The 72,089-nt window shown below is 37.7% G+C and overlaps 2 protein-coding genes and 1 long non-coding RNA gene across 6 annotated transcripts; 2 read left to right on the plus strand and 1 right to left on the minus strand.

Moving 5' to 3' along the window:
• Positions 1-8,293: 8,293 nt before the first annotated feature.
• LOC116115222 lies at positions 8,294-10,796 on the plus strand. 4 transcript variants are annotated; one of them, XR_004125641.1, is made up of 8 exons: positions 8,294-8,401; positions 8,531-8,624; positions 8,819-8,918; positions 9,019-9,093; positions 9,229-9,543; positions 9,752-9,887; positions 9,962-10,080; positions 10,626-10,796. It is a non-coding gene; the product is annotated as an uncharacterized LOC116115222 (long non-coding RNA). The 4 variants fall into 4 exon arrangements; XR_004125642.1 differs by having other exon boundaries at positions 9,229-9,333; XR_004125639.1 differs by having other exon boundaries at positions 9,229-9,887.
• Positions 10,797-31,980: 21,184 nt separating this feature from the next.
• On the minus strand, positions 31,981-35,501 carry LOC116115240 (cysteine-rich receptor-like protein kinase 19). Its single transcript, XM_031401397.1, has 7 exons — positions 34,289-35,501; positions 33,971-34,132; positions 33,661-33,839; positions 33,292-33,502; positions 32,964-33,201; positions 32,714-32,864; positions 31,981-32,621 (listed from the first exon to the last, which is right to left on the minus strand). Exons 1-7 carry the CDS (start codon positions 35,379-35,381, stop codon positions 32,307-32,309), a joined length of 2,349 nt encoding a protein of 782 aa, XP_031257257.1. The 5' UTR covers positions 35,382-35,501; the 3' UTR covers positions 31,981-32,306.
• A 17,364-nt stretch (positions 35,502-52,865) lies between these two features.
• On the plus strand, positions 52,866-54,420 carry LOC116115231 (class V chitinase-like). Its single transcript, XM_031401391.1, has 4 exons — positions 52,866-53,637; positions 53,724-53,885; positions 53,961-54,142; positions 54,274-54,420. Exons 1-4 carry the CDS (start codon positions 52,866-52,868, stop codon positions 54,418-54,420), a joined length of 1,263 nt encoding a protein of 420 aa, XP_031257251.1.
• Positions 54,421-72,089: the final 17,669 nt, after the last annotated feature.

A 72,089-nucleotide genomic window follows, 5' to 3' on the forward strand; every position in this document is an offset into this window, starting at 1 on the left:
TTTCTGAATGAATCTCTTTTTGCGTGTGTGTGTGTGTGTGTTTTCAAAACCTGATGTTCTATTTATAGCCCTTCAAATAACCCTAAAAATGTGTGTACAACCTCCCAAACAATTTACAACTAAAATTCCTTAATTGTAGGCATTGAGTCCTACTCAAAACAAGATGACTAGTTTTCTGCTGGAACTTGTGAGCTGATTTCGAGTCAGAAAAAAACTGAATTCGAGCTTGGGATCTTCATGAAAGTTTTATCCCTAGTTATAAGCTTTCCAACACATCTTTAATCATTGCAATTGGACTTTTGGAACTCAAAGTTATAGCCGAATTACTGACCGATGCCCAAGCTGTGACGAGATTGGATCTTCTAACTTTGATGTAAACTTTGAATACACAAATCTACTAGGATTAAAATGTGTAAGCCCAATTTAAAAAGCTCAGGACGTCTAATTTAAACCTCAAGAAGACCTCTTTCTCATTCTAGAACTCTAAGATCATCAAAGTCTCCACTGAACCTTCAAAGGTCGAATCTGCCAATGTTTGAAAACTGCATATTATGCTCCATTTTCATTCACATGCCTCCATTCCTTTCCTAATTCAGAAAATATATTAATCAGCTCAATTAATCACAAAATATATCACACAGATTGATATAAAGGAATTGAAAATATCAATTATTGAACACTTATCACCTTAATTAGTTGAGCAGTCCAACAGGTTGCTAGGATTTTCAAATTAAGGAGGAATGTTGAGCAGTTCAGCAAGCTGCTAGGAAGTCCAGTTTGAGGCAAAATGTTGAGCAAAAGTCCAGAGTCCAGTTTTAGCTTATATGTTGTTAGCATTGCCTATTAAATTAGTTCAATGTACGGTGCATTTCATGTTTGTGTTTTGTAAATAAGTGATTCGGTGCATTTTACTCTTTAGCTAAGAACTCAACTATAAAACCAGCAGTCTTGTATTTGAACTGCATTTAATGAGAATTTTTTCCCTCTTTTCAATTTGCTCTACTTTCTTCATTTTTCTTCCATTCTGGAACTTTCCTTAAAAGTCTTTCATGGTATCAAAGCCCTAGACACGCGTCTATGGTGAATTTGAGCTTCGATTCTACAATTTCTACTGCAAAATCTACAAAAATGCAAACTAAATCTACAAATTCGACAAATTCAATTGTTCCTCCTTCCTTACCTTCGATCACTGTCAAATTAGTATAGAAGAATTACACATATTGGTGCTTGCAAATTCTTCATGCTCTAGCAGCTCATGAGCTCGAAGGATGTCAGTGAACAAATGTGTCATCCAATGTTTCTAATTGACAAATCAAAAAAATCTGGACTATCGATCAAGAGAGAAAAACCCTTACTATTTCACTTGGAAGTGAAATGATCAATTTTTGGTTAGTTGGCTATTCTCTACAACTTCTAAATTTATGTTTAGACATGTTGCTAAGTGTACCAATGCTTATGAGATTTGGAATACTTTTGAAATGTATTTTCAGTCTATTTCTAAAGCTCAAACCCTATGTTTGAGGAGTTTGTTACAAAGTACTAAAAATGATTCACTAAGCATCAAAGAAGATGTGTTGAAAATGAAAGAGCTTGGTGATGAATTGATTGCTAGTGGAGCTCATATAGGAGATAAGGAGTTACTATTATACATATTAGATTGCTCAGGACTAGAATATGATGCTATATAGCAAATTTAACCTCAAACAGTAGCCAAACTACACTTCAAGAAGCACAATTCTTACTTCACAAACTTGAAATGAAGTTGGGAAGACAACATGGTGCACCCTCCAGATTCCATAAGCAATTAGCTTTTCTCTGGTGGCTTCTACGCAAGGATTAAGTGAGCCATTTGCTATCTTTAGATGAAGAATCCTTCAATTTCAAAGACTAATGGTTAGACAAAATCTATTGGTTCTCATTCTGGAATGCGTGGTTCTAGACTTTTGGCATTTTTCCTCAGTATAGTTAGCTTCCAACGCAACAGTTGGCTATTGTGTTTCTTAAGTTTTTGGTAATGACATGAATAAAGGAGGTCAAAGGCTTAATTTAGGATCTCAATTCTCTCAGTATTCTGCCACACCTAGTCTAAGTGGTCAATTTTTCTCTCTTGGTATGATTATATTTAATGCTAACATGATAAAAGATAAAGCCACAGGAAGAGGACATTTTAGACCTAGACTTATATGTTATGTTTATGGCAAAATAGGTCACTCCACTTTGTAATGTTATCATAGATTTAACTATGGTTACCAGGGTTTTACCTCTCCAGTACCTACCTCTTTAGTGCCTCCTTAAGCTACATTTCAAACTCAATCAAATGAGTCTGCTCAAGCATTATTAGTAGCAAGGTTTATGCCAGTACAGTCCTCGAATATTCCTTTTCATGGATCTTTTGTTCCTCCACCCAATGTCACTCCACATATGTCTCATTATCCTTATGATTTATCTAGATTTTCATATACTCATTCTGGAGCTCCACAACAATATCATAGTTCTTTTCCTCAACATTCTAATGTGTCTCAAACTATCACTCTTTCTTTGTCAAACACTGCTACTACTACTTCCCCAATTCAAGAAGTTGGTCACTTGTCTGCAGAGGCTTCTTCTACATAAAATTCATATGTTGCCACCTCATAGATCTTAACTGATCAAATTTGGTATGAAGACCCAAGAGCTACTAATCAGATGACTGCAACCACAAGCAATTTACTGATAAAGTACTCCAACGACTAAAGAGGTTGTCACGTACAAGTTGGCAATGGACAGTCAGTCCCCATCACTCATATAGGTGTGTATTTTATGCCTTCTACTACTTCTCATAGATTATTACATCTTAGGATTATGTTATGTGTTCCTCAAATAGCAAAAACACTAGCTTGTTGAACATTTCTCAAATAACAAAAGATAATGATGTAATTGTGGAATTTCATTCAGATCACTATCTTATAAAGGATAAATCTACTAAAGTTGTTCTCCTACAAGGGATTCTAAAAGATGGATTGTATCAATTGCAAGTTTCTCTTCCAAGCATTGCATCTTCTACTACTGAACAAACTGTTTCTGCATCTCAATTACCTTGTGCTCATCTTCATGTAGTAGCTTCCTCTTCCAATCCTAAAATCAATTCAAGTTATGTTTCAGTTAGTTTAAGTTATGTTTCAGTTCTTATTGATCATCAGTGTATGAAGAATAATTAGTCTAATGAGAAGACTAGTCCTACTATGCTATTGCATGCTAGGTTAGGTCACCCACACATGAAAACTTTAAGCAATGTAATGAACAAACTTCATGTATATCGTTCTTTTGGAAATAAAATACATTTTTGTGAAGATTGTCAATTTGGAAAAATGCAACAAACCTCTTTTCCCATTTTTGATTTCAAAACCAAAGCTACACTTGAATTAGTTTATTCTAATTTATGGGGACTTGCCTGTTGTTTCTTCTGAAGGATATAAGTATTATATTGTATTTGTGGATGATTTCAGCAGGTACATGTGGATATATCCTCTGAAATTGAAAGAAGAATCATATGCAATTTTCACTCAGTTTCATTGTTTTGTAGAGAAAGAGCTAAATGCTAAGGTAAAGTGTCTACAAACTGACTGGGGTGGTGAGTTTAGGCCCTTTTCTAGTTATCTGCAGCAGCATGGTATTGCCTTTAGACATCCCTGTCCTTATCTACATCAACAGAATGGTCAAGTAGAAAGGAAACATAAGGCAATCACAGAGTTTAGACTAGCTCTTTTAGCTCATGTTGTTATGCCCTTGTGTTTTTAGTGGCAAGCCTTCAGTATAATAGTTTATTTGCTAAATCGATTGTCTTAATGTCTATAAATTACTCCTCTCATTTCCAGAAGTTATTTGATCAAGATCCAAAGTACAATGAGCTTAGAGTGTTTGGTTGTTGTTGTTATCCATACATTAGGCTTTATTAGAAGCACAAATTGTCTTATCGTAATAAAAAAAAAAATGTTTATTCCTTGGGTATAGTCGTGCACATAAATGATACAAATGTCTTTACTCTTCTGGAAGAATTTATATTGTGAAGCAAGCTAAGTTCAATGAGATTGATTTTCCTTTCAAGACTGGTTTTTAGTGTTTTCTTTTTAAACATACTGATCCTGCAGGCCAGAGGTCAAATGATGAAGTGGTTAATTCTTGGAGAATACCTAATTGTATAGCAGTTTACTATGATGCAATTCTAGCTCTTGTTCATGTTCTTGTTAATCTTATTGAAACACAAGAAGTATCCCTAATTCTAGGTTCAATAGCTTCTACTGTTGCAATTCTAACTTATACTCCAACAACTTCTACTGATGCAATTCCAACTCCTACTCCTAGTTTTGATAATTCTACTAAGAAACAAAAAATTTCCCTAAACTCAGGTTCTTCAAAGAAATTGTCTTTTTCTGATAATACAAGCTCAGAAATACAAGATATGTCACCAAGACCAGTTTCTTCAAAAAGATTTTCCACTAAACCTCAAAATATTCATCTAGAAGTAATGCTTCCTATCACATAGCCTACCTCAATTCAAAATGTTCATCCTATGATTACCAGATCCAAGAGTCGGTTTCAGAATTTGGAAGCTCATGCTTATCTATCCACTCACACCATCTTAGTTCAACCTAAGACTGCTTCAGAAACTTTAGTAATACCATATGGAAAGCAACTATGAATGATGAATATTAGACTCTCATGAGAAATAAAACTTGGGAATTAGTTCCCCATGCACCAAGAATGAATATAGTTGGTAGCAAATGGGTATTTAAGACAAAACTCGATTCTGATGGCTATCTTCAGAATTATAAAGCTAGACTCGTGCAAAAGGATTTTAGCAAACACCAAGCCTAGATTATTTTGATACTTTTTCACCTGTAATTAAAGCCACTACTATAAGAATCATGTTGTCTCTTGCAATTCATCACAAATGGTACATTCAACAGATTAATATTAACAATGCTTTTCTAAATGGAGAGTTGACAGAGAATGTGTTTATGGTACAATCTAATGGTTTTTCTGATCTATCTCAACCTAAGTTTGTGTGCAAGCTACATAAGGCATTGTATGACCTAAAACAAGCTCCTAGAGTCTGGTTTGACAAGCTCAGAAGTGTTTTACTTGAGTGGGGGTTTGTTAACTCAACTTCTGATATTAGCTTATTTTTCTTCAAGAAAAGAGCTCAAGTGGTAATGATCCTCAACTCATTTCTCAGATTGTAACTGATTTGAATAAGAAGTTTGCTCTAAAAACCTTAGGAGCACTTCTCTATTTTCTTGGCTTTGAAGTCCACAGAGATGCATCAAGTTTACTTCTTACTCAAACCAGGTATGCTAAGGAATTACTTAACAAAGCTAGAATGTTAGAATCAAAACCTCGCAATCTCATGGCAACTAGTGTCAAACTGGGAATAGAAGATAATGAAGTATCTGATTAGCCTTCTTTATATAAAAGAATTATTGGAGGGTTGAAATACCTTACTCTTTCTAGACCATATTTAGCTTTTGCAAATAAATAAGTTAAGTTAATTTCTTCAAGCTCCCACTGTTGCTCATTGGATTGCTTGCAAGAGAGTTCTAAGGTATACTAAGGGTACTATTCAGCATGGTCTAGTATTTAGAAGAGATCAGAATTTTATCCTTGAAGGATATGTTGATGCAAACTAAGCTATTGATGTTATAGTAATATAAGATCAACTAGTGGATATAGTATTTTCCTTGGTGGGACCTTGGTAAAATGGAGTTCTAGGAAACAGAAAGTTGTGTCTTTATCCTTAACGGAGACTGAGTATATGTCTCTAAGTCAAGCTGCAACTGAGCTGGTTTGGATCTAGCACTTATTTCAAGAGCTTGGAATTGAAGTTAATAGCACTCTTGTCTTGTGGTGTGATAACATGAGTGTAGGAGCTCTGTCTTCTAATCATCTTTTTCATGCAAGAACTAAGCATATTGAAATAGGTGTGCATTATGTCAAGGAATTAATTGCCAAGAAAATGATGAGTGTCAATATGTAGCTATTGGGTACCAAATAGTTGACATCTTAACAAAAGCTCTTCCTAGAAATAGATTTCAACAGCTTAGAGATAAGTTGAACGTTACATCATCACTAACTAGATTCCAGAAGAATGTTGAACAAACTGATAATGAAAAGCAGGTTATCATCAGGTTGATAGTTTGAGGTGGAATGTTGAGCAGTTGGCACTACTAGAAAAACCTCCTGTCTTAACAGAATGAGTTGACAGATTTTCTCGACTGTTCTCGAAAACTGTCAAGAATTGTAATTCTTGATTGATTCTTGATAGTTTATGAATTGTCAAGAATTTGAAATAATCTTTGACTGTTTTGGATGATTCTTGACAATTATTAATTGCCAAGGAATTTGTTAAAAGTAAATTTTGTGAATCTTGTTCTTGACTGTTGTATTCTTAATCCTTGATAGTTTTTAACTGTGAAGGATTAAGTATATAAAAAACAAAAAATTGCCTTAAACTTTTTTTGCCCTTTTTTTATTAACTATTCCCACTATTTTTTTCCTAAAACTTATGCTTACCCACTATTTCACTCATTTGTGCAAACCCTCATAATCGACCTATTTTCCGCATTGGAAAAAAAATTCTCGTTTCTATCGCTCCCGTTCAGTAGGCGATGACTCGCTCGCTGACTTTGACGCTTACTCCATGCCTATTCCAACAGAGATTGTTAACTTCGGTGAGTTCTCGGCAAGACGTATCCCCAATACCTAAATGTAGGTGTGTTAAGAAAAATGTAAAAACCAAACCGAATCGAACTGGTTTTCCGATTATTCGGTAAATCGGTTTGGTTTTGGTCCATAGAAATACAAAAAACCAAATTTTCAATTTTATTAAAAAAAAAATTAAAAAGTAAACAATTTAAATTAAAAAGTCCCTAAATCTAAAATTAAGGAAACACAAAACCCCGAACCCAGTTTTATTAAAAAAAAATAATAATAAACAATTTTGCCCAAAATTCAAATTGTTTGAACCCTCAAAATTTAAAAAAGTAAATAAACAATCTAATTAACTTCTCCACTCCGTCGTCACTATGACACTATCTATACAAAATCCCCAAACCACGAAAACCCTGCCGCCGACGACGCAATTGCTGTCCATTTCTCCACTCCGTCCCCCTCTTCTTCTCCAATTTTTGCCTGAAATCCTTGACTTCTCCACTCCATTCGCCTTGTCTTCTCCATTTGATGGCTGAATCTCTAGTTGCTGAACTCCCTTTTTTTTTTTTTTTACTTTGTGGAAGTGCTTTCATTTCTCTAGTACTACTTTGTGTTTTTCTTACCTACTTCTGATGAATTTTTGTGAATCTTCTTGGCTATTTTGTACCATATAGTAAAAGTAGCCCTTGTCCAAAGTAAAAATCCTGTTAGAATGCTGAATCTTCTTCGCCTACTTTGTGTTCCTACTTCTGCTGACTTTTTGTGAATCTTATTTTTTATATCATGAAAGTACTTAGGACTACTTTAACGAGACAGTGCCTCTTACACTTGGGCTTCATCTTTTTTTTTCCGTCTCTTTTTTATCTGGGACTTTTTTTTTTAAGTCTTATTGTCTCATTTGGGTTTCGTCTTTTTTTTTTTTTTTTTTGATCAAATTTTAGTTTATTGATTTTTTCTTGTGGGGTTGTGTGCGTGTTCAGTGCTCGCAAGAAGGAGCTGAAGAATAAGCAGAGAGAATAGGAGAGGAAGCGCAAAGAAGAAAAATGGCGAAACAGGTACTTAGCTTTCGTTTTAAGCTGATGATTTGTTGAGTTTTTGATATGGCTTTCGGTATTTTTGTATTCATTTTTGTTTGCTAATTGGCTTTTTCTTTTCTTATTTGATATTTTGATATGGCTATGCGGTATTTGGCATTCGTTTTTGTTTGTTAATTGGTGTTGTTTTGTTATTGTTTAAGGATTAAGGGACAAGAAGGTAGTGTCATGTAGTTATTAATTTGAAGTTAGTAACATATGTGTTTATGAATATTGGTGTTATTTTGTTCTTCTTTAAGGATTGAGAGACTAGAATATGTGTAATGTAGTTATTGATTTGAAGTTATTATGGATTTTGAATGCAGGGGTGGAGCCATAAAGTTTTTGGGGACGAAAAAGCGACACCACGACAAATGGCTGAAAGACACTGAGAATTATGTGGTAAAAGGTTGCTTTGCAATGACGGAGTTGGGACATGGAAGTAATGTATGTATGTCAAGGTTGTTAATTGATTTGTGGAATCTTACTATGTTCTTAATTTTTGAACTTTGTGTTGGGTTTGTTATTTTTACGTTAAAGGAATTGAAACAGTTACCACTTATGATTCAAACACCGGAGAGTTTGTTATAAACACTCCTTGTGAGTCAGCTCAAAAATATTGTATTGGTGGAGCAGCCAATGTAAGGAATTTTTCTTTCTTTAAGATTTGGTTGGCAATTTTTGTTGTTCAATTTGATTCCCATGCCATGGGTAGAAATTGTACTTGCAGCATCTGTGTTTACATAGTTTTTGTTGTTTTGCCTATTTAGCATGCAACACAGACGGTGGTCTTTTCGCAGCTTGAAATTAATGGGAAAAATCAAGGGGTTCATGCATTCATTTGCCAGATCAGGAATGCAGATGGTAAAATTTGTCCTAATATCTGGATAGCTGATTGTGGTCATAAAATTGGGTTGAATGGCGTTGATAATGGTCGAATTTGGAAATAGTTATAAGACCTTTTGTAGTTAAACTGCTCTACTTTACGTTTGAATGACCTTAAAAAACTATGCTCTCTATAGTTAAGAGGTAACTCAAAAGTTTTGGAATTTTTTCAGGTTTGATAATGTCCGAATCCCTAGGGAGAATTTGTTGAATTCAATTGCTGATGTTTCACCTGATGGAGAATATCTTAGTGCAATCAAAGACCTAGATCAGGTAATTACCTTATGATAGATGGCATATTGTTATCTTCTTCTAGCTTAATTTATCTGATAAGATGACTTTCTAAGCTCTTATATATTTGTGTTATTTTTAGTGATTTGCAGCTTTCAAGGCCGCTTTAACATCTGGTTGTGTAATTATAGCATCAGCAGCAATGTACATATCAAAGGTAATAATGGATTTTAAATCTGGTCTCCCTTTAGTTGCAAAACTTTTGCAGTTGTATATGATTCTTAGGCCAGGGATGCAGGTAATCCTGAGAAACTTAATGAACTATTGGAAATTAACATTCTTCTCCTTTTAGATTGGCTTATCAATAGCTATTAAGGTATGCATTATCAAGGCAGGCATTCTCTATTACACCAAATGGACCTGAAATCCTGTTGCTCAATTATCCAAGTCATCAACGGTGACTATTGCCTCTCCTTGCAAAGACTTAAGCATCTCGATAACTTGCATTGTGAAATTAAATTTTATTGTAATTTTGGGATTAAACTTTTCTCTCTTCTCTTCCCTTACATTTATAGTATCTGGTATGAACTGAGTATATATGTTACTGGATTTGCCAGTGTTGACACATCTACAAAATTTTCCCAATTGACTCTTATCTGTTTGCCAAGTAAGTAAGGAGTTTGATTCTATTGGAAGTGTATATTTTTTCACTTAGTAATGCTAATAAATTTTTCCTGATTGCTGCATTTATTTGTGGTATTTGAATAGGAGTAATTATACTGGACCTATCTATTGATGATCTTATCTAATAAACTGGTGTTGTTATTTCTGCTGCTATCCTCCCCTTTTCATCCCCATTATTGATTCTGCAACAGATATGCTATGAGTTCTGCTGCAAACTACATGAAGATGTTATATGTGAATAGGGCTCCTCAGTCAAACAAAACCATTCATGTTATTTCAAGTGCATTCAAGGCTACTTTTACCTGGCACAATCAACAAACACTACAGGTCAGGAACTTCAACTACACATCGATTATTTACTTTTATGTTAAGTGGTCTGATTCAGACTACTGTTCTTTTAGGAATGCCGTGAAGACGTGGAGCACAAGGCCTGAAGACTGAAAATCATGTCGGTTATTTGAAAAGTGAATTTGATGTGCAATCTGCTTTTGAAGGGGACAACAATGTCCTGATGCAGCAGGTTAATGTCTATGGTCTTCTCTCATATAAATTATGACAAAGAATTGCAGCATATCGCTATTAATTGTTTACAAGTGACCTGCATATCTATATACTACATTTTTGTTGGAGACAGGAATAGGTATTAGAGAAAATGTTAGATTCTAACTTACCTTCTTCCGAAATGACATGAATTGTTTAATAGCCTTCCTAAAAGCGTTGGGGCATAAGAAGACTTTTGAACTTGATCTTTTATTGAATTAGTTTATATTTCCTCCATGTTTGACCTTTAGTAGATTATAGATTTTAGACTTTTTAGTACTATATTATAGACTGCTATGGATGTAGATTGCATGTTAATAATACTCTTGTTTCTTTTAATTGAAATTCTGCATATTGCAATAATCAGTTTTGGTTTCCATATTAATTCTGTAAGCTTTGCGTACCAATTTTTAGTTTGTTTTGATCAATGGCTAAATATTAATATGGAACTATATTTATACTCAATTTTACTTTCTCCATAAATCTCACTTCGAAATGGTTGTGCATGTTTTTCCATTCCTCCAGGAAATGAAATTTTGCTACTTACTAACATAGAGAGCTTTAAGGTAACTATTTCTTGGCCATATTTCTTTCCTCAGAGATATATGGTTGGTCAATGAAAGGGGTTTTTTCTAGTAGCTAGTGATTTATAAGGATACACTGATTTATGTTTATACAATTGTCCTTTCGTGTTCACTTATTGGTGTGGTTGCTGCTCTGTATGTTTAAGCAGATCATATACCCTAGTTTTGCATTCTAAATATTGTCATTATTTTGGTGGTGTTTGTGGATCATGTTATAATGTGATCAATGGTATGTATTTCTAAAAATAAGGCCATATCACGTGGAATACAAACTTGGGATGTATAGTACTACTAGTATATTAAACATAGTAGTGGAGATGCATTAAACTACATACATGTATACAAAAGTATAATTTGAAAATAACTCCTAGATCTTGTGCATTATTTTATGTAGCCAGTAGTATGATTACAAAAGCCTCACTGGTGATTAGCTGATTATTAAACTGACTAGTCGCTAAGTTGTATGGGGCTTGGAGTTGTAATATTTATGAAAAATTATGGATCTGCTTGTTCAGTAAATCCACGTAAAAAGTGTACCATTCAATAAACTAATTGAGAGATTCTTAAATGTTTAAATTTATTGTTGAATTGTGATAATTGTTGTTGGTTGAGGAGTATTATGAAGAATTTCTTTACATTATTCCATTATTTAATTGGTAATAATCAGGAAAATAAGTTAATTATAAAATAAAAATATTTTTTTTAAAATTTACAAAAAAAATTCTTGACATTTTTGTACATGTTTGGCTCAGTATTTTTATTCATATTCTGGATCCTATTCTCCAAATAATGTTTGGCACATTATTCCAGAAATATTACCATATTTTTTAATTACTTTAGACCCCATAAGGTTATTAATTTCACTAAATACCCCCTCAAAAAAAGTTTAAAAATTAATAAAAACACTCTCATCAATCCAACTTGTCAGATTCCGGCAACCATTGTCGGTGATAGTCGGAATCTGTACAACGGCCTAACTTCCGACCAGAAATGGTTGGAAGTTCACCGACCTGGCCTTTTCGGCCAGATCCACCACGGATCTGACCGGAAAAGGCCAGATTTGGCCATCAGCGACGGCCAAAGAAATGGTCGTTGTTGACTGAAAACGACGGCCACATCTTTGGCCATCGTTGTCGTTTGGCCTTTTTCGGTCGTCGATGGCCATAATAGATCGTAGATATGGCCTTTTCTGGCCAGATCCGTGGTGGATCTGGCCGGAAAAGGCAGTAACGACGTGTTACGGCATAGATCCGACTAGTCTGTGCCGTAACAAAATTTTTCGGCCAGATTCCAGTGGTGGTGACCGGAATCTGGCACTGCAGGTGGTGGGGATGTTTTTGTCATTTTATATATTAGGTTCTTTAATTAAATTAGTAAACCTAAGGGCTTTTTCATAAATTTTTAAAATTTACCTCGTAATACTCCCCTATTCAATAATGCAATATTATCCCCAAAATCCTATCCAAAATACTAAATCAAACGCACCCTTAAGACTATCAAGGATGGAAAATTATTATTAATAAAATTTGATTATTATTATTATTAATATTCAATTTATTATTATTATTATTATTATTATTTTGTTAAAATCTCTTGACAGTTCGAAGACTGTCAATGATTGATTAGTTAAAATTCGGTCAATTCTTGACAGATTATAATTATCAACAGATTTGTGAAGAAATTCTTGAAAGTTCAAAAGCAGTCACCACCCTTTCTTGACAGTAGCTTCAATGAGGGGTGAAGAATTGTCAAGAAACCCCCTTCTTAACAGTTATTACTCATCAAGAAAGGGAGTTTTTCTAGAAGTGTGGAGACTTATTATATTTGGCAAACCTTGGGGTTTAAAGGAATTAAACCAAAATTTGATACTTAAAAAAAACAACAAAGCTACAGACACCGAAAAACTTGCACCGAAATTGTGTATCGATCTACATGTAACACGCCTTTAATTTTTTTAATAATTTTTTTCTAGTGAACGGTCGTTCATCAAATTTGGACGGTCGTTCACTCACGTGGACGCCCGTCCATATTATATGGACGGGCGTTCATATACAAGGAACGGGCGTCTCCATTTAAAGGACGTCCGTCCTAATTAAAATACCATAAAAAAATTTTATAAACATTAAGGACGGCTGTCCATCCGTTATGGACGGTCGTCTCTTTATTTTGGACGGGCGTCTGCAAATAAAGGACCCCCGTCCTTAACCAAAATATGAAAATAAAATAAAAAATTTGGGATGGCCATCCATAAATTTTGGACGGGCGTCCATTCCGTCCATACTTTTAAAAAAAAAAAAAAAAAAAAAACATTTTAAATGAAACAAGGAGTGGCTGTTGCTGGTTCTTTCTTGAAAATGAAGACGTAGTAGTGGCTACTGTAACGGCTACTATGGACAATCCTCAGTTTTCTTAAATGATAATTTGAAATCAATGGAATGAGGGTGCAATCTAACTCTAGCACCACTTGCAATCTTAACAAATCGTTTTCCATTTTTATGAGGTGGACGTAACCTTGCCACCATTGGATACAAACCAGCCACAAGGATTGCATGTAGTATGCCTGGCACATGTGCATTCTGGCTACAACTTGAGACATCTTCTGGAATAAACCCATTCCTAACTAATTCTGTCTGAAGCTGCTTACACATACCAAGCAACATATTCATGATGCTTGAAGAGACGAAATACTGAGAACAAAACCGTGCTTCTCGACCCCTCTGTTTTGCATTCCTCCAACACTCAAAAAGCTGCTATGATTGTTAGCTGATCACTCTGCCCACCGTACAATGAAGCAAGCTCAAATTTAGCAGCAGTTGCTCTCTTCTTTTCATTTGGTAACATAGGAAGGGTAAACAGATCCCTATAGTCAGAAGCACATGCAAGTGTCAAAGTTGGGTCTAGACAGTTCATCATTATGGCAAAGAAAAGCATCTTGCTCATTAATGGATGAACAGAAAGAGAGCAAAGCTGGGTCCTGTTCGGGGCTGAGAGCAAAATGAAAATGGCGAAGAAGCTACGCAAAGTTAGTATCGTATCTGTGGGGGACGACAAGGTTAGCTGCCAGAGATGGTGGCCAGAGTGCAATACACTTCCGTTGGGCTAGGATGAGAGCTGTCTTATAGCTCGAGTTCACCACGGGGGGAGGAAATGCGCAGTTTGCAGTTTGCAATCCTATTATAGTTCGCAGTTTGCGTGCGTGTAAGCCTTAAGAAGACGAAGTTGGTTTAGAAGAGGACTGCAAGTGGTTTAGAAGACGAAGAAGAAGAGGTTTAGATTTTTTTATTTTTTTTAAAAGTATGGACGCCCGTCCAAACGTAAGGGACGATAGTCCAAAATTTATGGACAGCCGTCCCAAATTTTTTTTTTTTTATTGGCCGAACGACTTATGCATACCCAAGGTTTGTTGAAACGACAAGTTGGTACCCAAAAGGTTTTGAAACGACAAATAGGTACCTTCCGTCACGTTCTGTTAGTGATTTTCGTTAGATAATAGTGAAAAGACTAAAATGCCCTTGAAAGTTTAATTTTTAGTTTTCTATAAATTTAAAAATTTCTAAAAAACCCCCTAGGTTTGCTAATTTGACTAAACACCCCAATATATAAAAAATTTATAAAATAACAAAAACACCCCCGCCCCCGGCAGTGCCAGATTCCGGCCACCATCGTCGGAATCTGGCCAGAAAATTGTGTTACGACACAGACCCATCGGATCTGTGTCGTAGCGCGTAGATCTTTCATTTTTCGGCAAGATCCGTGGCTGATCTTGCCGGAAAAGACCAGATTTACGGCCAGATCTGGCCATCGAGACCGGAAGCTTGCCGGGAAATTGTGTTACGACACAGACCCATCGGATATGTGTCGTAACATGTCGATCTGGCGTTTTCCGGCCAAATCCGTGGATGATCTAGCCGGAAAAGGCCAGATCTGGCCGTCGAGGCCGAAAAAGGCCAGACATAGATCTGTCCTTTTCCGGCTAGATCCGTGGCGGATCTGGCCGGAAAAGGCCACATCGGTGTGTTACGACACAGATCCGATGGGTCTGTGTCGTAACACAATTTTCCGCTGTGGTGGCGGGGGTGTATTTGTTATTTTATAAAATTTTTATATATTGGGGTATTTAGTCAAATTAGCAAACCTAGGGGGTTTTTTAGAGATTTTTAAAAAACTAAAAATTAAACTTTTAAGGGCATTTTAGTCTTTTCACTATTATCTAACGAAAAACACTAACAGAACATGACGAAAGGTACCCATTTGTCGTTTCAAAACCTTTTGGGTACCAACTTGTCGTTTCGACAAACGTTGGGTATATATAAGTCGTTCTCCCTTTTTTATTTTCATATTTTGGTTAAGGACGGGCGTCCCTTATTTGCGGACGCCCGTCCAAAATAAAGGGACGACCGTCCATAACGGATGGACGGCCGTCCCTAATGCTTATAAATTTTTTTTATTGTATTTTAATCAAGGATGGGCGTCCTTTAAATGGGGACGCCCGTCCCTTGTATATGGATGCTCGTCCATATAATATGGACGGACATCCATGTGAGTGAACGACAGTCTAAATTTGATAGATGGCCGTTCACTAGAAAAAAATTGTTAAAAAAATCAGAAACGTGTTACACGTAGGTCGGTACACAATTTCAGTGCAAGTTTTTCGGTGTCCGTAGCTTTGTTGTAAAAAAAAAAAAAAAGGTTATATTTTAAGCTAGGAAGTCATGCAACAACAAGAAAAGGAATAAAGAGGACGTAAATCGAAGTCCTAAAAATATATTTTCTCAAAAGCTAACGGTCCTACTCAAAGCAACTTCCTAGCTATTTGTTTGATTTCTTTTGCGAATTAAAGTTTATATTTATTGGTTAATACATTACAAGGTTCAGTGTAAGATAGAAGTTTCGTAACATATGATTTTCTACATAAAAAATAAATAAATAAAAAAATTTCTTGCAGCAAGGACAAAGTTAAGAGTCTTCATAGTGATTTTGGCCGATTTATGTCATAGTGACCCTTGACTTTATTAGGTTCACAAGTTTTGATAACGTAGTCAAGGAGTTAAGGGGTTCAACCAAGTCAAAGTTGGCGACCAAATCAAAGATTTTTTGTGCAAAAAGACAATACATTATAATCGTAGTTCATCAAACCCTACTCAGTGAGCTGAGCAGGGGATATTACAATAAAAATGTGCAGCCCCAACATTAAAAGGGTGAAGTCTTTATGTAAGACAGAAGTGTCGTTACCTAAAATTTTCTACATATAAACTAAAAACTCTCATAACAAGGACAAAGTTAGAGTCTTAATAATAAATTTGACCAATTATATCATAGAAACACTTTACTTTATTAGGTTCATAAGTTAGGTGCATCGACGACAAAAACCAAGTCAAGTCTTTTGTGAGACAATTTTCATAATAACTCCCCAAGAATGTAGATTTTATCATAACTAGTCTTAAATGATCTGGCCTACATGAAGACATAACATGACCTTTAATTTTATCATTTAAAGAAGAGCAAACAAGTTTTTCCCACCTAAGGTTTGCCTTAATGACTCTTTCTCACCCAAAAAGTTTCAAAATACTATTTTTCCACCCAAAATTTATATTCCATTAATATCCAAAATATACTTCATTTTCTCAACCAGTGTTTGATGAGTTACTAGAAGCCAGGATAAAAGGGGTTTTGTAGAACGGAGACTGCTAAATCAAGTGGTGGTAACCGATTGAATATTTGCCACCCGAATCAATTGGAAATCCATTAAGAACAAAAAACCCTAGCTTTGCGGTGGCCGACAATCGGCTAGAAATCAAGTGCCAAAGTGAAAGGGATTTTGTAGAGAAGAGACGAAGGTTCAAATGGTGATGATAAAAAGAATTTTTATCGTCGGAATCAGCTTTGGGTATTAATAGAATATAAACCTTGGGTGGGAAAGTGGTATTTTGAAACTTTTTGAGTGGAAAAGTGTCTTTAAGGCAAACCTTGGGTGGGAAAAAGTCGTTTACTCTTTAAAGAATTCATAGAAATAAGTATGAGCTATAAAAATTTGCATATTTTATTATAAAAAAGAAATTATTTTTGACTTTTTACTTAAAGTTCTAAACCTCTGCCTTTTCTCATATCCAAGTTGGTTTATAAGTGCTATTCTTACAAAGAAGCCTACAAATGAGGCATACAAAGTTAACCTTCACCCTTCATCTTTATCATTTCTCTCTCTCTCTCTCTCTTTTTCCGTTTTTCTTTTGTTTTTTTCTTCACTTTGTACGCTTCTTTATAGACTTCTTTGTAAGGATAGACTTATTGATAAGTTATAGGATTGTGATCCTTCTAATTTTTTACCTCTAATCTTAATAGAAATATAAACATGTTATTGAAAGCAGGCAGTTATTCTTTCTTCACTAAAATATACTTTAATTTGTTGCATTCATTCGTGTATATACAGACCTGATTAATTTACATTACAAGGGTCAAGTCTTTAAGTAAGATAGAAGTTTCATAACATATAATTTTCTACCTAATAAAATAAAAATTCTTGCAGCAAGGACAGAGTTAAGAGCCTTTGTAATGAATTTGGCCGATCTATATCATAGTGACCTTTGACTTTATTAGGTTCATAAGTCTTTGTAATGTATTGCATGTTTGTGCAGTCATTCATTCAAGTTAGAAATTTGATAAAACATCCTCCATGTAGAATATATCGTAAATTGGTCTTATGTGATTAGGCCTATATAAAGACCTTGACCTTCTAATATTTTAGCATTTAAAGAATTCATAGAAATAACTTAAAATAATATACATATTTATTTAAATTAAAAAGATAAAATTATATAAATGGCCCCCAATTTTTTCTTAAATTAACAGTAGCCTCTTTTTACAAGTCAAGCACTCTATAGCGCTCTTCTAATTTATGGGACAAAATTGCCCTTATATGCTTAAGCATAAACAGGACACATTAATAATGCCCAACATTGCCTGAATATCGGGATTGGGGCACTATCGCCTTTAACCTTTAGCCCTAGATTCCTTGATTACACCTGATGTCACCTGAATTTGAAAGACAGAAAATTCTCGACACCATCTGATATCAACCGAATACAAGAAGTTGGGCATTGTTGTCTTCAACCTCCAACCCCAAATCGCCCGACTTGCATGAATGACTGCACAAACACGCAATACAAATGTGAAAACACAAACTTTAAACCCTTAAATTAGTACCAAATCCAAAAACGTAACATCCAACTATAATTAAAAACTATTCAAGGCTAAATTACAACATTTAAAACATTAGTCATACCTAAACTATCTCATATGTGAAAAAACCTAGGGCCTGTTTGGTAAACTTTTTTAATAGTATTTTGGAAATCTTATTCTAAATATGATATAATAGGATTCTGAGAATGTGTTTGGTATATTATTGGAAAACATTTTCTGAATATATTTAGATTTTTTTTTTAACTCCCTACATTTGTTAATTTACCTAATCCCCTCCCCCCAACATAATAAAACTTTATAAATTAACAAAAAACACCCCCTCAACTGATTGCTAGCAGCCGACCACTACCATTGGATGGTGGCCGTCAGTCGCTGGAATGATGCACGACCAATTGGATCTAGCCAATCATACGTCGATCTAGCCTTTTTCGACCAAATCCACAGTGTATCTGGTCAGAAACGGCCAAATCTGTGGTCATAGATCTGACCGTTTTCGGCCAAATCGATGCACGATCAGTCAAATTCAACCGATCATGCATCTTTTCAATGCCAATGGCCTATTATGGCAGCAACGGAGGCTGGTGGCCGGTGGTGGTTGTTGGTGGGCAACTGTGGCTTGGGTGGATGAGGGTGTTTTTGTTAACTTATAAACTTTTATTGTGAAAGGTAATTGTTAAATGTTTTGAGTTGAACAAAATATGATTCGATTTTAAATTGAGTAATCAATATTAAAACAAACATGTTTTTCACTGTTTAAGATAAGATAGTAGAATAGAATAGAATTTGAAAAGTTAAACAAACAGGGGGCTATATTTTATTGTTTACAATCAATGAAAGAATGAGATAAATGTCTTTAATTTAATGGTGAATGGGTGATAATTGATTGATTTTTTTATTGATGTTTGTAGAGAGGTGATGGTTAGAGACAAGATTTGTGTTTGGATAGATGAATAAGAGGTGAAGAAGTTGGGTTTTGTATATAATGGTAAAACCGCCGATACAATAAAAAGAGGGTTATATAGTTAAGGCTTTTTAAAATAGGCTATCTTTTTAATTTACTGGTGAAAATAGGACTATTTATTATAATTGCCCAAAAACTGATTTATTTAATTTATAAGTAAATTTTTTAAAATTTTCTTGGACCTGAGGTGGTCATGGCCCCAGCCATAAATTTGGTCTGCCGCCGCAACCAAATTCCGAATATATCATAACTCATCTTAAATGTTTAGGTCTACACAATGACCCTGAGCTTCGATTTTCTTTCAAAGTATTCATAGAAATAAAATATTACTCATCCCAAACAATTATCACAAATTTCAAATCTCAAACGATGTCTCACTATATAAGCATTACATTATCATTCAATGCATAATCATTTTTATTTACATGTGATAACACAACACTCGGGCTAGGTAATATTAGATAAATTTTGTGAAGAGCAATAGTATATATAAAAATATGCGTATTAATTTATATAAAAAAAAATTACTTATGACTTCTTATTTAAAGTTCTAGACATGTGCTTTTTAACCGGTAGCCAAGTTAACCGTAAGTTATAGGACTGTGTTACTTCTGGTTTAGAGTTATAAAAATGTTATTGAAAGCTTGCAGTCATTTCCTTTCTCAAGAAAATATACTCTAATTTTTTGCATCATTCATATATCAATAATATTTTGCTTCCAATTGAGTCATACAATTAGGTAAAAATAGAACAAAATTCATGTAAAATGACTACTCTATCTTTTTTTTTTTTTTTTTTTTTGGTCTAGTTGTATGACTCAGTAAACATAACATTGCTCTTCATATATATACGGACTTGATTAATGTTTGGATATATTATATATATTGTTGTATATAAATTAATATGATAAAAATTTAATAATTCGATAGGTATGTATAACAACTAAAAAGTTTGGCCCCTGTTTATTACACTATTCTGGATCATTATTTTGTTATCCTATTTGAATTAAAAAATATGATATGTGTTTGCTTACTTATTGGGTCAATCAATTCTGAAAATTAATCCAACTCAAATAAGATTTTTTGTGTAAAAATGAAAAGGGGTGGGACTTGTTTTTAGATTATCCAATTTCATTCAACTGAAAACATTTTTCTTTCTCTTATTCTAATTTGAAAATTAATCTACCCAAGACCACTATTGTCTACCAGCAATCATTACTGGCCGCTGACCGACATGACCGGAATAACGTATCATCGGTCGGATCTTGCCGATCGTGCATTGATCTGGCTGGAAATGGCCAAATTTTGGCTAATAACAATGGCCAGAATATGGCTATCAACGACCAGATTTTGGTCATAGATTTAACCATTTTCAATCAAATCCAAGGGTGGAAACTTGCAAATTTGCCAAACCTTGGGTGGGAACATGTCGTTTACTCTTTACTTCATAGGTAAATGTTCAAAGGTTTCCTTCAATTTCGGCTGCCATGGCCCCCACTGGCCATAACGTTGGTCTGCCGCAACCGAGTCAACGCTGCAACCAAGTCAAAGTCTTTCTTCACTAAAGTCTACTTTGATTTGTTGCATCACCAAAGTCATACTCATACGGACTAGATTAATGTTTGCATATATATACTGATATATAATCTTTTGTATACAAATTACTATAACATTAATTCCTTCCCAGCTGCGAAATTTCCACCATCTTTTGAGTTGATTGGATTTCAGCGAAATTTCCTGATTTGTAGAATGACATAACAGTAAAAGTCAGGGCCGGCTTAACCTAGGCCCCCAAAAAAATGGGGGCCCAAATTTTTTATAATTTTTTTTTTTAATATCTTAAAAAAATGAAAATGGTTTATAATTTCTTATCTAAGTCAAGGGGCCCCAAAAAAAAAAGTCAAAAAAACCCAAATTTATTATAAACTTTTTACATATATCCTCACCTAAAGTTTAACAAAACAGCAAGTTTGTACCTCTAGTTTTGTATATTCTAGTTTATACCCCTAAATTAACACATTGAATCTCTTTTAACAATGGAAGACTAAAATAATAATTTAAATATCTCAAATAACTAACCCCCAATTCAATCCCAAAATTTGACATTCACATAAATCATCTCCAGCCCTCTTTTGCCGCCAGTGGTTTGGAGTTGATTTCGGTCAATTTTGGTTCCGGTCGATTTTCTCACCAAAATCGACTGAAATTATCATTTTATCATTTCCCAACCTTGATAGCCCTTGATTTGACTAATTTTTGATGAATCTCGCAACCCAACTCCACCACACGACAGCCATTTCCAGCCTTTTTTGCATGTACCCGACATTGTTGGCCTTCCCCGACACCACCATCTTCCTCCCCTCAGCCCTCTCATCAAAACCCCTATCATACCTTATCCGTTTACTCTTCCAATCGTCGGCCATTGATACCTTTTGGGCCATGACTTCTCAAGCATTTTCTTATCAATCTTGGCATTGGAAATCACCCATTTCACCATCCATCACTTCTCCAACATCTACTCTCCAAAACCCCCCACCAACCTAACCTTGTTAGCCTACCGATTGCTGTCCACCTCTCCTAATGATTTTTCATCTCAAAAGGCAAAAAAAATAAAATAATTTTTTTAATATATGCTTATATTATTAGATGGTCCCAAAGTAACTCCTGCCTAGGGTCACAAATGTTCTAAAGACGGCCCTGGTAAAAGTTTGCAATTTCAGTCTTAGAGAGTGAAAATATGAAATCCTTAAACAATAAGATGAGGAATGAAGTAAACATAAATCAAAGTCCTAAAATATTAGTACACTCTTTAATTCAAATATTCCCAACACAAACTGAAAGCCTGGGGTCCTACTTTGAGATATTACTTGCTTTGGACGCACAATTTGGAAACCCGTGTTAAGGGAAACCCAAAGTTATGGACCTTTAGCCCATGCTTTCCCCCACCTTACATGTTAAGGGAAACCCAAAGTTATAGACCATTAGCCCATGCTTCCTCGATCATCTATGACTTGCTAAGTCATGATGAACCACCCCTTTAGGGACCACAAGTCCTCATATGAAGCTTACCAACTACCGTCAGGTCCGGGTCAGCTCTATTACCCCATACCACTTGTAACAACTTAGGGTCCCATCCGTTAGATATTGTCTCTTTTGGACACATAGTTCTCACAATTTTGTCTTTGGGCATCTAAACCTAAAGCGCATCAAACATGTTAAGTGACACCCAAGTTTATATACCTATAGCCCAAAGATCTCCCCCACCAATGTGGAACTCTTGCCAAGTTATGACACAAACACTATCTATAAGTCCATATGTATAATAGCATAACATCATTGTCACCACCTCCACCATGTTCCAATCCTACTTAGTAAATTCGCGTTTTATGCACGAATTATACGTCCAACCATATAATTCACCTATAAAACGTGAATTCCCTTATTTTATAAGCACAGCCGAATTATACACGAATTTTATGCCCCAATCGTATAATTCTCGAACAATTCGACCGTATTTTTTAAAATAAAATTTTGTTATTTAATGAGTCAAAACGATGTCATTTTAGGTGGAGTTTTGTCAAAACTCAAATGAAATGAAATCACTTTCTATTCTTTAGTTCTCTTCGTCTCTTTTTTTGCACCCTCTTCCTCTCTTCTTCTTCAACTATTCTTCAACCACTAAGGCAGTAACCGCACAAATAAAATTGTTTGTTTTGTTTCATAATTGGTCCACTTCTACAATATTTGTAGTAATTAATAATGAATCAAATGATACAATTTTTTACAAACTAAAATATTATAATTCAAAAAGACATAAACCATACACCTATAAGGAAAAACAAAAGAAGATTAATTCAATGATTATGAAAAGTGCTAAAATAAGGATTAATATTGCCATATTTTTCAAAACGTATTATTGACAATATGCCGTATTAAACTCATATATACCTATATCGTATTTTTCTCATATCTGAATTTTATAGCCGAATTTTTATAAATGTATTTTTCACCCTTTGCTCTATCATACCCGTAAAATTCCTTTACCTTTTTTTGGTTGTACATGTATTTACAAACTATGGTTCCAATAGGCACCACCAGTTTACCAATCTGAGTCGAAGCAACTTCAGCCAACATAACTTTGGCCCAAGTTGACTCATCAACATTTGGAACCATAGTTCAGAAACTACTTGCTCCACTCGACCACCTATCAACCCCAAAACTCTTTGTAACATGGGCCCTAAATGACCAACAATAAAGTTCTATGAACGAAGAAGACACACAACCAAAAATCTTGAAATCAAGGTCAACAAGAAGGGGGTGCACGCCGACAGTGGGTGCGCTAGAGTGAGGGCTCGCCAGTAGAGTGTGTGTGGCAATTATATCATAATTAGAAGGACAAAGTTAAAGTCTTTGTTTAAGTTGTATTTTTATCCATACCACATCACCAATTTAATAGGCTGAAGTGTTATTGAAATAAATTTGAAAGGAAGATAATTATTTTGTTAATTCTATTAATATGAGGGTTAGAAAGTAATTAATTAATTTACTCATTATTATAATAAGGGGTAAAAACAGTATTTGATTAGTCAAGCCTGGTCAAAACAAAATTTACCTTAACAGAGTTTAAAATTTGGTAAGAATTTACAAATTATGAAATATAATACTACACATACAATATTTTTCATGCAATCTGATGTGGTAAAAAATGATTGGTTAAATTTAAATTAAAAATAATTTTTTATTCAATCATCTTTTGTCATGTCAGATTATATGAAAAATATTGTGTTTGTAATATTACTCATTTATAAAACCGCGGATGGAAATTGTAGATTTGACAAATCTGAGGTGCGTAAATGTCTGTTACTCTATTTATTAAGTAAATTTTCAAAAAATTTCTTGAACCTGTGGTCACCTTGGCCCTGCAGGCCACAATGTTGGTCGAAGTCAAAGTCGGCCACCAAGTCAAAGTTTTTATGTGGGGACAACAATTTCGTAAGTCCACCATGTATAATAATATAATATAGTAACTAATAAGTTGAATGATCTGGGTTACGTAAAGACTTTGAGCTTCGATTTTATCCTTTAAAGAATTCATAGAAATAATTTGTATGAAAATATTTATAACATTATGTTATATCTGGGAAAATAAGGGCTGACGTGGGAAAGTCACATGAGGAGTGACCTGCTCCCGTCAAAGCAATAAACACACGTCAGACCTGCCAAATGATATAGAGCTCACACGTGTCCCTTTCTCCTGCAATAAATCGTGCGAAATCAAATTGGGAAGAGAGCAATGGGACATAAAGCCGGATTATATCCTGACAATCACACCAACCCATGGATTTAATGATGATTACACATTTCAGTTTGATATAAAATGAAGAAGACCCCTTCATTAAGGGGATTCGGCCATTTTTACACTGAGAAACTCTCTCTCCTGTAAACAACACATTTACTTTTTCCAAATCTTTTGTAAGTCAGTCTGCTGTTGCGACCTGACCCACACTATCAATATCAATACAAATCAGTGGACGTAGGACTTGCTACCTTAGCATCCGAACAACTTTAAAAACTCTCTTTGCATTTATTTCGCTTTCTATATTCGTACTCACGTGTGCTTCTTGACCAATCAACGCTGCGCACGTGACAATTGGTTGGTGCCAAAATCAAGCATCAACAGTTTGGCGCTAGAAGGAAAGGGCATTTCGCGATGTGCGCCCCGCCAAGCTATGGCGATCAGCCGGATCGAGCCACAGCCTGGTCCGGCGGAGGATAGCATAGATCCGCGAATTCAGGAAATCCCCCTGAGTGGCCCGGTTGAGGATCTATCCGAAGTTTCGGTTGATCCAAAAGAGCCGAGCCGAGTGCTAAAGATCGGAAGCTGTCTCAACTCTCAGTTCGCTTCCGAGCTGGTAAGCTTCTTGAAGGAGAACATTGACGTGTTCGCCTTGTCGCATGTAGATATAATCGGGATCAGCCCGGACATTATTTGCCATTCACTGAACGTCAGCAGTGAAGCCAAGCCAATTCGCCAAAAAAGAAGGGCGATGGATCCGGAGCGGTACGCCGCACTAAACTCAGAAGTGGAGAACCTTCTCCGAAATGGATCCATTCGCGAGACTCTCTAGCCGACCTGAGTTGCTAACCCGGTCCTGGTAAAGAAGCCAAATGGCAAGTGGCGGACCTGCTTAGACTTCAGCGACCTGAACAAAGCTTGCCTGAAAGACAGCTTCCCCTTGCCAAGAATCGATCAGCTCGTTGATGCCACCTCGGGGCACGAGCTGTTAAGCTTCATGGATGCATACTCGGGATATAATCAAATCCCGATGTATAGGCCAGATGAGGAGCATACGACCTTCATTACGGACCGGGGGCTATACTGTTACAAAGTCATGCCCTTTGGCCTCAAGAATGCGGGTGCGACCTATCAGAGGTTGGTCAACCGAATGTTCTCCGACCAGATCGGGAGGACAATGGAGGTCTATGTGGACGACATGCTGGTCAAATCCCAGGTTGCCTTAGAACATATTGCGCATCTCGCTGAGATGTTTGACATACTCCGACTCTACAGAATGAAGCTGAACCCTCTCAAATGTTCATTCAAGGTATCGTCAGGAAAGTTCCTAATATATATGGTCAATCAACGGGGCATAAAAATAAACCCCGAAAAGATTCAAGCTCTGCTCGATATGGAGAGCTCGGCCATCAAAAAGCAGGTCATGAGTCTGAACGGGCGAATAGCGGCACTTAATCGCTTCATATCAAGGCTAACAGACCGCTGTTTACCATTCTTCAACGTCCTGAAGGCCAATAAGAAATTCGAGTGGACTCCCGAATGCGAGCAGGCATTCCAGAACATAAAAGAACATCTTGGAAAGCCACCTCTCCTCTCTAAACCTCTTCCACATGAAATCTTGCTCATCTACCTGTTCGTGTCTCAGTTCGCGGTCAGTGCAGCTTTAATACGAGAAGAGGAAAAGGCTCAGTGGCCAGTATATTATGCAAGTAAGCGTCTATCGGATGCCGAGATGCGGTATCCAGAAATGGAGCGACTAGCTTTTGCTCTGCTGGTCGCATCCAGAAAGCTGCGACCTTACTTCCATGCCCATACAATCAATGTAATGACAAATTACCCCCTCAGGCAGGTCCTCCAGAAATCAGAGGCCTCAAGTAAACTGCTCAAATGGGCCATGGAATTGAGCCAGTTCGACCTAAAGTATAAGCCCAGGTCGACCATCAAAGGGCAGGCTGTTGCAGACTTCATCTCAAAATTTTCCTATCTCCCAAGCAAGCAACAGCCTAGCGAAGTCGGGCAAGAAAGTATTTAGAACCTGTCGACCTGGAACCTCTACGTCGATGGGTCATCAAACAGGAAAAGAGCCGGTGCGGGTCTTCTCCTTGTGAGCCCCGAGGGGGCTCAAATTCATGGTATTCTCTGGTTCAAGTTTAAAGTGACCAACAATGAGGTCAAGTATGAAGCCCTGCTCGCCGGGTTGCGACTTGCCAAAGAAATGGGTGCAACCACGATCAGCATTTACAGCGACTCTATGCTAGTCGTCAACCAAATCCTAGGGGAATACCAAGCCAAGGAAGAGAACATGGTCCGCTACCTAAAAGAGGCTAAGACCTCTCTGGGATCGTTTAAGCACTTTGAAATCGCTCAGATCCCCAGAGAGAGCAATTCTATAGCGGACGCCTTGGCAAAGATAGCCTCGTCATTAGATTCTGAGGCTCTTGATAACATTCCTGTTCGTTTCTTCGATGCTCCAACTATCAGCTCGACCGAACAGGCCGTAAGCGTGGTTCAACCAGATTCCTGGATGGCTCCCATTGTCCAATACCTCAAGGATGGGACCCTGTCGAGCGACAAGATCGAGGCAAGGGTCCTGCGAGTAAGGTCTGCTCGTTTCACACTCATCGGGGATCAGCTGTACAGGAGAGGATTCAATACCCATCTACTCAAATGTGTAACCAGTGAAGAAGCAGACTACATCATGAGGGAAATTCATGAAGGGATCTGCGGTAACCACACAGCAGCTCGATCTCTTGCGAACAAGGTTGTTCGTCAGGGATATTATTGGCCCCGGATCCAAGAAGATGCGCACAATTTTGTCAAAAAATGTGACAAGTGCCAGCGGTTCGCGAACATTCCGCGAGCCCCATCTCACGAGCTAATTAATATGTCTAGCCCCTGGCCATTTTCCATGTGGGGGATCGACCTTGTCGGCCCCATGCCAGTCGGAAAAGGAGGGGTCAAGTATGTCGTGGTCGCGGTAGACTATTTCACAAAATGGGTTGAAGTCGAACCGCTAGCCGCGATCACGACCAGAAAGCTAAAAGACTTCGTTTTCAAGAACATAGTGTGCCGCTACGGAATTCCTCACACCCTCATCTCGGATAATGGAAAGCAATTTGATAATGAGGAGTTCAAGCAGTTCTACGACGAGCTGGGCATCCATAAAAAATTTGCCTCAGTCGCCAGACCGCAAGCGAATGGCCAAGTTGAAGCAGTCAACAAGACCATCAAGCACACTCTAAAAGCCCAGCTCGGGGCGGCCAAAGGAAATTGGGCCGACGATCTCCCCAAAGTCTTATGGGCGTACAGGACAACTCCAAGAACCTCCACCTCGGAAACCCCTTTTTTGCTAGCCTATGGCTGCGAAGTGATGATCCCTGTAGAGGTCGGGACCGGTTCTCTTCGGAGGGACTTGTACGATGAGGTTGAGAACGAAGCACTTATGAGAGCAAGTTTGGATTTGGTCGAAGAGCACCGCAACAAGGCTTCGCTAAGGATAGCAGCCTACCAGCAGCGCGCAAAGAGGTTCTTCGACTCAAAGGTCAAGCGAAGAGACTTCCAAGTCGGAGACCTTGTGCTAAAGGAAGTTCTTCTCGGGACCAGAGAGCCAAGTGCGGGGGTACTAGGACCTAACTGGGAAGGTGTGTACCGGGTCGACAAAGTAATCAGACTAGGGACTTACCACCTCAAAAGATTGAACGGCTCCAAAGTACCCCGAGCTTGGAATGCCGAGCACCTCCAGCCATACTATCAGTAATCCCGAACTCAGCTCTCCATTTTTGTTAATTTCTTTAATGTTAAGTATTACTTTGTTCGCTCGAAACAGTTCGCATGTGTTCTGTTCGCATGTAAGAATTTGTGTGTAATTGCCTATGTAAATCACAATTGTAAATTGTACATATATATGAAAAAGCGAACTGCAATTGAAAAGAATGTATCTTCATTTATGTACAAACAAAAAGTTAAGACCCAATCTCAATGGGGTCCAGACTCATTACATCACGGCTGGTCGGGGGGATCCTTCGAAGCAGGACCAGAGCTCTCTGCCTGGTCGGATCATCGGGTGGCAGCTACTACTTGATCATCTTCTTCCGCCAGAATTCGCAAGGCCTCTTGCCAACCGTCCGGGAGGTCGGACATGTCCAGATCCGGGTTCTTTGCTCGCAGGGAGTAAATAGACCCGATTGCCTAGTCTGCGGCCTTTTCCTCCAGCTCCTCTGACTGATTCCGCATTTCTTCAGTCAAAGAAGCGATTCTCTCCCGACTCTCTTGGAGTTCGGCCTCAAGAGCTTGCCTTTCCTGTTCAGAGGCCTCCCTCTCTTGTTCAGCTCGCTGAGCCCGTGCGAAGGTCGTCTGGATCTCCTGGTCCTTCTCTCCGACCTCCTTAGAGAGCCTGGCGGTTGTCCTTTGAAGTTCCTTAACTTCCTCCGCACGTCGATCGAGCTCCGTCTTTTGGAAGTCCACTGTTCGTAAAGCAGCGTCCTTTTGGTTCAGATACCTATTCGCCGCTTCGAACACCTGTGTTCTTTCCGCTTCGACGGACTCCAAGCTCTGCTTCAGCTTCACGACCTCTTCCTTCAGGTCGCTTGTCCCCTTTGCGGCCCCCAGCCGTGTCTTCTCCATAGACATCCTCATCGCAAGCAACGCCTGCGAGCAAGATATGAGTTAGAAATAAATCATAATGAAGTTTCAAATACAGCTCGTTTACCTTGCTTAGATGCTGGAACGACGTGGTCATCAAGTCGTCGCCCGTATCAGCAAACTCGTCGTATGACTCCGATAGCTCGCACTCGAGCAGACCATAGACTATCGGCTGCAGGTATTCGGGTAGACTCCCCAATGAGTCTAGCACTGGTGCGTCCTTCGCCTTGCCGGCAGCGACCGCCTCGCTCACGGGCTCCTTGCCCGACCTCCTTGATTCCTATCGCGACCTCAAAGGCTCTTCCTCAAATTCAGTCTTCGACTCTTCGGCCTGAATCTGCTTCCTCTTCTTCGACCTCTGGGCCGGAGCCTTCCGCCTTAGGCGAGCAGATGGTGCCTGAGCGACCTATTCTGTCCTGGTCACTTCTTGCACAGGACGGGGCTAGGGAGGCGCGACTGTTCGCACCGACTGTGCCGGAATAGGACGAGCAGTTTCGACCGCTCTCTCTCTCCTCAATCGAGGGAAGACGAATGGTGCTCGGCGAGGCTGCTCAGACTCCTTTGGGGGCATAGTTTCTGCATTTAAGTTCGTTAGTAAACAAAATTGCTCCGCGACCATGACAGGGATCGACGTAACTTACCTTCCAAGGGTTCTAAAGACGCTTTGTTGCTGAAAAAACCGTACTTCCGCAAGTTCGCGGTTGTCACAAGCTTCCTCGCGTCCCGGCTCTCCTCGTCCAGTACTCCAAAAGATACGAGTCTATCTGGGTCGGCGAGTAAGGCTTGTCTAGTCGTTCTATTAACTGCAAAAGGAAAAAGCATGTCGTTATTATAAATCATGCGAGCAGACAATGAACCCAACGAAGAAGAACCTACTTGGTTCCTGAAAACGGCAGTAGCCGTCATAACAGAAGAAGAAGAACTTTGTCTCGTAGGCCCCCGCATCGCTGGGATAGCTATGTATCCCCGCGGCAATGGTAGGTCGCCGAGATAGATAGTATGAATCCTTGTCCCTACTCTTCTTAAGGTAGTAGGCGACGCCGAGCTCCACCGCCGTTGGCTCGCCCAAGCCGCTCTCGCAGCACACGATGTACATAGCGACAGCGATGACATACGCGTTTGGCGTCAGCTGCATCGGTGTGATCCCGAAATGATCCAGGATCGACCTGATGAAAGGATGGAGGGGAATCCTCCCTCCACCCTTGAAGATCTCTTCGGAGATCGCGGCAAGGCCATCAAAGGGGCGCTGTGACGACCTGGTATGGTCGAGGAACACCTTCGCGCGGACGTCAAACTGCTTTTTTATCCTATCGAATTCCTCTGGGGTGAGAACCGAGAAGACATCAAGGGATGCGTCCTCGGGAACTTCCCGCGAGGACGAGCTGGCTCCTTCCTCGGGTCTAGATGTTGACGGTTCCATTCTGGAGTCTGCAACATCAATAGACAGGTCATTTTAGCCATCGCATGTCCCGCGCGGCGGCATGGGACAAATCCCTTAAACCCTAACAGTAACTCGAGCCGCCATCCACGGCTCGAATCCAATAACGGCGTCACGTCCCTGGTGAAACACCGGGAAACCCAACACCATCGCCCAACCAAACAAATGCAAAAAAAAAAAAAAAAAAAAAAAAAAAAAAAGAGAGAAAGGAGAATCTTACCTTATGGGATAAGTAACCGAGGCCGAAACTTGTTTCAGTTGCCTGAGAAGCCCGATCGGAAAAGAATGTTTCTGGTTTGCAAAGGCTTGTCACTCGAAGCAAAGGATTTTCGTGACCTCATCTGAAAATTTAGTTTTTAATATGGATTGTGAATCGACAGTTACCACTTCTCGGAACCGAAACGACAGCCTCCTCTCTCTCCCCGCATTTAATGTGCCCCACGTCGCATTAAATGCCGTGATAAGAGTCGTCGTTTCAAATGCGTTGCACAACTAATACTGTCAAAACGGTGTCGGGTCAGCACACAACGCATTTAATGTGCCTGACAAACGCTTTAGCGCATGCAGAGCGCCTGATAGCGTAGAACCAGGTTCATTGAATCCCTGACCCTAAGGTACAAAAATGAGCGTCCGACGAATCCAGGTCGCTAGGATGAAGATTGTCAGGTCGCTTAGGTGAGGAATTGCGCGAGGTCGTGTTCGCCAAAGGCCCTGTGCCGAGCTCATCCCATTTAGGTCGGAGCGACCAGAACCTCCAATCGCGGCATGACTTAGTTTCCAAGGTTCGATCCTCAAACCTTAAAAACTAGGGGGCTTCTGTTATGCCTGGGAAAATAAGGGCTGACGTGGGAAAGTCACGTGAGGAGTGACCTGCTCCCGTTAGAGCAACAAGCACACGTCAGACCTGCCAAATGATATGGAGCTCACACGTGTCCCTTTCCCCTGCAATAAATCGTGCAAAATCAGCTTGGGAAGAGAGCAATGGGACATAAAGCCGGATTATATCCTGACAATCACACCAACCCATGGATTTAATGATGATTACACGCTTCAGTTTGATATAAAATGAAGAAGACCCCTTCATTAAGGGGATTCGGCCATTTTTACACTGAGAAAATCTCTCTCCTGTAAACAACACATTTACTTTTTCCAAATCTTTTAAAAGTCAGTCCGCTGTTGCGACCTGACCCACACTATCAATATCAATACAAATCAGTGGACGTAGGACTTGCTACCTTAGCATCCGAACCACTTTAAAAACTCTCTTTGCATTTATTTCGCTTTCTATATTCGTACTCACGTGTGCTTCTTGACCAATCAACGCTGCGCACGTGACAATTGATTGGTGTCAAAATCAAGCATCAACACATTATTTAAATCATAATAAATAACTTCGGATTGAGCTTGGATTCACCCTTTTTAGTGTTTTATTGAGTTCATAGTTTGAAGTACTTCATCAGTAATTTTTGGATTCAAACACTAACATGCCACTAAGGCATAGTTTCAAATAATCATTCTTAAAATTCCCAAACAATTTAAAACATGAAGAAAAAAAATATTTTAATTTAACCCTTTTATTTGATTTACAATTTAGCAAATACCTAAGGATGTAAGATGACAGCTTAACGTAACTAAGCTAGCCATATTATACATGATTGGAGTTTCTGCAAAGAAAGGACTTAAAAAAAGCATCAACATAATTTCAATCTCTTATTTTAGTGATTTTTAATTATTTACCGATCATAGAGATCATCAGTACTATTATTAACCCAATTGAAAAAAAATTGCATACAATTTAATTGAACATTTGTGAAGTCAATATTGTCTTCAAGCGAACAGAATCACCGCGTTTGGTATTGCAAAAGCCTATAATCATCTAACTACAACTTCTGAAACAGTTGCATCATTAAATGTCCATCTACTTTGTTCATCTTAATCAGCTTCTTTTGAGAAAGCAGGCTTCTGAAATAATTTTTGGTTGGAAATTAATTGATGAACTGAGTATTACAAAACTACACCTATGAAACATGTCTAGCTTGCAAGAATTCCAGGTATACACATTTTCAATTTCTTAAGGTGCATTCTGCAATTCATCTAGCTGCCAAATTTGTAATTGTGACATCATTAATTGATGAAGTGCTCCCTGAATGACCTTCCAACTGCACTACGGATTTGTTTCTTCCACTGCGTTTCGAGAAAGCAGGCTTCTTTGGAATCATCATGTCTATAGTTTCAGTTTTGAGCATAGTGAAAATTTCCAACATAGACGGTCTATCACTCGGGTTTTCTTGGACACATAAGAGAGCTATATGCAAGCATCTCACTAATTTACATGACGAAGATGTATCATCTAGTGATTCATCCATAAATTCCATGGCTTTACCATTAATCCATAGCTCATATGCCTGAAAATTATAAAATAATTTATTTTAGTGCTAAAACCTGAATACTTTTCATCCATAGATCTTAAAACCAGCTTCTAACCAAATTAACTTACATAGTCCAGAAGGGTCAAACTTTCACTTGGACCATATAAATGGGAAATCCTTTTGCCACTTATGATCTGTAGAAGTAGAACTCCAAAACTATAAACATCGGATTTAGTTGAGTATATACCTCTTCTAACATATTCAGGAGGAACATAACCACTGTGTCGGATTATTACAAAACAATGACAAAGTTATTAGTTATATAAAACAAGCAAAATCTTGAGACAATAATATAGCATTAAGAGTAGTGATACTTACAGTGTTCCGACAATACGGTCTGTGTTTACTTCAAGATCATCTTTTGTAAATATTCTAGCCATACCAAAATCTGATATTTTTGCCTTCATATCTCTATCTAGTAAGACATTACTAACTTTTATATCTCGATGAATAATAGTCAATCTTGAGTATTCTTGAAGATACACAAGCCCTTGAGTAATCCCTTCAATTATTTGAATACGTTTTTCCCAATCCAAAATATATAGTCTAACAGGATCTGTATATATAAATGTAATAATGAACCATCAGTCTTTAAAGCAAAAAAATAGCTAAAACAAAAGCATAAAATTGCAAATAAAATTCTGACCAAAAAGGTAATAGTCTAAGCTTTTGTTGGGCATGTATTCGTAGACAAGTATCTTTTCTTCTTTATCAATGCAAAACCCCAAAACTCGAACAAGATTTACATGTTGTAGCCTTGCTGTAAGCGTAACCTCATTCTTGAATTCCTCATATCCTTGAGAGGAGGTTTGTGCAAGTTTCTTCACAGCTATTTCCTGTCCACTTGGTAGTACACCCTAGCAATATACAAACTATAACTCTACCATTTTCTATTCCTTAAAAAGTTAAATTAAAACCAGGCCCTGCGAAAATTACATTAAATTAAAGAATAAAGAGTTAAGCACATGAAAAGTGTTGTTCTTAACATTATAAAAATCCTAATAAGGTAGTGTACCTTGTAAACAGGGCCATATCCACCCTGTCCAAGCTTTTGTTTAATTGAAAATCCGTTGGTAGCTGCCTCAATATCAGCCAAAGTATATTCTACAAGATCAGGAATATTGCTATTAAAATCTACACCTCCTACTCCTGTAATTACTTTATCTTTGGGTTGTTTAGTGGAGTCCACCGTCCCTGTTAACCAAAAAATAAAAACGAAGAAATAAATTTGTTAACTTCCTTATTCATTGTGATAAGACAATTTAATCATCAAAAAGTTTTAAATGAAACATTAACTCATACAAATTGTGAAAATTAAAACTTACATTTTAATATGAGCTTTTTCCTCCAGCAGAAACACACTACAAATATTCCTAGTAGAAGAATAACAGCTGCTGCAGTAGACAAAAGGATTACTGACAAACTTCTCTTATGTTGCCCCTGTTTACTATCCTCTTGAACCGAAGAATCATTAATACGCACCGCAGCTGGAAAATGCTCAAAATGTTATAATTAACTACATTGCAATATATGTTATAATTCTTTAGCCAGGATATTTTGATATTAATTTTATCATGAGCATGCTTAATCAACTAGAGGAAATAATCAATTCGTGCTGAGAGCGAAGCATTAATTCTACTTACCTGCAGCTCGAGAAAGTACCCAATTATCATCATAGGAAACCTCCCATACAGAGTAGCCAAGTAGCTTCTTCTTTTGGGCATAAGCAACCTTACCCCTAACAGCTTCAACATCATCAAACCCAATCCAAGTTGTTCCCTTTGTCCAGTAATTAACCACATTAGTTGAGTTGTACAAAACATGAACATCCGGACCATTTCGCTTTGCGTAATTCTTGATTTCTTTGTATGTAAGAAATCCAGTTCCATCAACAGCTGGTCCCTTTGCTGGCGCACCAATACCATTGTTTATAGGGTTCTCAAGCGTCCACGCGAAGCCATAGAAAGGCAAACTCAAAACCAATTTATTAGCTGATAATCCTCCAGTGATCCAATCCCTTATGCCATAATCCGTATTAAGATAACTACTTGGGTCATACAAAGCTGCATGAGCGCTCGTAAGGTTGGTCGAAAGAGGTTGGGTGTAATTACTAGAAACAACATGGACCCAATTCAAATTCTGTTGTATCATCTGTACAGGGTAACCTTGTAAAGATACCAATGTTGAATATCTAACTTTTGCTGTCAAGATCAGTTGCGAGTATTTCGAGTTTCTTGCCTCTAAATCAACGGCAGCCCTCCACTCTTTAAACAGAACTCCCATATTGAACATATCACCGCTTGTGGCTGGATATTGCCAAGCGAAATCTAGGCCTTGAAAACTGTAAAGTCTCGCTATTTTTATCGAGGAATCGATGAAGGATTTTCTGAGAGAAGGATTGCTTACCATGGAAGAAAAGGTAGAATTATTTCCGTTTTCACCCCCAATAGATAGCAATGTGGTGACCGATGAGTTGTTTTGTTTGACAGTATGTGTGAAGGTGGAGAAATGTTCTTGGTCAGCTGGCGATAAAGAGAGTTGGTAGGAGGTGGAATTCACAGCAGCAAAAGCACAAATTATGTGAGTGAAGAGAGTAAAATTTATGTCCGAGATCGGGAACTCATTTGATGGACGGTAATAACCAACCCTGATCCAATTGGTTTGCGCTACTGAAGGGCGCAATGGTGTAGAGAAGAAAATATAGAAAATAACAATGTTGATAATCTTGGCCACCATTTGAAAGAACTTTTTATCTTTTAGCCTTGTTACTTGTATATGTTTATCAAGTGTGGCGAAGAAGGCTCTGTTAAATTTGTTGCGGCCATGATTGAAGGTGGAAACTTCAACATTAGCAAATGCTACATCACAAAATGGAAAGCAAAAGTCTTTATGGTGACCAAATCATTTAAGATTAGTAATGAAAATTTCTAAACGGAGACATTAAAAATTTCTGCCCGCACAAAAAGACTTTGACTTGGTTGCTGAGGCGGACCAACATTATGGCTTGTTGGCCCGGCCATGGTGACGACCGAGGAAAATTTTGAAATTTTACTTATAAATTAAATATATCTTTAATAATTTTTTGCCCCCTTATCTTTCTAACTTTCCTTCAACCCCATTAAATGAAATTTTCTGATTCCGCCAACTTATGTGTATTTCTTTTGTTTCAGATTTTCCATGAAGGTGGAGAAGTGTTCTTAAAAAACTGGTGATGAATAGATCATCATTTTTTCCGATAAGGCTAACAAGAAAAAATAGGAGTCCTTGATCTTTAACTATAAAGACTCTTCGTCGTATTACTCAATTATTAATTGAATCATAGATTAATTTATTATCACCAATTTCAGATCCATACATGAGTTGTTTATCATGTAAGTAAAAGTATAGGGATTGTCCTAAAGATTAGTCGAAATGCACATAAGTTGGCATAAACACCTTAGTTAAAAAAGTATAGGGACACTACAAATTACTATCATCTTCAATACCCAACTTGCCTTGGGAATTAAGTAGACCAATCGATTTGGACCATCCATAATGCCTTGACTACGAAATAAAAACTTGTGAACCTAATAAAGTCAAGTGTCACTACAAATTACTATCATTTTCAATACCCAACTTGCCTTGGGATAGTGCCTTGATTCACATATCACTTGGCAAATGGGAGTTGCAAGGGGACTCTCCCCTTTAAATAGACTAGTAGATTGTACATTTAAAGTATCTAAAAAAAAGTGTAAGAAAGACATTAAAAATTTAAAAAAAAAACGTATAATGGGCTATCATTAAGTGTGTAATTAGGCTTTTTAGGATAGTGTAAGGAATTTGCAATTTTTCTCTTGCAAAATTGTAAGCTTTTGCTTAGTGGATAGTAGAGATAGGCTAAATTGATTCAGCCGAACTACTTTAAAATTCATGTGTTTTGGTTTTCTTTATTTTTAGCAGTGTGGTGACCGATGAGTTCTTTTGTTTGACAGTATGTGTCAAGGTGGAGAAATGTTAAGAGAATTGGTAGGAGGTGGAATTCACAGCAGCATAAGCACAAATAATGTGAGTGAAGAGAGTAAAACTTATGTCCGAGATGGGGAACTCATTTGATGGACGGTAATAACTTGGGGTGTTCAAAAGAACCTGTTGGAATCGGAACCTGTGGGTACCCAGGGTTTGGTTCCGGTTCCTACCTAGAACCGACCGTCAACGGGTAGGTTTCGATTCCAAATTTTTGGAACCGGAACTAGGAACCAGGAACCGAAACTAATATAAAATAAAATTAAAGATTAGTGGGTTTAATAAAAACTTTTGTAGAAAAAGTAATGTAAATATATTTATATTTATATTTTATAATATTTAAAGTAAGTTGGTTTGACTTTTGAGAATTTACCTTTACAAAGTAATGGAGTTTGTAATTTTGAATTTATAATTTGTAATTTTATTTTTGTTAACAAGTGCCAAGTGGGGGGGAGGGGGGGTATTTGTAAGTTTTTAAGGGTTTTCTTGCCATTTTAAAAATTTTTGGGGGGTTATAAATTTTACAGGGTACCCAGAACCGGAACTGGAACTGTTATTATAGGTTCTGGTTTTGGGTACCTAGGAATCGGAACTGTCGGTTCTGGTTTTGGTTCCAAATTTTAAGGAACCGTCGGTTCTGGTTCAAAAAGTGTAAGGCACCCAGAACCAAAGACCACTAGTAATAACCAACCCTGATCCAATTAGTTTGCGCTATTGAAGGAGGTAATCTTGGCCACCATTTGAAAAGAGCTTTTATCTGTTAGGTCTTCTATGTTACATGTATATGCTTACCAAGTGTGGCGAAGACAGCTCTGTTAAATTTGTTGCCGACGTGATTGATGGTGGAAACTTCAACCCTCCGCAAATGAATCCAATCAAGTCAAAAAGAGGATGGAAACTTCGCTGCTGGAAACTGATTGCAGAAATTCTATTTGGTCCTAAGCAATATATTGTATATAAAGAAATATTTTTTCTTAATAGTAATACTAGTCTTATAAAGCTTGAATACAAAGTCTATTATACAAAGTATAATGTGTCTGATTAGGAGAGGTGAAAATGTAAAATTAAAATAAACTTATTAAAGATAAACAATTTACTAAAAACTTTCTGTCCTCCACAAAAAGACTTTGACTTGGTTGCTGAGGCAGGCGGACCAACATTAGGGCTTGTTGGGCCACGGTGACCACCGAGGAAAATTTTAAAATTTTACTTATTAATAAATTAAATATATCGATTTTACCACATAAATTTTTTGGCCCCCTTATTTCTCTAACTTTCCTTCAACCCTAATAAATCCAATTTTCTGATTCCACCAACTTATGGGTATTTCTTTTGTTTCAGAGTTTCTGTGAAGGTGGGGAAGTGTTCTTCAAAAACTGGTGATGAAGAGATCATTATTGTTTTTCAATAAGGCTAAAAAAAAAAACAGGAGAATTTAATTTTTAATATGAATACTCAATTTATTATCACCAATTTCAGGTCCACACATGAGTTGCTTACCATAGAAGTAAAAGTAAAAATTATTAGCATCCAACTTGCCTTGGAAAGTAGACTAAACGACTTGGACCATCCACCAAAACGTCTTGACTACGAAATAAAAACTTATGAACCTAATAATGTTGTAGACCAAATTCACTATAAAGACTCTAACTTCAAGACAACGCTCTTAGAGTCTTCATAGAGAGTTTGGTCAAAAAACATATTATAGAGACACTTGCTTTATTAGGCTCATAAGTCAAATGTATCAGCAACAATAACCAAGTCAAAGTCTTTCAGTGGTTATAGTAATCTCCACAATCGTGGACTTAGAAATTTACATAATTAGCTCTTTAAAATACTATTTGAAAATACCATATTCAAAATTTTACTACTAAAACACGAATTTTTTTTTTCTTATTTCAATAAGTAATTCCAAGTGTAAGGTAAAAAATAAAATAATAATAGTAAAGAAACAGAAGTAAAAACTAAATTATGATTACAGATAGATCCGTTAAAAATCTTTAATGAGATTTTATTTTAAATAATGATAATAGTTTGATAAAATAAAATAGATAAATTAGTGTATGATATGAAAAAAGAAAATTTGTGAGGTAAGATATACATTATTTTTAAGCTTGAAATAAAATAAAATACTAAGGGAATCAATTTTTTAAAGGCGGCACCATGTAATTAATTAAGAAAATAACAGGTTTCTTTGTGAGTTTTCAATTTTATACTTTAACTTATGTAATATGTAACTCATATGTGGACCTCAAATATGATGATAAGAAATCTATAATTCAATAAATAATAGAATAATATGATTGTAGACGTAAAAATCTACCTGTACAGAAAGAGGGACTGATCCCGTGAGGTTGAGGCCACTAGCGATCCGCTGCACCTACACCGTAAGGAAACAAAAGTGAAGCGACAAAAAACACCGGGGTGGTGTTTACCGTAGGCACTCCGACGCTCAAGTCAGCAAGGCTGAATGAGGCTAATTTAGTAAAGGCTAGGGAGAAGAAAGGTTACCGAAAGTCTAGTCTGGGACTGTGACTACAGCTGTAATGTGAAGTTCTCAAGAGTAGGAACTTCAGGGTCTGAGGGTGTACTATCGATCTCCTTTGTGAGAGGGCTGGCGTCTGTTTAAATAGTGACTGCATGATCTCCAAATCCTGGTAGGACTGGGAGTCCTTGTGATGGTAGTCTTCTCCAAAGGTGTAGTCTTTGGTTCCCTTATCTCAGTAGGAAAGGGAATTCGAATGTGCCCAGGTACGGACCTTGGAGGAGTTGGGATAGTAATTGACTTCTTTGGCAGAGTTCAAGTAGGAATATACTTCGTAGGTGACTGTGGGCTCCGAGTTGATCGTAAGCCCAATAGGTGTTGAAGGATCAAGAGGTTTGGGTCTAAACGATGCGGAGCTGAGGAAGCCTACTGAATGGGCCTCATCTATAGAACTCTGATTTGGGCCTCGTCAGAGTTGGGCCCGAGCTTCCAGCCTGGATGAAGGTGTCTTCGTCTTTGGGCCTATTTAGGCCAAGGACATTTTTTGGCCCTAACAGTTTGTCCCCTACTCTCTAAGTTAAGCATTCGGAGGTGTATCTGGTTGGCCTCCTCAGTCGACCGATTGAACGTTGCCGTGTCAGTTGTTAGTGAGGCCTATTGTTGTCGATTTTCGCAAGTGTACGAAATCATGCAAGTAATACAGTGTAAAAAATACGGATATCGAACCCAAGGGAATTACTATTATGAATTACCAATTAAACTATCCTATTACTATTTGATCAATCAGATTTTCAGAATGATTCAATGGAAAATAAAACAACTTAGACACAAAACAAAAACCGACTTTTATTAACACTTTAGTAGGAAATCAATATGACTAAACCTAGGGCATAGATTTCACACCAATTTAATCCTATGCATTGACAATTATCGTTAACCCAATTAAGCTTATTCTAAAGACCAAACTCCCTAATATTTCGCTAACTTTCTCTCAAACAATTAACAAATTAACTCCTAATTACTAACCCGAATTATCTCTAATCAGATTTAAGCAATTGGAGATCATTAAGTTCTATGGAATTTACTAGAGCCTCACAGATCGCGGTAACCTATCTCTAGCGTTCGCTCAATCTATGGTTTTATTACCTTAGACTAATTAGGTTTCATCTCTCGATCTCAACCTAACCCATAAAATCATTCAACTCTAGGGCCATTTAGAATTGAAAGCTTTAAGCACAATAATAAAACTTAAAACAAAACTTAATAAAAATTAGCAACAATTAATTCAATGCATATTCATAAAATTAGGCTACATCTTAGCCCTAGAAAATAAAATTAGTTCATACTTTCAGTAATAAAAGTCATTGTATTCATAAACATGAGTATAAGAAAGAGTAGAAAAACTTCTCTAATTGATGACTCAAAATTGCAGGAATTTCCAATCTCCAAAGAGCCGAACTTCTCCCCCTTTCTTTCAACCAAAAGAATCCTCAAAATAATGTTAAGAGACCTCCTTTTATATCCCACAAAGGTTAGGGCTTTATTTCCTTCAATTCTATTAGGGATAGGACTCTTAACCTTAGCTTTCTACCTAAAAAAGGAGAGGCGTTTTTAAAGTTTTGTGACTGTGGAAAAAGTGTGACGTGGCACAGTAGCTGATGGCCTCCTTCCCGCATCATTCCGCTGTCCTTTAGAGATGGTGATATTTGAACCCGATAACGATGAAATTTGGAAAAGTAGTAAACATATGAAATGTAGAACTTTGAATCAGATTTTCAACGGTTTAGGAATCGTCTTAATACAAGTTCTACAGCTCAAGATATTCTCAAAATACCAAGGCATGCGCAAGCTGGAACATAATCTAGAGTTTTCTCTTTACTTCAACTTCCATAACTTCTTCAATTCAACTCAGATTCTTATCTGTTTGTTTTCACTAGTCACTCATTCCATTGCCAACATGATTCTTCATCCGAGCATAACATTTAAGCATTAGTAACCTGAAAAACACTCAAAAACACCTGTGATCCCGTAAAAGGCAATTATGAAAATATTAAGCAACTTTACCAAATTAAGCCTAATTTTCGACAATTAATCCCCAAAAACCACTAACTAAATGTGTGTTTTCAAGCTCTTATCACCTACGGTATGCCAGACTGGGTGAATAGAGGCAGCACATGGTCATGAAGGTACTTGGTGCCTTTAACCGAGTGAGAGTTTAAAATCGACCCATGGGGTGCCGTCCCTCGGTGTATGGAGCTGAGCGAGCAGGTTTATGAGGAAACTGTGGTGAAGGTATAATCGCACAGTGTGTCAGACCAAGTACATAACTGAATAGGTATCTTGTAAAGCTGTACTTGGTCGGTGTGTCTGAGCGAGTATGCGAATGAACGAGTTCTCGTGAGGGAATATTCGCTTGGTGTGTCTGATCGAGCGCGTGGATGAATGTTACCTTGGGAAGGTGTATTCGCTCAGTGTGTCTGGCGGAGTGGATTCCATTCAGCCCAGCGTGGGGTGGATTGATCGAGCCCGAGCAAAGTGACATAAGCACGCTTACATCCCATGCATTCTTGGATCGACCATCCAGGATGGTCGAGTAAGTTGGTAGCATTCATCTTTGTTGGTGCTTGTCTCGACAAAAGTCAGGTTGTCGGTTTTCGGATGGCTGACCGGTTAGGATGACCTCATAGATGGATAAAATGACAAAATTCGTTGGCTTTGTCGCATGCAATTTGGTGGTTGGATTTGCAAAATCAGTCAGGTAGGATACACGACCCATCGCAGCATTTGTACGAGATTATGATTTCCTAGGTTTCACAGATCTCCTCCACGTGTACGATGGTGATTTGGTCTTTGTTTGGGGCAGAAAAACGAAGAATCACTCTGTCCCATAACCAATTGGGGGCCGCCACGTGTCTCCCTCTGTCAAGCTTCTTCTATAAAAGCGAGGGAGCAGACTGTTCACCTTTATTTTGTGTATTTTCTCCAGTTTTCTTTAATTTTCTCCTTTTCTCTTTTGTTTCCTTCCTTCAGTAACGGTGATCCTCTTTTGTAGATTCCAGCTTCATTCACGATAAACACTATACTTTTGTACCGTTTGTTTGCTGCTTTGTTTTTCCTCTTTTTCTTTTGTGTACGTTAAGTTCCGGTAGATTTAGAGTTGGATTCAATCGTATTTCTCTTTTTGAAAGATTTTGAAAAGTTTCGAGAAGAGGTTTTACTCTAAAAAAGCTTAAAACTCTGGTTGAACGGAGCTTGAAATTCTGGTTGAATCGAAAAAGGTCTTGCCGGTTCACTGTGGTTTGGGGCGAGCGTCGATCAGGCAGTGGTTGGTTTTAAGAAAACAGATCGATCAGCCGTTCAGGGCAAGCAGTGAGCTATTAGTACAAGGTTTTAAAGAGAATAGGTCGGTCAGTCGAGGTGAGCGGTGATAGGTTTGAATGGCATGGGTCGGTTGGAGTGAGCGGTGGTCAGTTGGTGATAATTTTTAAGAGAATAGATCGGTCAGCTTGCCAGGGCAAGCGGTGGGCTTGAATAGAGTTGGTCGGTCGGTGGTGAGGGGCGAGTGGTGATAAGCAGTTAAGTTTGAAGGAGGTGGGTCAGTCGGTCGTGAAGGACAAGTGGTGAGCAAGCAGATAGGTTTGAAAGAAGTAGGTCAGTCGATCAGGTAGAGTGAATAGGTTTAGGGATGTCTGAGTCGCAGTCAAGTGGTTCGAGTGGGGCTGAGGCAGATGTTGGGAATGAGTGCGAGGGTGTCCCGACCATGATGATGATGCCCGAAGGTGGGGCGTTCTGGTTGGTATACCGACCGGTAGGGGTGTTCGGTTTCGGGTACTCTGCACTTTTTGAAGGAACCGGAACCGACGGTTCCTTGAAATTTGGAACCAGAGCCGAAACCGATGGTTCCGGTTCCTAGGTACCCAGAACCAGAACCTGTAACAACGGTTTCGGTTTCGGTTTCGGTTTCGGTTCCGGTTCTGGGTACCTTGTAAAATTACATGACCCCCCAAAAGTTTTTAAAATGGCAAAAAAGCCCTTAAAAACTTACAAATACCCCCCCACCTGGCACTTGTTAACAAAAATAAAATTATAAATTATAAATTCAAAATTACAAACTCCATTACTTTATAAAGGTAGATTCTCAAAAGTCAAACCAACTTACTTTAAATGTTATGAAATATAAATATAAATATATTCACATTACTTTTTCTACAAAAGTTTTTATTAACCCCCCTAATATTTAATTTTATTTTATATTAGTCTCGGTTCTTGGTTCTGGTTCCTAACTATAGGAACCGGAACCAGAACCGCACAGTAACGGTTCCAAAAATTTGGAACCGGAACCAGAACCGCACAGTAACGGTTCCAAAAATTTGGAACCGGAACCTACCCATTGACGATTGGTTCTGGGTAGGAACCGGAACCAAACCCAGGGTACCCGTCGGTTCTGGTTCTAACCGGTTCTTTTGAACACCCCTATCGACCGGTGTGAACGTCGTTGCCCGGGGGACGAGTGGGCCTAACCTGGGTGATGATAAGCCTGGCAGGCAAGGGAGGAGTAGGGAAGACTCCGAAGGAGTTGGTAGTCCATCCTCATCCGATAGTGGCTCTAAGGACAAGTCGAGTCAGCCGAGTGGTGGAATACTGAGCCGAGATTATTTACCCCTTCTGAAGGATAACGATATGTGGTGGATCCGGACGATGTATCACATTCCAGAATCCTTTGAGATTAGGGCGGCCCAGTCGTATGAACGAGTCGACTATGAAGCAAAAGGATGGGTGAGCACCTATGAGAAGTGGTTCCATGATGGGCTCAGGCTTCCCATTCCTCACATTGTATGGGACGTCCTAGACCATTTCAGGATTGCTCCGTTCCAACTCATGCTGAATGGGTAAAGGTTACTTATGGCTCTAGAAGACCTTTGTGTGCAGCATCAGGTGATGTTTGAGCTGCACAAGCTGCTTTATTCTTACTTCCTAAAGGAGAACGATAAGGATAAAGTCGATACCTGCTGAACCTTAAGCACAAGCAGGCCCACCTCGTGACCAATCTCCGGTCGAGTGATAAGAACTAGAAGAATCGGTATTTTTTTATGCGTGGTAATACAGTCTTCAGGGAGAGAGGCCAGGGCGACATCCCATTCACTTAGCGAGCTATTGGTGAGAAACTTTGTCCTTTCCTCGAATTTTGATTACTAAAATCTTATTGTGTTTTCCCTTTGCAGAGCTTGAATACAACCGAGCCGGGCAGAGTAAGGATGGCTTGGACGTGCAAACCTAGAAGGTTCTAGCAATTCCAAAAGTGCGGAGGGATTGGTAGGTGGTGTTTGAGGAAGCTAACCTCAGGACGAGCCATCTCTAGGCCGGAGTAGAAGCCATCGAGCAAGGTATCCCTTTCCCTTTGGTGAAGCAAACCTGGAGTGTGCTGGTTACTTGCTATTGCAATCACACCTTGTATGGTAAGTCAAGGCTAAATCCACTAACTGTTGGAGAGTTTGCGATTGCAGAAAAGCTAATGAAGAAGCTGACCGTCCCGAGTGAGAGCGAGTCCATTGCAAGGCGTCGGGAGAAACGGAAAAGGGAATCCTCAGCCAAAGAGGAGAGAAGACTAGAAGACGTGATCGCGACTCTACCGAGTCATCAGCCTGTGGCTAGAGCTGGATCATCCAGGACAGTAGTCTTGGATGAGGAGACTGAGAGGATAACCTTTAGCATCCCAGCTGTTGTATCGACCTACTCGGACGTGACTTCCATGAGTCAGCTGGCCGACTCATTCCTGTTCTCGATTGACGAGACTCGTTTGAGCCAGATGGGTATAGTCACGACCGCGGACTGGGGGGTTTCCCATGCTTTCCAGGTATGAGCCAGGATTTTACTTTATTTTGTTTATTGTTGATGTATACTGATCAAGTTGTTTTGTAATGCAAACGTTCACCGGCAACCTACACCTGAGGAAATCCATCGTGTCGCAGGAGAAGAGGATACAAGACGTATCAAAATCTAACGTCAACCTGCGACAGAGGGAAGCAACGGCACAGAAAGCTGAGCAGGATAGCCAGTAGTGTCTAAAGGAAGCCGAGATTGAGTTAGAGAGGCTGAAGAGGGAGTTGGCCGAGAAGACTACGGAAGTTGAGTCCCTCAAGGACCGATGCCTGAGCATTGCTGATGACACCATTATTAGGGCCTAGGAAGAGCTTATGCTTGAGTACAAGGCTAAGAATACCTCTCACTGGAACCCGGACAAGGACATCCAGCTCATCAAGCAAGGCCGATCGAAGGTGTAAACTCATGCATCGGGCAGGACTGATCAAAGGTGTAAACTCATGAATCGGGTTAGGCCAATCAAAGGTATAAAAAAACTCATGAATTAGGCAAGGCTGATCAAAAGTGTAAAAAACTCATGAATTGGGCAGGGGCGATCAAAGGTGTAAATTGCTGAATAACACTTCATTAAATTCAAGCCATGAGGCCGACTGCCTGTGAAGGAGGAGAATAAGCCCACTCATCCTTTATTAAATAAAAACAAATATGTAGACGAATGAGTTCACCTAAAAGTTGTAACGTTTGAGATGGATTGCATTCCAACTGTTGCTGATGTCTTTGCCTTCAGGAGTTTGGAGTCGATAGGCGCCCTTTCCTACTTCTTTGGTGATCTTGTAGGTATCCTTCCAAGTGGGGCCGAGCTTGTCAGAGTTGATCTCCTTAGTGTTTTGAAAGACCTTGCGGAGGACCCAGCCACCTGTTTTAAAAACAAATAGTGTCGGGTGGCCTGCTACTGATAGACTGCGTTGCGGGTGTTCGCTCGCTCGCATAGCTCATCGACGGTGTCCAAGTTCTAGAAAAGGTTCTGGTTGTTGATTTCCTCATTCGCCCATTAGAGTTTGGTGGAAGGAACCGATACTTTGGCTGGGATGACTACTTCAGATCCATATGTGAGGGAGAAAAGAGTTTCGCCTATGGATGAGTGGGCTGTAGTTCGGTAGGACCAAAGGACTCCGGGTAGTTCGTCTGCCCATGCACCCTTGGCTTTCTGCAGGAGCTTTTTTAAAGTCTGCATGATGATTTTATTCGACGATTCAGCCTGGCCATTGGACTGGGGGTTGTGGAGGGTAGAGAAGCTCAACTTGATCCTTCACATGTCGCAGAAATCCCTGAAGCTTGAGCTAATAAATTGGGATCCATTATCGGTGACGATTTCCTTCGGTATCTCAAACCTCAGATGACATGTTTCCAGATGAAAGTTTTTACCTCTCAATCTCTGACTCGTGTGAATGCTTTGGCTTTGATCCCCTTGGTAAAGTAATCAGTCACAGCCAACATGAAAAATCGTTGCCCGGGTGCGGTCGGGAGCTTTCCTACTATATCCATTCCCCACTTCATGAACGGCTAAGGTGTGAGAGTTGAGTGGAGTCACTCGGGTGAAAGGTGTGAGACGTGGGCGAACCTCTGACAATTGTCACATTTCTTCACATAAATTGCTGAATCGGTGCGTATGGTTGGCCAATAGTATCTAGCGGTGATCATCCAGTATGCGAGGTTGCGTCCTCCTAAATGGTTTCCACATTCACCTTCATGGAGTTCAGCGAGAACCCGTTTGGCCTCTTCTGGGCTTATGCTCTTGAGGTAGGGACTGGAGAATGACTTCTTAAGGAGTTGGCGCTCATACATGGTGAACCTGGCGGCTCTCGCTCTTAAGCGGCATGTTTCGTTCTTGTCGACTGGGAGCTCATTTTGTTCTAAGTACTTCACTATCCGGGTCATCCAGGAGTTGGCCAGTTCGATGTCCATTGCTTCTTCGGGCGACTTGATTGTTGGTTATTCCTTCCAGTTGGCCAGCCATTGTAAGAATAACAAAGGGATGGGTGACTGGGAAGAACATTAAAGGGTTGAGCCGAGGTTAGCAAGGGCGTCAGCATGAGTGTTCTCCGCTCTTGGGACTTGGGTGATGGAGAATTCTTCGAATTCAGTCTGCAATTCTTTAACCAGGTTCAAGTAGGCCGTCATCTTCGAGTCGCGGGCTTGGTAAGTAACTTGCAGCTGGTTGACCACGAGTTGGGAGTCAGACTTTACCTCTAACCTCTTTACTCCGATTTCTTTGGCTAGGGAGAGTCTAGTGATGAGAGCCTCATATTTAGCTTCGTTATTGGTGCATTTGAATCCGCATCGTATGGCCTGTTGGATGACGTCTCCCTCTGGTGTAGTTAGTACAAACCCAAGCCTGCTTCCATTCACATTGCTTGAGCCATCCACTGAGAGAGTCCACTTTGAAGGTGACTCGCTATTCATACATAATAACTCTCTTTCTACTTTGACGGTGGTGTTCGGGGTGAAGTCAGCAATAAAGTATGCCAATGCTTGGGACTCAATGGCAGTACGTGGTTGGAAAGATATGTCGAACTCACTAAGCTCTACCGTCCACTGCGTGAGTCGGCCTGATAACTCTGGCTAGTGTATTATCTTCTTGAGTGGAAAAGAGGTGAGTACGACTATGGAATGACACTAAAAGTATGGTACGAGCTTCCTGGATGCATGGACAAGGGCAAGGGCCAGTTTCTCCAGCTTACTGTATCGTGTTTCCGCGTCGAGGAGTGACTTGCTTATATAGTAAATCAATAGCTACTTCGTATTATCTTCCCGAACCAACACTACTGAGATTGCTATCTCTGAGACTGCCAGATAGGTGTACAGCTTCTCCCCATCCACAGGCTTGGAAAATAATGGAGGGGAGGTCAGGTATCTCTTCAATTGTTGCAAGACTCCCTCGCAGGGAGGAGCCACTCAAACTTCTTAGATTTCTTTAGTGTATGGAAGAAGTGGTGGCACTTATCAGCGGATTTGGGAATGAAGTGACTCAGGGTGGCTACTTGTCCTGTGAGGCGTTGGACGTCTTTGATGCAAGTTGGTGATGGTATATTGAGGATCGCTCTGATCTGGTCGGGGTTGGCTTCTATCCCTCATTGAGTTACCATGTATCCCAAGAATTTACCTGACGAGACATCGAACGAGCATTTGGTTGGATTCAGCTTCATGTTATACTTCCTTAGGACGGCAAACGCCTAGCTGAGGTAGTTGAGGTGCTCTCGACTATTAGGGACTTGACAAGCATGTCGTCGATGGAAACCTCCATGGTGTCCCAAAGGTGTTTGGCAAACATTCTGTTGAGTAGCCGCTGATAGGTAGCCCCAACATTCTTGAGACCGAATAGCATCACCTTGTAGCAATAAGTTCCCCTCTCTGTGATGAAGGATGTCTTCTCCTAGTCATCGGGGTGCATGAACATCTAGTTGTACCCTAAGAAAGTGTCCATGAAACTTAGAAGCTTGTGGTTTGCGATCGCATCGACCATCATGTCGATATGTGGGAATGGGAAGGAGTCCTTAGGGCATGCCTTGTTTAAATCCGTGAAGTCAATACAGACACTTCACTTTCCATTCTTTTTCTTTACAACCACAACGTTTGCTAGCCAGTCGGGGTAGTGGACCTCTCTGATCAGACCATTATTCAGTAACTTATCAATCTCCTCATTGACGATCTGGTTGCGCTCTAGTGCGAATTTTCTACGCCTTTGCTTCATTGGGGGGTGATTCAGGTCTACTTTAAGGTGGTAGACAATTGCTTCTGGGTTGACTCCTGTCATGTCAGCGTGGGACCAAGCGAAACAGTCCTGGTTTCGTTTGAGGAATTCTATGAGTTTCTCTCTTGTCTTGGGCCCGAGGCGAGAACCTATATGGGTCTTTCTTTTGGGGTCATCCGGGTGTATCTACACTTCATCCAACTCTTCCATAGATGGTTGATCTGGCTCAGTCGGAGGGGTTGGATAAGACTGTAGTTGCTATGAAGCATTACCTTTGCTTTTGAAAGCGTTGTAACAATCTCTGGAAGCCTTAGGATCGCCCTTGATTTCTCTTACTCCCCATTTTGTTGGAAACTTGATGGTTTGGTGGAAGGTGGATGAAACAGCTCGCATGTCGTGGGTCCAAGGTCGGCCTAAGATGACATTGTATGGTGAAGGACAGTCGATCACTAGGAAAACAGTTTGCTTGTTTACTCTGCTAGCATAAACAGGAAGAACGATTTCCCCAATGGTGTTTTTGTTCGGAACTGAACCCAACCAATATGGTAGGTCGTTTGTTGATGTTTGTTTCTTCTAGACCCATGGCCTTCACTGCTTTGAGGAAGAGAATGTTTGTCGAGGAGCCCCCATCTATGAATACTCTCTTGACTAGGATGTTGGCGATCTAGAGGGAGATGACTAGAGCATCGTGATGAGGGGCGGCTAGGGTGACTGGCTTGTCATCTTTGAGCTGAATTACCTGGTGGGAGTGCAACCGAGATGACGGGTGGATGGATTGGATTTCATGGTGGTTGTTGGCTCTAGCATAGCATTTGGCTGACGAATAACTGACCCCACTGATCTCCAACTCTCCTGAGATGATTGAGCATAATCCTTTTGGCATAGGTTCTCGTGGAGGCGGAGATGTTTCTTTCGTGCTTTTCTGGCTGATGATATTCTTCCCTTTATCTGTCAATAGATCTCAAAGATGTCCCCCTTTATCTGTCAATAGATCTCAGAGATGTCCTCTCTTCAGTAGTGTGGCAACTTCCAACTGCAGGGCAATGCAGTCCGCGGTGTTATGTCCATGGTCACCCTAACAATGATGAAGAGTATTTACAAGATGGAATTAGAATTTTGCACTCGAGGGGTTAAAGTGTAATTTTGAACAATAAGGGGGCTGAAAGGAGAAAAAGATTTAATGTGGTAAAATTAAGATATTTATTTATAGGTAAATGTTCAAAAGTTTCCTTCGAATGTGGTTGTCATGGCCCCACAGGCCATAATGTTGGTCTGCCTCTGCCACAACCAAGTCAAAGTCCCCCTTCACTAAGGTCTACTTTGATTTTTGAATTTTGCTGCATCATTTGATTAATGTTTAAATATATTATTACATTTATACTGATATATAATCTTTTGTATACAAATTTATGTTATAGTAAAAGGAAAAAGAGTTGATATAATAATTTGATATACTAAGAAAAAAAATATTAATATAATAGTTTACATATAAAATTCGTATATGTAGCATATGTTTGCTATGGTTTATTCGAGTATTGGTTATAGAGGAAGAGTTTGTATCAATTAATTGTTTGGTTAGAAAAATGTAAAAGAGCTTTGTAATAAACAAAAAATTATTTAAGTCAAATATATAAAATAGGAGGATATTTTTTAAATTTCAACAATTTAAATAAGTTGAAAAAAGGTTAATAAAAAGCTCAAGTTTTGAGTTGTTGTACAACGACTTATTTTGAATCATATAAGCGCTTTTAAAATGATATTAAACAAACTAATAAGTTTTTTTGGTCAACAGATAACTCAACCAAACAATGCTTTTAACCTTGATCCCTTTCCAGTAGCAAAATTTCCACCATCTTTTTTATTTGATTAGCGAAATTCACACCATCTTTTTTACTTGATTGGATTTCATGTGTGAAGGATTGAAGTTTGGATCATATATCAAATAGTGTGTACAAGAAATTTAAGAGAGCTTTCTTCTCCACTCAATAAGCATATATATATATATATATGGAACAGATAAGCTAATAGATAAAAACTTGAGCTTCAAACAGCTTTTCAAATGGTGCCCAAGATTATCCTGAGTGTTGTTTTCTATATATTCCTCTCTATACAACTGCACCCATCAATGGCGCAAACTAATTGGATCAGGGCTGGTTTTTACATGTATAACCACTATGAGTTTCCCATTTCGGAGATCAATTTTGCTCTCTTCACTCACATTATTTGTGATTATGCTGCTGTGAATTCTACCTGCTACCAACTCTCTTTATCACCGGCTGATGAACAACATTTCTCAGACTTTACACATACTGTAAAACAAAACAACCCATCAGTCACTACAACGCTATCTATTCATATCAATGGTGATGCAATGTTAGAGTCATGAAAGTGATTCTATTTTGTTGATAAAAAGATCCTATGTATAATTAAATTGAAGTTATATTGAGACAATTAAGAGAAATTATGAATTTATGTATAAAAATCATATTTTGAGTTTTTCTTACTAATTTGGCATGCTTTGATTGAAATTTGAGATTGTGTAAGTTGATATTAGGATGTGATTTCTTTTCTAGGGTTGATGTTGTCTCATTTATGTTGTTAAAGGGTCAAACTGTCATAAACACTTGGGGTTTATTTTGTCATTTTTCAATAGGCAGGGACCAAATGGATAATGTCCGAAATGTGTATAAATTGCAGGCGAAAGGTCGTTAAAAGGGGCAGCCGCGAAGGGACCTTCACCCATCTCTGGAATTTGGTCGTCGGCCAGCGACGTTTCATCTTCCAGGCTGACGACGCTTCACTATCTTCCGCCGATCGGCCACCTTCCACCTCCATTCAACCAACGCCGACGACGTATGCCTCCCACCGTCATGACTCTTCATTTTCTGGTGATCTTTCAGCTTCTCCGGTGTGGATTCAGCTTCTCTAGGTGCTTGCCACCCTTCCCACAGTCAGATCTACCTTCCATCTCGCCAAATCGCCGTCGTTCAATCGCCAAATTGCCGCCGTGCCTCTTCGACTTCCCAGCACAATTTCGCTCACTTTCGAGCAACCTTTCATCTCCCCATCACCAGAGGTTTCCATCGGTACCTTCGGATCCCATTTCCGCCACCATTTGCCAGAAGACCCGCCGGAAAACTAACTTTTCTGTTTTCCAGCGAGTGCGACTGTTCGTATTCCAGGGTATCCGTTAGTTATTTTCGCTCCTTCTTCGCATCACATCGCTGTTGGTTACTTCCTCTCTGCCATGATCAGCTTCGTTTCCACCGTTTCAGCCTCCATCGACACCACCATGAGCGGCCAAGTTCCCGGTTGTCTGTCACGGCGTAGGCAAGATCAAGATTGACTCCACTGCTCTCCTCATCAGCTCTCGACTAGTTGGATGAGCCCGAATGTTGGACATTTGGTTAAGTTTCTTTTATTCAGATTATATTTGTTTCCGTTTTAGTTCATTTGGGATGCTTTAATATTATTCTGATGTTCGACGTGCTGAATTGATAATGTCTATTAAGAACGTTTGTTGATATATAACTTTTCGCATAATTGAATGTAGGCTTGAGATTATTGAATGTTGATTATGACTTTAAACTGTTTCGGTATTAATTGCAATCAAGTTGTATTTGCGTTTAATATCATTTCTACTAGGAATGCATTTGTTGTATAATTAGTTGATTGGATGATACAAGTTGATAGGTTGTACTTGTTAACGTTGTACCAACTAGTGGTGTTTAAGGGTTTAGCATTTTTCGATTAGTCAACAATAGTCTTTAACCAATTGATCCGTAACTAAGATGACGAGGAGACAAGATAGATTATACTAGATTGTTGGGAGATATTTTTATTGATTTGCCTAGCCCTGTAGGTTTAGGAAATTGAAGAGTGAGGAGAGGAATTGTGTAAGTTGGTCTCGTGTCGAACCAAAACCGTAACGGCAACGTTTTTATTACAAAGTCTTCATTAGTTTTAATTTCACGCTTTTATTATTTGCATTTAGTTTGTTTAGTTTAATTTATCAAATTGCTAATTTCATTTCCACTACTCAAATATACATTAGGTTGTTAGTCTTGCTCTCTGTGGATTCGACCCTGCTTACCGCTAACTACGGTATTTAAGTTTAATTTTGTGACTGTAACGACCGGTTCGACATGCAACCTATTCTACAATGGTAAGCACTTCTTCAAACAGAAAATCCTTCATCGATTCCTCCACAAAAATAGCCAGACGTTACGGTTTCGAAGGCCTAGATTTCTCTTGGTTATTTCCAGCCACAAGTATTGATATGTTCAATATGGGAATTCTCTTTAAAGAGTGGAAAGCCGCTATTGATTTTGAGGCAACACACTCAAGCAGGTCTGCACTGATCTTGACGGCAAAGGTTTATAATACACTAAAGATTTATTCAACAAGTTACCCTATGGAGTCGATACAACAACACTTGGATTGGGTTTATTTTTTTGTGGATTACATTAAAAATGATATTAGCTGGGACAGGCATACGAGCACTGAGGCATCTCTGTATAATCCATATGATTTTGACAATGCGGATTGCGGCATAAGAGAATGGATCGATGGAGGATTATCGGCTAATAAAATGGTGTTGACTTTACCTTTCTATGGTTTTGCATGGAGGCTGGAGAATCCTATGGACAATGGTATTGGTGCACCGGCAAAGGTACTTCCCACTAATACGGAGAACGGAATTGTGGCCTATAGGGAAATCAAGAATTACATTGACCAATATGGTCCTGATGTTCATGTTAGGTACAACTCAACTTATGTGGTGAATTACTGGACAAAGGGAACAACTTGGTACTGCTTCAATGACGTTGAGGGGATTAGAACTAAGGTTTCTTATGCCAAGGAGAAGAAGCTGCTTGGCTACGTTGTGTGGCAAATCCCCTATGATTATAATTGGATGCTTTCCAGTGCTGCAGGTAAGCTACGATTAAAGTAAACAAAGTACTCCATGAATTAGGATTTATTGCGTCACCTGTAGTTAACATATTGATTATTTTTACAGCTGAAGTGGGCATAACTGATTCTTCTGGCCAGGATAGTAGAAAGGGACAAAATGATAAGAGGCAATTGCTAGTAATCATTTTGTCTACAACAGCTGCTTTTGCTCTTCTATTAGGAATATTTGTGATATTTTACTGCTGTAGGAGAAATCTCGGATTCAAAGGTAAGTTTCCCAAGAATTTATAAATACTGTTTTACTTAAAATAAGTAAGCAGTTTAATATTATTATTTTTTATAGGGTTTTTGGTGAACTCCACTAAGGAATCCACTGATAAAGCAAATAAAGCAGCATCCGCTGGAGACTTTAATACCAACATTCCTAATCTGACAGAATATCAATTGGGTGATATAGAGGCAGCCACCAATGGATTTTCAATTGAAAATAAGCTTGGACAGGGTGGATATGGCCCTGTTTACAAGGAAAGTTTGGTTACAGTATTTATCATTAACCATTTTAGTCTTTTGTTTAATGTAATTTGCCAATATATAGTATTATCAGAATTAGCTGTATCTATTGAAAGGTACCAACCAACAATACTGTCTTCTGTTAGGGAACACTACCAGATGGACAGTTAATAGCATTGAAGAAACTTTTAAAAATATCCACACAAGGATTTGAAGAATTCAAAAATGAGGTTATGCTTACTGCCAAGCTACAACATGTAAATCTTCTCCAAGTTTTGGGTTTTTGCAATTAATGCTGTAATAGCTCATATGTGAGAGATAGATGAATTATAACATGTAGCTCTGGCAGGCTAGATATTGTTAGTTCCTTCTAGCTGCAATGTTTTTATTATTGTGAGAAATAAATTAAGTTTGTGTAGATGCAAAAAATCTACCGTCATGAAAATAGGGTGTGATCCCGTGAGGTTGAGGTCACTGACAATCCGATAGACCTGCACACATGAAAGGGCAAGCGTGAAGCTTCCGGAAAACACCGAGGTGGTGTTTGCCGTAGGCACTCCGACGCTCAAGTCAGCAAGGCTGAAAGAGATTTAATAAGAATTAAGGAGAAGAAGAATTACCAGGAGTCTTGTCAGAGGCTAGGACTACGGCGGAGGTGTCGGGTTCTTGGGAGCAAGAACTTAGGAGCAAATAGATGGTTTTTAATAGTGTAGATTGACTATGGGAGATTCCCCTTAATGAGAGGGTAAGCCTCTGTTTTTATAGTAAACCCAAGGGGTTGGAGTTCTAGTAGGACACTGAGTCCTCTTTTTTGGGAGATAATCCCTATCAAGAAAGAAATATGATTTCTTCACCTTATCAGATTAAGTTTAATAGTTTAAATAAGATTTGGAATCTTAGTAGGACATTAAGTCCTATTGTGGGAGATAATCCCTATCATAAAAAAGATATGATTTCTTGAACTTATCAGATTAAGTTTAATAGTTTGAGTAAGATTTGGAATCTTAGTAGAAGAGGAAATAGAATGGGATTCTGATTTCCTATTTATAGACTGTTGCAGGCTAATGGGCTGAAACCCAGTTTAGCTTAACTTATAGGATAGCCCAACTCATAGAGTGGGTAGGTCGCAAGGTGATTTTAAGCGTTTTAAATGTAGGCCCAATCGGATTGGGTTAGGCTTGTGTTGGGTCGTGACATGTTATTTCGTTATTGGGCCCGTCAAGCCCAAGACGATTTTTGGCCCTAACAGTTAGCCCCCACTCTCTAAGTTAAAGAGTATTTAGCTTAAGAGTAGATTAAATCGAATGAGTGCAGACTGAGCGGATTAGTGATAGCAGCTCGTTAGGTCGAATGGATCGTTGTGTGGATTGGTCGATTACTTGTCGATTTGAGGTGCAAGAACTCTTCAACCAGTCTGGCTGACTGAATTGTAGCTTTATGGACCGGGCAGGACCAATCGAAGGTGCAACCGTGGATCGGCAGGGTCGATCCGAAGTGTAAATCCGTGGATCGGCAGGGTCGATCTGATTGTGTAAATCCGTTATCGAGCAGGGTCGATTCGAAGGTGTAATCCATAGATCGGGCAGGGCCGATCCGAAGGTGTAGATCCGTGGATTAAGCAGGGTCAATCCGAAGGTGTAAATCTGTGGATCGAGTAGGCTCGATCCGAAGGTGTAATCCGTGGATCAGGGGGGCTGATCCGAAGGTGTAGATCCGTGGATTAAGCAGGGTCAATCCGAAGGTGTAAATCCATGGATCGAGCGGGGTTGATCCAAGGTTAAATCCGTGGATCGGGCAGGGCCGATCCGAAGGTGTAGACCCCTAGATTGAGCAGGGTCAATCCGAAAGTGTAAATCCATGGATCGAGCAGGGTCGATCCGAAGGTGTAAATCTGTGGATGGGTAGGGTCGATCTGAAGGTAGATCCGTAGATTGAGCAGGGTCGATCCGAAAGTGTAAATCTGTGGATCGAGCAGGGTCGATCCAAAGGTGTAAATCTTTGATCGGGCAAGGCCGATCCGAAGGTGTAGATCCTGTGGATTGAGTAGGGTCAATCTGAAGGTGTAAATCCGTGGATCGAGCAGTCGATCTGAAGGTGTAAATCCGGTGAAGGTGTAGATCCGTGAATCGAGCAGGGTCGATCCGAAGGTGTAAATCTGTGGATCGGGCAAGGCCGATCCGAAGGTGTAGATTCGTGGATTGAGCGGGGTCAATCCGAAGGTGTAATCTGTGGATCGAACAGGGTCGATCCAAGGTGTAAATCCGTAAAGGTGTAGATCCATGGATCGAGCAGGGTCGATCTTAAGGTGTAAATCTTGGATCGGGCAGGCCGATCCGAAGGTGTAGATCCTTAGAAGGTGAATCGTGGATCGAGCAGGATCGATCCGAAGGTGTACTGTGGATCGGGCAGGCCGATCCGAAGGTGTAATCCGTGGATTGACGGGTCAATCTGAAGGTTAAATCGTGGATCGAGCAAGGTCGATCCGAAGGTGTAAATCTGTAGAAGTTGTAGATCCGTGGATCGAGCAGGGTCGATCTGAAGGTGTAAATCTTTGGATCGGGGGAAGGCCATCCGAAGTGTAATTCGTGGATTGAGCGGGGTCATCCGAAGGTGTAAATCGTGATTGAGCAGGGTCGATTCGAAGGTGTAAATCCGGATCGGCAAGGCCGATCCGAAGGTGTAAATCCGTGGATTGAGCAGGGTCAATCCGAAGGTGTAATCTGTGGATGAGCAGGGTCGATCCAAAGGTATAAATCCGTGGATCGAGCAGGGTCATCCAAATGTGTGAATCCATGGATCGAGCAGGGTCAATCCAATGTGTGAATCCGTGGATCGAGCATGGTCGATCAAAGGTTTAAATCTATGAATTGGGCAAGGCCGATTCGAAGGTGTATGCCAGGTAGGCTTGTATGGAGCTTGCGGTCAAGTCCGCGTGACCGACTTGTAGTTGAAACCTTTTGATTGAAGCTAGAGCAGTGACTTGCATGGCATGCATGTTTAAGCAAAGAGCCAAATGGGCAGCTAATATGCGTGGTGTTCATGTGTAATAAACCAAATAAATAATAAACCAAATAGAGAAAGAAAAAGACAAATGGGGGTGAATGTTTCTACCATGTGATTGGCAAAAACTAAGCAAATGAAGTTTTAAGTAAACTTACCAGGGAAATGGTGTGCACGCTAAATGGCCAAGTGGTTAGATTGAGCTGTGCCGAATGACCGATTGTAACAGAAAGGCAAAAGAGCCGAGCTGATTAAATATTGTGCATTTTTAATTGCAGATGCAACTGCAATGGTCGATGTATAGTGCGACTGACTTGGCTCTGCTCCTCTACTCGAGAATGGATTCACATGGAGCACACTTAAAAGGTTTTACTTCCCATTACACGTGGTCTCCCACATGGTGGTCATGTCTCAATAAAAAACTCAATATCCAATAGACAGAAAAAATGTGATCTTCTTTTTCAAGATGCAACATGAAGTTGACACATGTCATTTTGAAATGTCAAACATTATGGAGCAATAAGCAATTCCTTACCTCTTCTAATCCATCTTCTTTTGGATTTCGTATTTTGCGAAAAAATTCATCCTCTCTTGTGTTTTTCCGACGAAGTTTTCCAACCGCTTTTTCTAAGGTAAACTTTCTATTTCTTTGCTTGGTTTGTTTGGAGCTGGAGGTCAGCAAAAGTCTGGTGGCTCCCCTGTGTTTCTTATTTCTTGGTCAATACAAGTGGGCAATTTTGTTGGCCTTGCGAAGATGGCAGGACCTGTTGATTTTAATAAGAATGTGGAGTATTGACAATAAGATAAGGACTGGCTGTTTCCCAGTGACATCGATAATGTAATTGGTAGGAGAAACCAATTATTACACCGCCACTGCCATCCTGAAATTAACATAATCAATTGGGACGTTTGGTTTGTGCATAGTAGTAGGTCTGGTACCAAGTCTCCCAAATACTTGATCAAGGTGGAATTATAGTAAATAAGTCTCATTCATCATTAGCACAATTAATACAAAGACAAAAGTTCAAATAACATGGTTGATTACACACAGGTGTCAAGATAGGCACACATATGCACTCACAGAGAGAGAGAGAAAGAGACAGAGCTGCACATAACGTGTGTTAACACTTGATCTACGAGAGAAAGGATCAACTCTGAACCAAAGTATATGGTCTTGATATCATATATCTATAACTAAGATAAAGGTACTTCTTATCAATCCCAAATGTGGCCATATTTTTGCAGATCAAAGTAACGGTAAATAGTACGGCAATTGCTTTTTTCCATGTTCGATATTGCAAAACGCGTAGAAGTAAAATTAAGTATATCTTACTTCATGGACCTAAATGAGATGGATCACATTTTTGTCTTTCTATTGAATTTTTTTTTTTTTAAACACTCGATAACAGGCCTAAGAGATGTGAGAGTTTTTAGACACGAAATACCTTCTAAAACGAAATTAAACCATACGAAAAGTGAGCAATATTCCAACTAATGCATAAACAAATTATGAACACGAGATGTGTTTTGTGCTTCAAGTTATCACATTTCATGCTTAATAGACATAATATGACATTTGAATTATTCCTAGATACTTTCAATGGATTTAAAATGAAGAAAATTAACAAAAATTTTTCTTATCGTGATGGAATTTTCGGGTTAACGATGCCAGTCAAGGGAGTTCTGTGTCTCCTCTCATGTTGCAAACTGTCGTTGGCAAATGATTGTCGTTTTGCCAAACTGTAGATGCAAAAAATCTACCGTCATGAAAATAGGGTGTGATCCCGTGAGGTTGAGGTCACTGACAATCTGTTAGACCTGCACACATGAAAGGACAAGCGTGAAGCTTCCGGAAAACACCGAGGTGGTGTTTGCCATAGGCACTCCGACGCTCAAGTCAGCAAGGCTGAAAGAGATTTAATAAGAATTAAGGAAAAGAAGAATTACCAGGAGTCTTGTCGGAGGCTAGGACTACGGCGGAGGCATCGGGTTCTTGGGAGCAAGAACTTAGGAGCAAATAGATGGTTTTTAATAGTGCAGATTGACTATGGGAGACTCCCCTTAATAAGAGGGTAAGCCTCTGTTTTTATAGTAAACCCAAGGGGTTGGAGTTCTAGTAGGACACTGAGTCCTCTTTTTTGGGAGATAATCTCTATCAAGAAAGAAATATGATTTCTTCACCTTATCAGATTAAGTTTAATAGTTTAAATAAGATTTGGAATCTTAGTAGGACATTAAGTCCTATTGTGGGAGATAATCCCTATCATAAAAAAGATATGATTTCTTGAACTTATCAGATTAAGTTTAATAGCTTGAGTAAGATTTGGAATCTTAGTAGAAGAGGAAATAAAATGAGATTCTGATTTCCTATTTATAGACTGTTGCAGGCTAATGGGCTGAAACCCAGTTTAGCTTAACTTATAGGATAGCCCAACTCATAGAGTGGGTAGGTCGCAAGGTGATTTTAAGCGTAGGCCCAATCGGGATTGAGTTGATGCTTTTGGTCGTGACATGTTTATTTCGTTATTGAGCCTCGTCAAGCCCAAGACGATTTTTGGCCCTAACAGTTTATTAAATATGAAACATAATGTGTGTACAATAAAATACTTGTATCATTAAGAATTTAGTGTTTGTGTCGAACTATGGATGATGATATATATTGGCATCGAAAGGATAAATAATTTGAACCACCATTGGATAATTTGATGGTAAAAAGTAAAAGGAAATATTATGAGCTCTTGAGTTCGAGTCTCCACAGACTCTAATAAGAGTGGTCATTGAGGAGTTTGCCTAGTCATCAACTTTAGAACCTTAGAGGATTTGTTGAGGTATACACAAGATGGCCTAGAGACCCCCGGTTACCAAAAAAAAAAAAAAGATGAATAACTTGTTAATCGTATGTGTGAATTTTTTTTTCCCAACTCATCTAGTAATGTTTTAATCTTGAATGAAATTTTTTCTATGATATTAGGAGAGAAAGAGCTGAAGAGGAATTTCAAGGCCTTTCAGCTGAAGAGGAATTTCGAAGCCTTTCAGTATTAATTAATGCTATTATTTTGTACAAATTTCCTGATTTGTAGAATGACATAACAGTAAAAGTTTGCAATTTCAGTCTCAGAGAATGACAATATGAATCCTTAAACAGTAAGATGAGGAATGAAGTAAACAAAAATCAAAATAGACACTCTTCAATTCAAGTATTCCCAACTAAACTAAAAACCTGGGGTCCTAGCTACTTTGAGATATTACTTGGTTTGGACACACAATTTGGAAACCCAAAGTTATGGACCTTTAGCCTATGTTTTCCTACACCTTACATGTTAGGGAAACCCAAAGTTATGGACCTTTAGCCCATGCTTTCCCCCACCTTACATGTTAAATTGTTAAGTAGGGATGAGCGGTTCCGGGTACCCCGCACTTTTCCGGGGAATCGGAACCGGAACCGAACAGTACAGGTTCCCAAAAAAAGGAACCAGAACCGAAAACGACAGTACAGGTTCTTCAATTCAAGGAACCGGAACCTAAAATGCAGGTTTTGGTTCCTTTCCAGGGTACCCTAAAAAAATCAATTACCCCCCTATAGTTTAAAAAATAACAAAACACCTTATAAGTTTACAAATACACCCTAACAAATTTTCGTTATTCATTCATTTGTGTCCAATGTAACTCATAACCTGTATCTCTAAGCAAGCTTGAATTCAATCAATTCATACAATTCACATAAAATTGTCAATCAAACCAAAACACAAACATATTATCACAATTCACATAAATAACTCACCAAAATCATTTAAACAAACAACAATCTTATACAATTACTAGCATTGCATTTGCCAGGGGTCTATTTGATAAGTTAATAAATTATTAATGTTTATAAATTTATTAATTAATGTTATAATTGGTTAATGGGTATTTATAATATACCAAATTAATTTAGGAAATTTATATTAGAAAAAAGTAATGTTATAAAATAAGTGATCATACTACAATGTAAATGTAATGTTATAATAATTAAGTAATATATTATTATTATAATGTAATATTATATTAATTAAATTGTTTATCATTTAATTAAGTATTATAATATGTTTATAATTAATTAAATAATCATGCCATAAAATAATATAATGTTATAATTAATAAAATATAATAATTCGATTAATATTGTGCAAATTAGTAAATTACTAATGTTTATAATTAATGTCATAACAATTAAGTAATAATTAATTATGTAATGTATATAATTATTATGATCATACTATAATAGTATAAGTAATGTTATAATGAATTAAGTAATCATACTACAAATCTATAATTTAATATTAAATTAATAAATTTCAAATCATTTAATTAATATACTAATGTTTTAATGGAATGTTATAATTGATTAAGTATCATATACAAATATATAAAGTAAGTTATAATTAATTAAATTTTTAATCGTTTAATTAAGTAATGAATAGTATAGTAAATTACTAATGTTTATAATGTAATGTTATAAATTCAAATAATAAATAATGCAATCATTTAACTATATAATGTATAATTAAGTAAGTGATTATAAATAAAATATTATAAATTAATTGAGTAACTATTTAACTATAATGGAATGCTTAATTAATGTTATAAGGTAATGTATAAAATTAATTCTTATCATTTAATAAGATTTGTGTAATGTTTAGTAGTAAATTAGTAATACTAATGTTTAAAATATAATATCATAACTCATAATCAATTAAGTAATTATTTAATATGTAATGTTATATAATTATATGATCTACTATAATAGCATAATGTAATGTTATAAGAATTAGTAATATACTAAAATCTATAATTTAATATTATAATTATTAAATTCAAATCATTTAATTAATATACTAATGTTTATAATAGAATGTTATAATTGATTAAGTAACATATACAAATATATAAAGTAATGTTTAATTAATTAATTTTAATCGTTAATAAGTAATGTAATAGTATAGTAGATACTAATGTTATAATGTAGTCATAATCATAACTAATTAAGTAATTATGTAATCATTAACTATATAATGCTATAATAAGTAGTGATCATAATATAATGAATACAATAAATTATAATTTAAGAGTAATTATAACATAATGTAATGCTTAATTAATGTTTATAGGTAATGTTATAATTAATTAAATTTCTTATCATTTAATTAAGTATTATGCTAATGTTTATGTAGTAAATTAGTAATTATAAAGTTTAAAATATAATATCATAAATCATAATCAATTAAGTAATATAATATGTAAGTGATATTAATTATATGATCATACTATAAATAGGATAATGTAATGGATAATGATTAAGTAATCATACTACAAATCTATAATTTAATATTATAAATAATTAAATTTCAAATCATTTAATTAATATACTAATGGTATAATGGAATGTTATAATGATTAAGTAATCATATTACAATATATAAAGTAATGTTATATTAATTAATTTTTAATTTTTAATTAAGTAATGTAATGTATAGTAAAATTATAATGTTTATATGTAATGTTATAGATTCATAACTAATTAAGTAATATTAATCATTTAACTATATAATGCTATAATTAAGTAAGGAATCATAATATAATGTAATATATATTATAATTAATTGAGTAATTATTAACTATAATGTAATGCTTAATTAATGTTTATAATGAAATGTTTATAAGATGATGTTATAATTAATTAAATTTATTATCATTCAATTAAGTATTGTGCTAATGTTTATATAGTAAATTAGTAATTACTAATGTTTAAAATATAATATCATAAACTCATAATCAATTAAGTAATTATTTAATATGTAATGTTATATTAATTATATGATCATATATAAGTAATGTAATGTATAATGAATTAAATAATCATACATAAACTATAATTTAATATTATAATTAATAAATTTCAAATCATTTGATTAATATAATAAGGTTATAATAGAATGTTATAATTGATTAAGTAATTATATTATAAATTAAGGTAATGTTATAATTAATTAAATTTTTACGTTTAATAAGTAATGTAATAATATAGTAAATTAGTAAATTCTATATATTTAAGTAAGTTATAAATTCATAACTAATTATGTAATATATAATCATTTAACTATGTAATGCTATAATTAAGTAGTGATCATAATATATAAGTAATATAATAATATTATAATTTAATGAGTAATTATTTAACTATAATGTAATGTTTAATTAATGTTTATAATGAAATATTTTAAGGTAATGTTATAATTAATTAAATTTCTTATATTAATAAGTATTGTGCTAATGTTTATGTAGCAAATTAGTAATTACTAATGTTTAAAACATAATTTATAATTCATAATCAATTAAGTAATTATTTAATTATGTAATGTTATAATTAATTATATAATCATACTATAATGTAATGTTATAGTGAATTAACTATTAAATAATCATAATATAAATTTTATGTAATATTAATTATAAATTTTTAATCATTTAATTAAGTTGTAATAATGTTTATAATAAAGTCAATTAATTAAGTAGTAATCAATTAATGTAATACTATAATTAATTATACTATAAATCAATTAAGTATGTTAAAAATTATAAAAATAAGTAATCTTTAACTATAAGTAATGTTATAATTGATTAGTATTATTTAACTAGTAATTAAATTTATTAATGTTTATCAATTTCATATATAATTAATTAATTACTATTATATAGATATACTTAGAATTTGATAATTAAAGTAAATAACTAAATATATATTACTAACAAATATAATATTTTATCCAAAAAAATTCTTTTAATAACATTAAAAATAAAAAACCTTTTAATTGGATCATAATTCCAATATTCACTTAATTGATCAAACTTTAATATAAGTATTTAAAATATTAAAGCTTTTAAATGGGTAATTATATGAATAAGTATAATTGTATTCGTATTTATTTAATTAGGTTATTCTAAAAATTTAACTTTTTCTATTTTAAATTTTTTATATGTAAAATAATAGAAACTCCCCATTATTTACATTTCACAAATATTTCATATAGTCCAGGTTCCAAAATAGGTCCTAAACAGGTACAATAAGTTCCAAAACAGGTTCCAAACCGGTTCCAAAACAGGTTCCAAACAGGTTCCAAAACAGGTTCCAAACAAGGTTCCAAAACAGTTCCAAAACAGGTTCCAAAAAGGTTACAACAGGTTCAAACAGGTTCCAAAACAGGGTACCCCCTCAGGTTCCAAACAGGGTACCCTTTTTACAGGTTCCGGTTCCGGTTCCGGTTCCTCCGGGGGTAAGAACCGGAACCGGAACCGGAACCGCACAGTAGCGGTTCCAAAAAATTGGAACCAGAACCTACCCGCACAGTGCAGGTTCTGGGTAGGTTCCGGTTCCGGTTCTTACCCCCGGTTCCGGTTCTACCCGCTACCCGTGCTCACCCCTTTATTGTTAAGGGAAATCCAAAGTTATAGACCTTTAACCCATGCTTGCCCCATCATATGTGACTTGCTAAGTCATGTTGAACCACCCCTTTAGGGGCCACAAGTAAATTTTCAAAAATTTTCTTGAACCTGTGGTCACCTTGGCCCTGCAGGCATAATGTTGGTCGAAGCCAAAGTAGGCCATAATGTTGGTCGAAGCCAAGTCAAAGTCTTTATGTGGGGACAAAATTTCATTAACTCCACCATGTATAATATGGTAACTAATAAGTTGAATGATCTGGCTTACATAAAGACTTTGACCTTCGATTTTATCTTTTAAAGAATTCATAGAAATAACTTGTATGAAAATATTTATAACATTATTTAAATCATAATAAATAACTTTGGATTGAGCTTGAATTCACTCTTTTTAGTGTTTTATTGAGTTCATAGTTTGAAGTACTTCATCAGTAAATTTGGATACAAACCCTTACATGCCACTAAGGCATAGTTTCAAGTAATCATTCTTAAAATTCCCTAACATTTTAAAACATGAAGAAAAAAAATATTTTAATTTAACCCTTTTATTTGATTTACAATTTAGCAAATACCTAAGATGTGAGACGACAGCTTAACGTAATTAAGCTAGCCATATTATATATGATTAGAGTTTCCGCCAAGAAAGGACTTAAAAAAAGCATCAACATAATTTCAATCTCTAATTTCAGTAGTTTTTAATTATTTGCCGATCATAGAGATCATCAGTTCTATCATTAACCCAATTGAAAAAAAATTGCATACAATTTAATTGAACATTTGTGAAGTCAATATCGTCTTCAAGTGAACAGAATCACCGCATTTGTTATTGCAAAAGCCTATAATCTTCTAACTACAACTTCTCAAATAGTTGCATCATTAAATGTCCAGCTACTTTGTTCATCTTCATCAGGTTGTTTTGTGAAAGAATTAATTTTTGGTTGGAAATTAATTGATGAACTGAGTAATACAAAACTATACCTATGAAACATGTCTAGCTTGCAAGATTTCCAGGTATATATATTTTCAATCTCTCAAGGTGCATTCTGCAATTCATCTAGCTACCAAATTTGTAATTGTTACATCATTAATTGATGAAGTGCTCCCTGAATGACCTTCCAACTGCGCTACAGATTTGTTTCGTCCATTGCGTTTCGAGAAAGCAGGCTTCTTTGGAATCATCATATCTATGGTTTCAGTTTTTGAGCAAAGTGAAAATTTCCAACATGGAGGGTCTATCAATTGGGTTTTCTTGGACACATAAGAGAGCTTCTCACTAATTTGCATGATGAAGATGTATCATCTAGTGATTCATCCATAAATTCCATGGCTTTACCATTAATCTACAACTCATATTGTTGGGATGATGGCTTGAAACACTATCATATTACTTAAATGAAGCGACATCGTTTTGACCTGGACTGAAGAAACAATCCTGAGCGTTGATGAAGAGAAGATCCAACGGCTAGAATTAACCCTTCAATCAACCATATAAAAGCAAATATGTTTTTGGCATTTAGAGACACGCAGTATCATTTGTGCAAAACTCTTTCTTCTTTGTTAAACAACATTTTGAGTCTGTTAGGGTTTCAATTTGGGTTGTGTGAATATTGTAACTTGTTGATTGAGTGACTGGGTCAGGTCATTCTGGGTGTATTTGTATACGCTGTTAGTAGAGATTGAAAGGGTATAATCTCTCAGGTGAGTTACGGGTTGAAGAAGGGATATTGAGGGTTTTGTGTTGCTGTGTGTAATATGTAATCTTGACAGTGATTTGGTGCATCGAGCTCATGTGTTTCCCTAGCTCAACGTGGACGTAGCTTGCTCGAAATAGAGCAAGTGAACCACGGTAAAATTCTGGTTGTTCTTGTGCGTGTGAGTTATGATTCTTGATTGTGATCTTTGTTTAGTTGCTTCTTGTGTGTGTGTAGTTATAATAGTGGTATCAGAGCCATTTCTTGGAGATTAGGGTTTTACAAAATTAGGGTTTTGCAAATTTAAGGTTTTCTTGCAAAATTAGGGTTTCGTGAAATTAGGGTTTCGGAAAATTAGGGGTTTTTCGAATTAGTGATTCCTTTGAGTCTCCAATAGGATCTAGGGAGTCAAATCTTGGCCAAGTTTAAGGGTATCTAGGTTGGAAACCAGTGACTGCCTTAAAAACTGCCTGATAGTACTTGGCGGCTTCTGGTATAACAACGCCGCGTACCTCTTAGACCTTTCTTTCCTGCCATTATAGTACAATGAGCACTACTCGTATGGAGATCTCCTAATATGATAGGAAGATCGATTTCGGGAGTTGGAAGAAGAAGATGAAAGCTCTCCTCTCTCACAACAAGGTTGCTATCGCATTGGAAGAGGACTCCAAAAAGTGGCCAAATGAGAAGCTGAAAAAGAAAGAGGAGATCAATGAGGAGGCGTACAATCTGATAATCATGAATCTGTCCGACAGCGTTCTCAGGAAGGTAGACAGAATTGAATCACCGATTGTACTCTAGGGTAAACTTAATACCTTGTATGCTTTGCAATCTGCCCCTAACCTAGCTTTTTGAAAGGGGGCTTTATTCTCTTATAAAATGGATAGTGCTAAGAGTATAGATGAAAACATAGACGAGTTTCTGAAAATGACCTTGATCCTAAAAGGGACAGACCAAGCATTAGGAGAAACCAGTCTAGCCATGATTTTATTGAATTCCTTGACTGATGACTACCAGGTAGTCAAGAATGCCCTACAGTACTCGGGTACTGTACCAAATCTTGACCTAATAACAGTAGGACTTAGGGCCAGAGAATTAGAATTAAAAACCCAGAAATGAAATGGCACAAATCTGTTTGTTAAGAGTAGACCAGAACCTAGTCAAACTGGTAAAGGAAATCAGAATAATCAGGGGGCTAGAAATAAGAAAAAATGGAAGGGCAGCAACAAGCATAGAGGAAAGTCTAGAAAATGCTTCTTTTGTAATAAAACTGGGCACATTAAAAAGAATTGCTTCGAGTGGATTAAAAAACAAAAACAAGGGAATACAAAGAATAACCTAGCCACCACCAAAAACCTAGTAGAGGAACCTGAAGTCCTCACTATGTCAATGAGTGACACTGATGAAGAGTGGGTACTGGACTCAGGCTGTTCGTTTCACATGAATCTTAGGAGAGACTAGTTCCAGGAATTTGAAAATGTTGACAATGAAACTGTCTACATGGGAAACAATAATGCATGTAGGATAAGAGGGATAGGCATAGTGACTCTAAGGGTTAACACTGGAAAATGGTGAAACTGACTAGGGTGAGGTACATACCTGAGCTTAAAAGAAATTTGATATCCCTTGGCACCTTAGATGAATCAGGATGCTGTTATAGAGTAGAAAATGGATGTTTGAACATATATAGGGATAACAACCTGATACTGAAAGGAGAGAAAAGAAATGGTCTTTACATACTCTGTGGGAACCATTCCCAAAACTGCTTTAATTCTGTGATTATTTCTACTAACTTGTCCAATACAGAAAAGTGGCACCTTAGATTAGGCCACATGAGTCAAAGAGGCATAGACATTCTGAAGCATAAAGGGCAATTTGGTAAGGACAAGACTACACCCCTTGAATTCTGTGAGAATTGTGTTTTAAGGAAACAACATAGACATAGTTTTACTAGAGAGACAGACCTAGCCACTAGTCCACTAGAATACATACACTCTAACCTTTGGGGACGTGGAAAAGTGAAATCTTATGGAGGGAATAATTACTTTATGTCTGTGGTGGATGACTACAGCCGCAAGGTGTGGGTGTACCTACTGAAATCCAAAGATTAGGCTCTAGCTAGGTTTAGGGACTGGAAAACTCTAGTAGAGAACCAAATGGGCAAAAGGGTGAAGGTTCTTAGAACAAACAATGGGCTAGAATTCTGTAACCAAGAATTTGACAAGTTTTGTTGTGATCAAGGGGTTTTAAGACATAGGACAGTAACCTACACCCCATAATAGAATGGAGTGGCAGAACAAATGAATAGAACCCTTCTTGATAAAGTTAGGTGCTTATTAGTAACCTCCAAACTCCCCACCTCCTTTTGGGGAGAAGCCCTTACCCCAACAGCATACCTGGTAAATAAGAGCCCATCTACTGCAATAAACCTAAAGAGCCCTAAGGAAATGTGGACTAGTAGAATTCTAGCTCTAAGCCACCTAAGAGTCTTTGGGTGTGCAGCTTATGCACACACCACAGGAGGAAAATTGGAACCAAGGTCAACTAAGTGCATATTTTTTGGGGTATCAAGAAGGGACCAAGGGTTATAGACTTTGGGATAGAGAATCTCCAGGGGTTAAAATCATAGTGAGCTGAGATGTGATATTCAATGAGGGAGTCTTTCCTTGTAAGGAAACTAGAACTAGATCCGACCCCACTTCAAGTTCAGAGGATCCCTTCACCCATCCTGAAGTTACACCAATTAAGGTGGAGCTTCCTGCTCAAACCCAAACCAGTCAAGAAACTAAAGATGTTACTGAACCTGGAGGAGAAACTAGACAAACTGATCCAGAACATGAGGATGAGACAGAAACAGCAGATGACACTAAGATTCAGCCTGAAAACTTGCAAGACTACCAGCTTGCAAGAGACAGAACCAAAAGACAGGTAAGGGCACCCACAAGATATGCATATGCTGATCTAATATATACTGCCCTCTTTGCAGGTACTAAAGTACAAAGAATAGAACCTAAAACCTATGAGGAAGTTATGCAGTCAAAGGAAAAGGATCAATGGAAGGCTGCTATGGAAGCTGAAATGAAGTCCTTGGAGGTGAACAGAACTTAGAAGCTTGTACCAAAGCCTAAGGATCAAAAACTTGTACAATGCAAGTGGCTGTTCAAATTAAAGGAAGATATCACTGAAAAGGATCCCCTCAAGTATAAGGCTAGATTAGTAACCAAGGGCTTCACCTAAAGAGAGGGAATAGATTTCAATGAAGTCTTTTCCCCGATTGTTAAGTACAAAACCATAAGGCTCATGCTGTCCATAGTAGCCCACCAGGATTTAGAGCTTGAACAATTAGATGTTACAACTGCATTCCTACATAGAGATCTCGAGGAAGAGATCTATATGAGCCAACCATTAGGTTTCATAGATAAAAATGCCCCCAACCATGTCTACTATAATGGCTGCTTTCTAATCAAGTACTCATAAAATATACATAATGAAAATACGTATAAGATGGTAAAAAGAGTTAGGCCCAAAATTTTCTTTTATTAAACATATACGTTCTTTATACAATGTTTGGATTATGTACAAAAATTATCAAAAACATTATTGACAGTGTAACCATTTCTCTTCGCGTGCCGACGCCCATCCGACCGCATTCTCACCTAGATCCTGTAACCACAAAGAAAACAACGGGGTGAGCACAAAATAATGTTCAGTAAGTAAATCCTCTACTCGACTGTCCCCGTAACTCTGTCTCTAATTCTTTCCTTACAATTCTCATCTTTCACACAGCTCTCTTTACTTAACTTCTGCTATCTGTCACGACCCCATCTTACTAGAGGCACGGCCGGGTGGAGTTCACACAGCACCAACCCACTCTTCGTGACTTTCGGGTGGAGATCACAAAGCACCAACCCGCTTTTCATAACTATTGGGTGGAGATCACAAAGCACCAACCCATTTCTCATCACTATCGGGTGGAGATCACAAAGCACCAACCCGTTTTTCATATTTTCTCATTCTCTCTACTCTTAGAGTAGTTCATACACATAGTTCTCTACTCTTTCTCAAGCCACTACTCAATGCACAATTACTCTTTTCCACTAATACACTTATGAAATGCCAATATGCAATGTTGCAAGAATTAAGGTTTACTACTCATGATTCTCTTAGGCATTTCATCAAACAACTAATGTGCATACATAAACTCTACTTTACCTATGGTTCTATCCCTCTCTTGAACCATCCAAAATGGGAGAAAACTCCCTCACAAAATTATAATCCCTGTCATAAAATCACACTTCCAAATAGATTTATCAATCTCCTCCAATTTCATCTCAACTACATCCTCTCATCACTACATATTCATCACATATTAACACTTCTCATCAATGAAGTGTAATCAACAACCATAAAATAAATACTCATCTCAACCCAATTTCTCAATAGCATAACATACACATACATATATAAATCTCTACTAAATCTCTACTCAAAAGATTTCTCAAATTTCAACTTGGGTTGGATTTACTTACCTTACAATGGAGAGATCACACTAGCACTTTCCTTTCCTTTAAAAACTTGTCTCTTCTGTACAACTTTACACAATAAAACCACAAGAGTTTAATATACAAATATAGGCAAAACTTCACATCTAAAGCCAAGAATCCTTACCTTAGGATGCCTTGGATTAATATTCTACCAAGATTCAACTAAAAACCCTCAAAGATCCTTGAAAGATTGAAGGAAGAATTGAGAGGAAATGGTGAAAGAGTATGGTCGTGGAAGAAGAATTAATGAAGGGTTTACTAAGCTTCAACCCTTTTTAGCTCAAAATATATTCATTCATTCCCATTTTGCCCTTGCTCTTTCTTTAAAATTTCATCTTTGTCCTTTCAATCCTTACAATCACACCCCCCCACTCTAACACATTTTCCATAAAATTCTCTTACACTTTACTCCCCACTTTTCTTGCTAACTAAGGCTAGAAATGTCATTTTGCCCCTATGGAAGAATTCTCTAGAAACCTCAATACACATTTTATTCGGCTCTTCGCCGCGACGAAGACTCTTTCTTCGCCTCGGAGAAAAATTACAAAACCTACCTCTTTGGTGACAAAACCTCGTCGCCTCGGCGAAGTCTGTAACACCAAGATTTCGCCAAGTCTTTACAATTTTAAGGCAACCACTCAACAAAACCAATATATCCATTCAACTAAGGGCCAACCAAACAATATGAACAATATGCCAACTCAAATAAGAGCAAAACAATAAACATTAGCTACGTACCTCAAGTGGGGTGTTACATCTGCTTACTACTGAAATCTTTATATGGTCTAAAGCAATCCCCTAGGCAATGGTATAAGAGATTTGACACCTTTATAGTAAGTATAGGATTCACTAGCAGTAAGTATGACAGCTGTTTCTCCTTTGCTGTTGTGGATGAGATACCTATTTACTTACTATTGTATGTTGATGACATGTTACTGATAAGCAAATCAAAGCCTCTAATCTGCGTGTTAAAGAATAAATTGAATACTGAATTCGAAATGAAAGACCTAGAGGATGCTAGGAAGATCTTAGGCATGCAAATTGATAGGAATAGGAGCAAATGCAAACTGAAAATTCACCAGTACTGTTCATACCTGCATAAGTTAGTAGAAAAATTTGGAATGACAGGGACTAAAACTGTCTCAATGCCTTTAGCTAATCACTTCACATTAAGCAAGGCCCAATGCCCTAATACTGATGCTAAGTTAATTAAAATGGAGACCATACCTTATGCAAATGTAATTGGGT

Source organism: Pistacia vera, unplaced genomic scaffold (genome assembly GCF_008641045.1).
Source record: "Pistacia vera cultivar Batoury unplaced genomic scaffold, PisVer_v2 Contig734, whole genome shotgun sequence".
Lineage (NCBI taxonomy): Eukaryota > Viridiplantae > Streptophyta > Magnoliopsida > Sapindales > Anacardiaceae > Pistacia > Pistacia vera.

Bases quoted from the DNA above. Each gene is read 5' to 3' on its own strand.
- LOC116115231 (XM_031401391.1), top strand. From the start codon at position 52,866: ATGGTAAGCACTTCTTCAAACAGAAAATCCTTCATCGATTCCTCCACA. The intron at 53,638-53,723 runs GTAAGCTACGAT...TTATTTTTACAG, and splicing joins GATGCTTTCCAGTGCTGCAG to CTGAAGTGGGCATAACTGAT. The intron at 54,143-54,273 runs GAAAGTTTGGTT...GTCTTCTGTTAG, and splicing joins GATATGGCCCTGTTTACAAG to GGAACACTACCAGATGGACA.
- LOC116115240 (XM_031401397.1), bottom strand. From the start codon at position 35,381: ATGGTGGCCAAGATTATCAACATTGTTATTTTCTATATTTTCTTCTCT. The intron at 34,133-34,288 runs GTAAGTAGAATT...AGCATTTTCCAG, and splicing joins GGTACTTTCTCGAGCTGCAG to CTGCGGTGCGTATTAATGAT. The intron at 33,840-33,970 runs GTAAGTTTTAAT...TTTGGTTAACAG, and splicing joins GAAAAAGCTCATATTAAAAT to GGACGGTGGACTCCACTAAA.